Source organism: Diceros bicornis, chromosome 31, assembly GCF_020826845.1.
Source record: "Diceros bicornis minor isolate mBicDic1 chromosome 31, mDicBic1.mat.cur, whole genome shotgun sequence".
Taxonomy (NCBI): domain Eukaryota; kingdom Metazoa; phylum Chordata; class Mammalia; order Perissodactyla; family Rhinocerotidae; genus Diceros; species Diceros bicornis.
Window position 1 is genome coordinate 15,291,843 of NC_080770.1, and position 72,089 is coordinate 15,363,931.

The 72,089-nt window shown below is 39.7% G+C and overlaps 2 protein-coding genes and 1 pseudogene across 2 annotated transcripts; 2 read left to right on the forward strand and 1 right to left on the reverse strand.

Annotated features, from left to right (window-relative positions):
• Positions 1-1,647: 1,647 nt before the first annotated feature.
• On the reverse strand, positions 1,648-2,592 carry LOC131395573 (olfactory receptor 9I1-like). Its single transcript, XM_058527429.1, has one exon. The coding sequence runs from the start codon at positions 2,590-2,592 to the stop codon at positions 1,648-1,650; it is 945 nt and encodes a 314-aa protein (XP_058383412.1).
• Positions 2,593-11,877: 9,285 nt separating this feature from the next.
• Positions 11,878-23,205, forward strand: LOC131395324 (olfactory receptor 9I1-like; annotated as a pseudogene).
• Positions 23,206-69,479: 46,274 nt separating this feature from the next.
• On the forward strand, positions 69,480-70,415 carry LOC131395574 (olfactory receptor 9Q1-like). Its single transcript, XM_058527431.1, has one exon. The coding sequence runs from the start codon at positions 69,480-69,482 to the stop codon at positions 70,413-70,415; it is 936 nt and encodes a 311-aa protein (XP_058383414.1).
• Positions 70,416-72,089: the final 1,674 nt, after the last annotated feature.

Genomic DNA, 72,089 nt, shown 5'->3' on the forward strand with positions numbered 1-72,089 from the left:
ATGTTTCAAAAAGACTGTGGTGTTTGTCTTGGGGACCTGCTCTGATGAAAGTCATCCATCACATTGTGAGTTGCCCTATGGAGAGAACCATGTAGTAAGGAACTGATGTATTTGGCCAACAGTGGAAGGGACCTGAGGCTTGCCAACAAGCAGCCATGTGAGTGGTCTTGGGAGTGGATCTCCCATCAGTCAACCTCAAGATGAGTTTATTCCTGGCCAATATCTTGACTACAGCTTTGTGAGAGACCCTGAGTCAGAGATATCTAACTAACTTGTAACTGGACTCCTGACCCACAGGAACGGTGTGTTCATAAATGTTTGCTGCTTTAAGCTACCAAGTTAGTGGCAATAGACAACTAATATATCCTCGTGCCAGCCCTGGTGGTCCAGTGGTTAAGATACAGTGCTCTCACTGCCATGGCCTGGGTTTGTTTCCCGAGTCAGGGAACCACACCACCTGTCTGTCGGTATTGCTGTGACGCTGGAAGCTATGCCACCAGTATTTCAAATACCAGCAGGGTCACCTGTGGTGGACAGGTTTTGGCAGAGCTTCCAGACTAAGACAGACTAGGAAGAAGGACCTGGCCACCCACTTAAAAAAAAATTGGCTGTGAAAATCTTATGAATAGCAGAAGAGCATTGTCTGATATAGCACCAGAAGGTGAGAGGTTGGCAGAAAAAAAACAGGCAGGGTTCTGCTCTGCTATACAGAATGTTGCTGGGAAATGGAATTGACTAGATGACATGACTACCAACAAAAATATTCTTATAAGGAGATACTCTCGATGGCAAAGAGCTTTAACACTCTGCTTACTTCTTAGGGTTCTGATTTTCCCTTGGATTTTAATCTTGAATTTGTTGTATCTCTTCATATTTTTATTTATTTTTTACCTTTTTTTCAGGGGCGAGGTTAATTAGAAAATCCTAGTCCACCGTATTTTCAGAAAAGAAAGTCCTATTCATTTATTTCTTCATTCTGTTTTTCAACAGATATTTATTGAGCACCTACTATAAGTCATGAGATGCACTAAAAATAGCAGACAGTCTTTGCTTCCATGGACCTTGCATTCTACAGAGGGCAGGGATAAAAAGCAAACATAGATATCAGGTATTGTTAAGTGTCTTGAAGATTCTATATGTTGTGATATCAGAGTGTAGCATGAGACTTTTGGGCGCTAAGGAATGGACTGGAGGTGGGAGAGGGGGAGAAGAAAAAAGTACCATGGAATTTCTGGAGACAAATTTTACTACATTTGCAGTTTTTTTTTTGTTGTTTTTTTTTTTTTTTTTTTTTGTGAGGAGATCAGCCCTGAGCTAACATCCGCCAATCCTCCTCTTTTTTTCGCTGAGGAAGACGGCCCTGGGCTAACGTCGGTGCCTATCTTCCTCCACTTTATATGGGACGCCGCCACAGCATGGCTTACCAAGCAGTGCGTCGGTGCGCGCCCGGGATCCGAACCAGCGAACCCCGGGCCGCCGCAGCGGAGCGCGCGCACTTAATACATTTGCAGTTTTTGTTGTGTGCCTGGTGGCACTTGTCTACCTTCTCTCTGTTTGTGGGTAAAAGTTGCATATAGTGCTGGTGCCTACTAGAGATATTGATATGGAAAGAAAATGGACCAAGAGGAGTGGTCTTCTCACTCACACCTACATGCTCTGGGACCCCTGGAATCTACCAGTGATCTTTTTGTAAGCTGCTTTCACATCCTTGTTTCTCAGGCTGTAGATCAGAGGGTTCAGCATGGGGATGACCACAGTGTAGAAGACTGACACGACCTTGTCTTCCTCTGGGGATTTGCCTGAGCTGCTCCGCAGATACATGAATACGAGGGTCCCAAAGAAAAGGGCCACAGCAGTGAGGTGAGAGGCACATGTGGAGAAAGTCTTGGCCCTGCCACCTGAAGACTTCACCCTCAAAATGGCCTTGATGATGAGCAGGTAGGAAATCAGGATGACCATGGCATTGGTCAAAATCATGAAGTTTCCAAACAGGACAAGGACAACCTCAGTGTTTGTTGTGTCACTGCAGGCGAGCTTCAGCAGAGGTGGGACATCACAGAAGAAGAAGTTGAGCTGATTGTTGTCGCAGAAGGGGAGGGTGAAGATGCATGTGGTACGCACGATGGCCCCTGACATCCCACAGACATAGGCTCCCACCACCAAACTCCAGCAGATTCTGGGGTTCATGGCCACACTGTAGAGCAGTGGGTTGCTAATAGCGACATAGCGGTCATAGGCCATCACTGATAGCAGAAAACACTCAGTACCTGCACAAGAGGTGAAGAAAAAGAACTGGACAGCACATTGGCCATAGGAGATGATCGTCTTACCTGTGGGCAGCGTGGCCAGGATCTGAGGGGTGATGACCGAGGTGTAGCAGGCATCTAGCAGGGAGAGGTGACTCAGGAAGAAATACATTGGAGTGTGGAGTTGGACATCCACTAGGATCAGAATGATCATCCCCACATTCCCCAGAAGGGTGACCAGATACAAACTCAGAAACATCAGGAACAGTGGAATCTCTAACTTGGGGTAGTCAATAAAGCCCATGAGAATGAAATCGGTCACTGTGGTGAGATTATTCTTGGCCATGGATTCAATGTGGACTATAGATCTGAGGATGAGACGAAAGAAAAAAAAAAAAAACCGGAATTGAAGGACAGGTTCCTTCTGTCTATGGTAGAAGTTAAGTTTATATTTCTGGGCCAAATTATAGATCTTGTTTTTGAGAAATCCTGTACCTGGCTGATTCTTCCTGGGCATCTATGTTCTTCTCCTGCATTTTTTGGAGCTGAGCCATGAGTTAGTGTTTCTGATTCAAATTAACTCTGGTTTATATTAGGAAATTTCTGTGAAGATAAGAGACACATAGATTTGGAAGGAATCTAGTCAGCACGTGTTCTAATCCCCATCGGATGCTGGAGTTTCCTCAACTGCGTACCCTCCATGTTTATCCACCTGTATGAGCCTCCATTGGCGGACAGTTCTACTTGTTAATTCTCTTTTTGGATCTAGATTGTCTCTCTTTATCTTCCACACATTGGATTTAGTTTTACCTCTTCCAGATACAATAATTTTAATCCTTTCTTCTCACAAAAGCCTTTCAGAATTTGCACGATGATGAATCTGTTTTTAATGTCGACTATTCACTCATATTACCCATTGATATATTTTGCTTATTATATAATTATTCAAAATGTGGTAAAAATAGTTCTTAGTCAGATGGTATTAAAAAAGGTTGTTTAAGGGTACAAACTTGTAACTAGTAGATACAAGTTCTGGAGATCTACCGCACAGCACAGTGATTACAGTCAACGATACTGTTTTATAAACTTTAGAGTTGCTAAGAGACTAGTTCTTAATTGTTCTCACCACAAAGAACATGATATTATGGGACATGAAAGAGATGTTAGCTAATGCTATGGTGGTAATCATACTGCAGTATACACATGCATCAAAGCAACACGTTGTACACCCTAAATGTACACAATGTTATATGTAAGTTATATCTCAGTAATAATAAAAAAGAAGATTAAGTCTTTCTCTCCATTTCAATCTTTACCACTGTAATCTTGGGTCAGGTGTTTCCTCTCACTCTAATCATGGGTCTCTTGTGGGAGAGAGGCACTGACATATAAAACATGGCCTTTTAGCACTGTTCCCTCCACCCCACTCTAGCAACGTGGTCCAGGGATGAGTTAGTTTCTTTGGAAGGCCCTCTTAGTATGGTCAACTCCATGGTTATCATCTGTAGGCTATATGATCGGTAAAGTTCTTTTGTCTTTCACAATCTGTGATTTGTATGTCTAGGTATATGGGTTAAAGGAGGCTCTTGAAAGGATTTTCCTAATATTTGTATTATTAAAAACATGCATACTCTTTAGCTACTCATTACTGAGTATACAAAATATGCAGGCACTATTTCAAGTGATTTATAATTACTTAAACATAATATTACGGGATCTTGAGTCTAAAATTGAGTTAATTATACTCCCCAGATTCTGAAAAAATGTCATTATTGATCAGGGCCAGGTCCTTCTTCATTTTATTTTATTATTTTCCATCCTTCTCTCTCCATCCCCACTCCTTTCCCTGCTCCTCATAGGTGTCTAATCTAGTGTATGCAAAACATACATCCTTCCATGTTTATTCCTTTTACACTTATTTAGAAATATGTCTATCTTTAAAAATGTAGTGATTTTGGTGTTGCAAAATTTACATACATGATCTTGTGCTATAAATCCCATTTTGTTTCTCTCTTTTTCCACACGCACTATACTGCTATGATTTGTCCCTGTTATGTGAGTAAATCTTGTTTGTTATTTCTGATTTTGTTTTGGTCATCCTTGGAAGGTGCACAGCACATTTTACCTATTCATTCCACTAAAGACTTTGAGGCTTTGCATATGTTATCTTATTTAATACTGCAAACCTCCTTTCAAGCAAGTATTCTTATCTTATTTTTTACCAGTGAGGAATTTGAACATCTGGGAGATGAATTTGTCTAGGATCACCCAGTTTAATAAGTGGAGGATCTGAGTTCCATACAGTAATGTTTTGATGGCATTGTGCTCTTTGCTATGAATTTTTTTTGATGCCTCCATACACTTTATTGCATCCTTATGATTTATGGGATCAAATAATTCTACCTTTGGATAATCAGATCCTTCCTACCTTCAAATTATGAGAAAACTCAGCTAATTTCAACCTCTATCTCAACATCTAATTCTGAAATTGTCATATTCCATTTTCCATCCATCTCTTGGTGAGGTCCCAGGGTTCTCTCTGATTTGAGGACGAGATTGTTCAATGCACACAACCAGAAATTAGGTGTCACATCATTGGGCTACAGATGTAGCCACACTCGGTTCGTGCCATGCGCATGCCAGGCCCACCTCATACATTAGCCCTAATCCTTCCAGCAGACCCACAGTTGGGTATAGCCATGACTATTTTATGGATTAGCTAAGTGTGGCTCAGAGAGGTTAAGGAAATTGCCCAACTTTCCACACACTCAGGAAGAAACAGAATCAACATTTGAATTCGGGGCTTCCTAACTCTAAATTCTGTTCTCTTTTCACCACATCATGCTGTCCTCTTAGGGAAGAGAATTACCCTTACTGCAGACCCAAGTCTCAACTTTTAAAATCATAGCCCCTCTGAGACTATTAGGCAAATACTCAACTTCCGCAGGAGAAGAGGGTTAAGTTTGATTTTGGAGTTTTTTGGTGGTCCATGTCTTTTCTTCTTCTTCCTACATTTTGGGTTAAGGCACACTTATTTGTGCTATATCCCTCCTTTGGTATACTCTCGGGAAAATTGCTTAACCGATGAGAGTCTCAATATTCTCAACAACAAAATGGGAACATAACAAGGATTTTTGAGAACTTAGAATGGATTTTTGTCTAATGTGGTAGAGCATGCTTATTTTCCAGAAAGGCAATTTCCAGAATATTTCCCACAAGGAAAATTTTCAAGACTAGGCTTGTGACACCCAGTTTTATATGACCTTATTTAAGAAAGGGTTTGGGGATCCAGCAGCTTATATTGGGTCAGAGTAGAGGGCAACAGAATCCCTGAACCCAGAATAGTTAACAACAGAATCCCTGAACCCAGAATAGCTAACAAGAGGGAAAACAATGGCTTATGGCCGGGAAATATTTTAAGAAAGCCTAGGGACGCTATTGGGTTGACATTATTACTTCTAATATGTTTTGATTCTAGTTTATACTACAGAAAAATAAAAGATTTCTGGAGGGGGTAGAGAAAGAGAGACAGTCTTACCAGCAGCAGCCTTCAGAGAAGAGATGGCCCATAAACCTGTGCTTACTTTAACTTGGCACCTTCTCCCAAACTCTTCTTTCTCTTGCTTTGAAGGTTGAGTCCACTGGAGGGAATGAAGGATCTGAACAGTTAACTCTCCTGATCTTATTGGGATTGCTGTCTCAAAACATTATTGTCAACATTTCCTGATTCTGGCCCTGAGTCAAGTACCACACTAAGCACTATAAAGGGTTTATTTCATGTCAACCTGACAATAACATTATGGGAGAGGAATATTTGTCTTTATTTTACAGTTAAGGAAACTGAGGCTTAGAAATATTAACCATTTTGCCTGAAGTTTCATAGAAAGAAAGAGAAGATGTTTAGATCTTAACCATGGTCACCCTGACCCCAGAATTGTGTGCTAAACCACTATGTTGTGCTGCTTTTCCTAATACAGGTTGCCATTTATTGAGCATCTGCTCTGTGCCAATCAGGAGGTTAAACATTTTACATACATTACCTCCTATAATTCTCACAATGGCCCTATGATAGAGGCATTATTTTGTCTTGCAGGAAACTAAGACTCTGAATAGTTAAGTAAGTTGTCCAAGGTCCCATGAGTAGTCAGTGAAAAATTCCAGATTCTAACTCAGGTCTGTCTTATTCCAAAGCCAAAACTCTAGCACATATGATTAATCCCACCTCCAGCATCATTACAGGAAGTACAGTAATTTACAGTGAAGTCTCTTGTCTAAGCTCTGCTGTGTAGTCCTCACCTGTGCCCCATGAAACTGTTTATATTTTCTAAAATTTACCTAGTGACACATAAGCCCAAAGAGATTAGAGCTGTAGATCCACCTCCCCCTCTCCAAAATGACCCAGTCTTGTGTATTTCATACAGAAGCTGAAACCCCAGTCTAGACATGGTCCATTAAATGACAAGATCCAATGACAATGGCCTGATTCTCTGCACAGCTTCACCTTCTCTAGTTTGTGTGAACATCACTTCAGAGCCAGTATCTTCTCAATAAGACCAACGTCAAATTACATCTTAACTACCTGGTGAAATAATCCAGTTGGATTCATTTTAGGCTTGGAATCAAAGTAATTTAAGGTCATTGAAGCATTTTGTAGAAAGCAGCTAAGATTGCTCAAATAGAGGAATGAAGCTGACAGATTTTAGGTTTCTTCTTATTATGCAAACCAGCAGGGTATTTAAAATGCTTTTGAGTATGGTTTTGTGGGAGGGATGCAGTGAGCAGAATATTGTCCCTGAATCATGAATCAGCTCCTGGGACAGCCCCCAGGGCTCCGAGGAAAAGCCATCTTCTCAGGGAGAACACACTCTAGCAGGGGCTCATTATCTCATATTCTGCACACAATTGAGAGCACAAAAATAAATCTTGTGGGATTTCATGGTAACTCCCAAGTCTCGTTAGTCTAAAAGTTCATTTGCCATTTCTGTAGGGAATACACATGGTTCCTCTTTGCCAGGGGCCCTCAATGTCCTGCTGTCCAAGTTAGTCAATGGTGGTGCCTGGCCTGGAACACAGATCTGAGGAATTCTGAAGTTCTCTTTACACTGCATCCATCCTTAGATGTGATTTCAAGTCTCAGCTCATGGACTGAAACGTAGCTGTGTTGTCACTCAAAATATCATAGGGAATGATGACTATTGGTTCAGGAGGAAATGAGTCAAGGGTGGTCTAAACCTCTTTCATTTGAATCTACACCCATAGTAGCTTGTTACTTCACCTTCCTTAAAGATCTATTTGCAGAGTTTTCCTAGGCAGCTTTCTCTGGTTATTCTCACTGTCATCTCTTTCTTGGTCTCTGAAACCCACACTCCCTGTGTTAGAAGCACAATTTGGCACTTGATTCCGCTTGTCTTACACTGTTCATGGCTGTTCCTAGGTGGTTGGTCACATCTCCCCAGCTAGATTGTGAGTTTCTGGAGAACTCATCTTGCTTTCTCCTAGCAACTTGTGTTCTGCTTCAGCAGAATCACTCCTCCACCCTGTAAGCTTTCATCAACTCATTAATGTAGGATCAGAACTCTTTCAGCTGGAGGGGTCTTAGAGAGGCATGGAACCCATTCACTTTAGAGTAACATGGTTGGAATAAAGCTCTTTGATGATTAGCAAGCATCAGCTAGCCAGGGTGGTTTGCAATTGCAGATGTCCAATGATTCAAGAATACATTGAAAAGAAAGGAGGTAGCCACAGACCAGGACTTCTGGCAGCACAGGGAATTCTATTTTTCAATACATTTTTGTATAATATTTATTATCATTTCCTGTAATTAAATAACCATTGAGATAACTGTGTAGTAAGGATATGTTCTATTGTATTGCAAATGTTTTTTGGAGTGGTATAGAGGGTAGGGTAGTCATTGAGACAAGGTAGAGAAAAAGGAGGGAGAATATGCCAGTAATGATAATATTCCTTTAAACATTCCCAGGGGAACTTATGGAAGTGAGTGATTGTATAGTATTCATTACCTTTTTCTCTTTGTGGCACACTGGGGGGATCTGGAGTGTTTTGATGTATCATATAATTATTATTGTTGTTGTAGTTAATATTAAGCCTATAACTTTTGTTTTGACCTTTGGAAAGAGATATATCTTAGGTTGGGTTCCTTAAAAAAAGACCCAAGACAGGCGTTTTGGGACCAGAATTTTACTGAGGGAGTGATCACAGAAGAACCCTGTAAGGGAGTGAAGGAGGCAGGAAACATAAACAAAGACGTAGTTTCTGTTGGAGTCTAGCTTTGGCCTGATCCTTAGGGGAACTCTGGAGTGTGAATTATACCATAGACTCAGTTCTGCCTCTAGGCAAGGGATTTGGTCTTTTGAAGCCCATATTGATTATCCATTGACTTTGGGTGCCCATAAGAGTTGATGTGTGGCCCCACAGGTATTTCTAGGAGAGGTGGATCTCTTGGCTGAGTGCATTACTCCAGAGAAGGCTGTAGCTGTGAGCTGTTAGCTACCAACACTCACAGCAGCTGCAGGTAGCTGTACTGATCTGGTACCTGGGATACTTAAGGATGCTCTTTCTTCCTGATAGACTTTTGAATATTTATATACAGGGATTCTAATACCACTATGTGGAGTAGACATAACCCATAGAGACATTAAGAAGTGGACCAAGAAAGACTGGCTTCAATGCAATTCCTATTAAAATTCCAATGGCATTTTTCACAGAAATAGAATAAATGATGCTAAAATTTGTATGGAACAACAAGAGATCCTGAACAGCCAAAGGAATCCTGAGAAAGAAGAACAAAGCCAGAGGCATCACACTTCCTGATTTCAAACAATGTTACAAAGTAATAATAATCAAAACAGTATGGTACTGGCATAAACATAGTGACATAGACCAATGGAACAGAATAGAGAGTAAGTCTTTTTAATTTTTTTTTAATTTATTTATTTTTTCCCCCAAAGCCCCAGTAGATAGTTGTATGTCATAGCTGCACATCCTTCTAGTTGCTGTATGTGGGACGTGGCCTCAGCATAGCTGGAGAAGCGGTGCGTCGGTGCGAGCCCGGGATCCGAACCCGGGCCACCAGCAGCGGAGCGCGCGCACTTAACTGCAAAGCCATGGGTCTGGCCCGAGAGTAAGTCTTTTTAGATTCCACATATAAGTAAAATCATACAATATTTGCCTTTCTCTGTCTGACTTATCTCACTTAGCATGGTGCCCTCAAGGTCCATCCATGTTGTCACAAATGGCAGGACTTCCTTCTTTATTATGGTTGAATAATTTTCCATTTTGTGTGTGTGTGTGTGTGTGTGTGTATATACACATACCACATTTTCTTACTGCTCTATAATCCATATTCCTCATAGAATCAGGAGAAATTGTTTAAAACCTACATCAGATTCTATAACTGCCCTATTAAAAACCATCTATTGGCTTCCCATTGTACTTAGGAAAATAATTAATTTATTACTCTGGCCTGATATCATATGTGATCTGCCCCCTGTCTACCTCCCTTCTTCATCTCCTACTGCCCTTGTATCTGTTCCTTGAGATCCCAGCTTATTCCTTACTCAGGGCCTTTGTATTTGCTGTTCCCTCTGTCTGAAATGCTTTCCACGCAAGAAAATGCTGTTGTGTCTTCTTTTCATACATGTCCCAGTGTAAATGCCTCATCAGGGAGACCTTTTCTGACTTCCAAGAGTCCCCTTGCTCTCCCACTACCCAACACAGTTTCCATCACATCCCCTGGCTCTATTTCTTTATAACACTAATTTTGAGGGCAGCAAGTTCATCTGTTTTGTTCACTGCTGTATCTCCAGTGCCTAGAATGGTTCTGGCATATACTAGGCACTCAAAAAATATTTGTCAAACAAATGAAAGGAGAGATCTTTAATGTTTCTATAGTTCAATCAGAAAAGTCAAATATCTCACTATAACAATGGGCAAAGAATTTGAATGCTAAATTGACAAAAGAAGAAATAAAAGTGGCTAAGTAAACAAATGAAAAATGTTTAACATCACAAGAAATAAAAAATTACAATTTCTGTAGTCCTGAGCTACCTTTTGCTTTCATATCACCAAATATTTAAAGAAGATTGTAATATCTACTTTGGAAGAGGTGCTGGGAAACAAGCTCCCTCATACACTGTGGAGCTCTGGGGAGCACCCTGAAGTCAGTTTTACTAATTTATATGAAGACCCTTAAAAACAAAAATGTCCTTCTCCCCATAGTTCTGCTTCTAGGAAGTCATTTCAAGGAAATATCATTAATATCTACACACATCTATGGTCACGGTACTGTTATTTCATAAAAAATGAATTGAAAATATCACAGTGAACACAATTATTTGGGGGTGATTGGATATTTTGGACATGAGTAGTGAGGATTCAAATGTAAGCATCTCCCAGCGCATGCACTTGCTTTTAGTTCTTGGATGTTGCATGGGTGGAGTTGAGAAGGGCCCCTGATCTGCACAGGAAGCTGAGGAACTTCTCCTGAAATAAGGGCTTCAATCTCAGACCTCAACAGAGGTTCAGGGATATAAACTATTTTCTGCTGGCATGAGTTGGGGGTGGGTCTGTGTGGAACCGAGCATAAGGGAATGAGGGGACTTCCTGGTGAGCAGGGCCACATCATTGGTGGTGGGTGTTGGTGTCATATGTACAAAGTAGCAGATGAGGAGATCTGTTCCATCCAGCTGTGTTGGTGGATGATGGTGGAATCTGGGAGTGATTTGAGAGTTTAGCACTTGGGGGCAGAAGCAGATTTACTGTTTTCTTCCTCATTTACTGTTGATCAGGCTGGGGGTACAAAATGGTGACTCAGCACTAGAACATCTCTGGGGAATGTGCAGTGGAGTTAGGAAATATTGAGATGGGGTGGAGTATAATGCAAACGTGACCTCATATGACTACTAGGGTGGAAAGTGTTCAGGATATAATGCTAAGTGGACAGCAGTGTTTGTGATATAAATTTTCTCCATCACACATAAGGGTAAGAAATATTACATAACTTAAAAAAATATATGCACGGAGTTCATATTTTGAACGAGTAAAGTTCAGCAAGCTTTTCAGGTAAAAAGATCTAAATAAATATTTATCAATAGCCTTCCTCTACATGAGCAATAATCAATAAAATAACAAATGGGAAAACTAAAGGCCTAATGCAGGGATTGAATGAATGGAAGGGAGGTCTCATGTCTCATGGATTGATATAGGCTTAGAGTTATAAGTTATAGGCTTAGAGTATGCGTGCCCTGTGTTCAGCAATGAGAAATACCACATATCTTTATTAATGTTTTCTAATTTACATAAATACGTATCAGTTCCTTTTCTGTCAAGATTCAAAGGATATTAAATCTCAAACATATATATTCCCCCAACCCTCCCCCCTAAGGGTCTCTCCTCTAGCCGACAGTTTTGGGGATTGCCACATTCCAGAAAATTTGCAGTTGTCTTCTGCCTTCAGATTATCATGACTGCCCTTGAGATTCTTCAAGTGCATGTGGTATATCAGACGACGGAAGTCTCGGCAGTTTTGTGGCATTTGGGAGTTAGTTTTCTCTTTTCTTGTGGTTGCCTAGATTTTTAGTACATAGAGTCTCAGGGTATAGTTTTCGACAACATGAGCCACCCAACGAGAGGTCTCGTCTCTTTCCAGGGTATTGCAGCGAACTGTAGTTCTCTGTCACTTGAGTAATTTTATAACAGTTAAATTTTCTCTTGTTAACTCACCCTAATGGAACAGTATAAAAATAGTGTCTGCTTCTGTGTATTTATCCAAGGATCATGAAAACACTAATTCAAAAAGATATATGCACCTCTATATTCATTGCAGCATTATTCACAATAGCCAAGACTTGGAAGCAACCTAAATGCCCATCAATGAATGAGTGGATAAAGAAGATGTGGTATATATACATGATGGAATACTACTCAGCTATAAAAAAGATGAAATTGTGCCATTTCTGGCAACATGGACTGACCTTGAAGGTATTATGCTAATCGAAATAAGTCAGACAGAGAAAGACAAATACCACATGATTTCACACTTGTGGAAGATAAGCAAACACGTAGATAAGGATAACAGATTAGTGGTTACCAGAGTAGAAGGGGGTTGGAGGAGGGTGAGAGGAGTAAAGGGACGCATATGTATGGTGACAGATGGAAACCAGACTTTTGGTGGTGAACACAATGCAGTCTATCAAGAAGCTGAAATATTATAATGTACATCTGAAATTTACACAATGTTATAAACCACTGTGACTTCCAAAAAATAAAAATAGTGTGTAAATTTTGATCCAGATTAAAAAAAAAAATGTCTATAGAAAAATTTCTGGAGATATATTAAGAATACCAAGCTCTGTTCTATATGTTTTATATGTATCATCTTTAACCTCCATGTCCATCTCAGGATATGGGTTTAGAGAAGTGACATAACTTACTTAAACTTCCAAGGTAGAGGAGGACCCATTTGAATCCAAGCAGCCTACTGCCAGAGCTTATGTGCAAAGTAACTGTGTTCTAGTGCCTTTCCCTCAAACTGTTAACAGTGCTTATTGTAGTGGTGTGGTTATAGTGGTTTAAATGTCTTCATTTGTGCTTTTTTGACATTGTCCAAATTTTCTACCCTAAATGGCTGTTTTTACAATCAGCTAACTGACATCAGGAAGTACAGGATAGTGGTGAAGAGCAAGGTGTTGGGAGCCAGCCTCTTCTGGTCCCAATCTCAGCTTCTCCCCTTTCTACCTTTGTGACCGTGGGTGGTTATTTAACCTCTCTGAGTCTCAGTTTACTCACTGGTAGAGTAGAATAATAATCATATCTACCTCAGAGAATTATTGTGAAGAGTCAATGAATTAGACATAGTAAAACTAATATGGTGCACTAGGAACCACTCTAAGTACTTAATATGTAGATAATTAACATTAGTTGGGTAAATGAGTAAGCAGACTGCTGGGACTTCACATAATCACTTTCTTCACTTGTGCCCCATATATAATATTAGTGAGAAGAGGTCACCTTGAGATGATAGCAACTCCTCAGAGAGCAGAATGTGGAGGTATCTCCCTCCATCCTAAAAATAAGATTATATTATGGTGGGGACTGCTACACAGGGTAATGGTTGAGTGGGGAGGAATTGAGAAAGCTAACTTTGCAGCAGCCCTTTTCTGAAGGTTTCTCTCTTCTGAGAATCAGGAAAACCTAATTAGAAGCTTAGGGTCTGATTAGAGCGTCCCAATCAATGACAAATCCCCCTGCCCCGGTCTTCTAATTGCCTTCCTGGAGCACCCAGGATAGGGCAGATATACAGGTGCCTATTAATGGTGCTCTTGCGGATGCTAGGGCTCGCGAGCTGCAGGTGCTGAAGATGTTTATTCCTCTGGTCCCCAAATGCCCCACTTAGACACCACATTTTGCTCCAACCCAGCCCAGTCTTCTAGATTGGGGAAGGTCCTCTTGGTCCTGCTGAAGGTAAGTATGGGTGTAGTAGATCAGAGAGAAAATGAACCACAGTGCAGATTCAAAATGTACTTGACAACCTGAATCTTGGTTTCTTCTCATCTAAAATGGGCTTATCTCTTTTTTCTTTAGAAAGTAGGGTCAAAGCTAATGTGGTTTGCTGGGGAGCACAATGCACTGGGAGATATTCGTTTCCCTTCCCCCTTGGAGTGATGCAAGACATTTAGCATCTTTGGGTCTCAATTTCCTCATTTTTAACATGGGACTGATAATGACTCTTCTACCTGCCTCAGATGATTGTTTTCAGAGTCAGAAGAGACAAGGTAGGTGAGACCATGTGGAAAACTAAGGAGGCTATTTAAATGAAAGTGTGTCTATCGAGAAAAGAAAAAGAGCAAGCAGCAACTCTTGTTGAATCTCTAAGAAACTTGCAAAACTCTGGCAGGACTTTGGAATGTGGTGGTACTGACATTACAGAGAGAGCTGGAAGTTATAGGCAGGCTTTAAAACAGAATGAGCTCCTCTGTGGGAGTAATTTCCCCATCATTGAAATTGTTCAGGCTTCATAAATGATTGGTCAGGAAGGGTCACTGTTAGTTCAAGGATCAGCCATCAGCGATGCTGTAGAGGAGATTTCTGCTGTGGATGGGAGGTAAATCTATATCCCTGCAGTCCAGAGTCCGTGAATCTACTCTCTGTGGGTGCTTGGCTGAGCCATCCCTCAGGCATAGAGAATCAAGGTCTCTCATTTAGGACTGGTCAGCTGGAGGCTGACTAGGGGAGAAGCTCTTAGGAAATTAGAGGATGAAAGAGCCCCATCCAGAGCTAGAGACTAAATGCTCATGCTTTGTGAGGCTGGCTCTGTCTAGGTATCCCCATCGCCATGACTCCTTTCCCCTCCAATCTCTCTTTAAAGGAAGGTGGTTCATCTATTCTCACACTCTCTGAGAAGCAGAGAGCTTGAGTAGTTCTGGGTATCAGAAAAGGAGTGCTAAGACTCTGAAAAAGGAGGAACAGTGCAGGAAGTAGAAAGAGTGTCTTGTCAGGCTGCAGGAGATCTGGGCTCTAATCACTTCCAACCTTTCCGCCTGTCCATTTGCTTCTGGGAAAGATCCACCTCATCTTGGGGCCTCTCTTTCCTCATCTCTACTTCATCTGTATGAAGGCAGAAGGGCAGAACCATGACCTTTAGAGACTCCTTTCCAAGGATGCTACTGCACACTCAGGTCAGGGAGCAAGTGGGTCAGGGTGAGCAGGCATTGGTGAAGGAGAAGTGTAAGAGATTTGAAGTCAGCATTTAGACAGACTTTATATGCCATTCTAGAAGTTTATTGTAGGATCACACAGTGGGGAAGAACCTCAAGAGTTCAACTTTTCAGGTCTTTCCCCCCATACCTCGCATCTTCAGGCAAGGAATCTGTATCACTAGGACCACTATGATGAGGGGTTGCGTGGTGTAGTGGAAAGGGTTCTGGGTCCCAGTTCTGGCTGCTTTTCTTCCTAGCTGTCTGATCTTTGATGAAGTAAGTTGACTTCTCTGAGTCCCACTTTCCTCATCTGAAAATGGATTGTGTGGGGATCAAATGAGATCATGGGTGTACTGTGTTCTGAAGTGAGGGATCATGAAAGTAATTTGTAATTTTTGGGAGGGGCAATTCACTCCTTCCATTGTATGCAGCAGAACAAAACTTTGTTGAACACACACTATGTCGTCTCATTTCATCCTCACAACACTTCTGTGAGTTAGGCAGTATTCATGTTCATCTCATAGATGAAAGAGCTACAGTCAGAGAATTTAAGCAACTGGCTGGAATTTGACTGCACTGTGATAGAACCTCAAAACATACTGGTTCTGTGACGCCATGCTTGTTCTGCCTTTCTGCTATGTTCAATGAGCCTCGCTGGAGAATATTTTCCTGTCTTTATGAGTTTAAATTCAACTAGGAAATGACCAACTAAAGTTTATTCCAAACAAGTTTCTGGGGAAAGGAGGAGCTTTCAAATAGAGACTCTGTCTTCATTTCTAGGTTGAGCTGCTTCTTTACCTGAACAGAGTGTAGGTGGAAGGACAAAATATGTTTTCTCACTATTTAAACACTCTGAGGACCCAAGTCCACCCTGACACTTTGAGTGGAAGTCAAAGCATCTTGTGCCTCATTCCTTTATTCTCTTTTCCTCTTCAAGTTGTCACAAGCAGATGACATCAGTTCTATTGTAGTGGGAGAGGGAAAATCACTCTCATCTATGTCTGTTTAGTTCTATATAGTCATCATTACATCCCCAGTGTCCAGCATACTTCCTGGCACAGAGTGTAAAGGCAGATCCTTTATAAATCTTTGTTACATATTACCAATTGAGGGCAATGGCTATGTAACTTTACACACATCATACAACCTGTATACCTCACTATTTTAAAATAACTTTAAACTTGACTTGGAGCATCTAAGCAGATTAGTTTTGCTGAACTATATAAACACTCGTCAGATCCATGGCTATATATTTTCCAGCAGTGTTATAAAGCTATTATAAAGCTGGTGTCTGGGCGCTTATAACAATTCCTTCCAAATGCAAACTTTTTACTTTTAGAATCATCTTCCTGTACATTTTCTTGTTGGATCCATAGTAGCCTTTTGGCTCCTGGTCCAGTGTTTTCTCTGCTCCAAGATGACAAGTGGAGCCTGTTAAACACGGAAGTCTGCTGGACTTTCTCTCTTCTGAAGCCCCTGTTAGTTTTCTGAGGTTTGGTGGAGGTTTTGGGGATTTGGAGCATTAGCATTAATAATCTCAAAGAACAGATGATCTCAAGGTCTTTTTCCTTTAGCTTTCCAATGTGGGAGAATTACATGTCTTAGGTGTGTTTACCATTGGCTGACATAAAATGAGGCTGTGGGTCTTGAGCAGACATGAATCATGCTGGGGAGAGATAATCTAGAGTTACAGAGGTCCACCAGGAGAGGTCTGGCGGGAAGCATAATATTTCTGTGCCTGATCAACAGTTAGATAACGGATCACTGAGAATGTTAAACGCAGATGTTGCTCAATACCGTGGAGTATGATGGGTTCATAATGGTATCAAGGATTCGCTTTCTTCCTGTGCATCCTTAAAAGCCAGCAATTTCAACTATTTTTGGGGCTTCAAAAACAGGAAACTGCTGCTTCCGAGTTCTATTTATAAATCTCAGCAACTTAGTTTATCTAAATTGCCTGAGACCAAGTATTTTCTCTGAGGCCACACTGATCCGTGGTTCTTCTCTCTGCCTGGAGATTTTGTGGAGCTGCTGGTTGTTTTCTCTAATCTTAATCATTAAAAAACTGATTGGATGCTCTATCTAGATTTATCTATCATTTTGGACTAGTTCAAGAATTTAGACAATGCATCACAAGAAAAAGTGGAACTGTTCTTGGACAGAACCAAACTTCTCAGCTCCTCTGAAGATCAGCAAACACTGGGCAACCTTGGTTTTCCTTAAAAGTTTCCCCTGCCCATTGCAAAATTGACATATTTGATGCTCAGAAGGATCACATTAAGGTGTGTTTTGAGTTAGGAGACCCTCCATGCTGCTCACTGTCTCAAAATGGAGGCCCAGGTCTCTATCTTCGGGTTTGGGTTTATGAAGATTTCAGGAGCTGGCTGCAGTAGCACAGACCCAGAGAATTCCCTAAGGTTTCATATATTCTCCCTTGAGCATCTGCCTTTCTTTATCATCCATAGATCAGTCTGATTTAAGTTGAATCCCTGTTTGTGCACTGTCTTTCCAGAACCCATTTGGCAAAGTCTTCTGGCAGCTCTATTACTAGTCTGATGCTGTCAGAGCTGATCATTCTGATTATCCTGGCATCTGACAAACAGGCAATTTTATTTTATATTTACTTATTCATCAATGTCTCTTTCCAAAAGAGATTTAAATGGTTTATAAAAATGCACGACATGCAGCAAGATAAAATAAATTAAAAATGAGGACTGAGATTTGGGCAAAGGGAAAGTACAGGTAGGCAGATGATAATGAGGACCCAGGGGCAAGGTTGGTTCACATGACTTTTGTCTTGCCACTTAGACCTGTGCTGGGGTTGATGTTTCCTTGGGGGCTGCACATTCCTCTTTAGAGTTTGATTCTGATGGTTGCCCTGGGCATCTCTTCTACTCTCCCATCCCTGCAGACAAGACATGATGAATAAAGGTGACACCACAAAACAGAGAATACGTGAAATGTTTCCAACTCAGAACTGGAGTCAATTTCCAATATCTTTTGTTAACTTATGTTACTCTCCTCCTTGCCCAAATGTAGAGGGTAATGTATATAGAGCTACTAGAAGGTTCTAGGCATAAAAAAGGTGCTCACTAATTGCTAACTCATCATTACCATACTCACAAGCAATGGGATAGCAATTAGGAGTGCAGCCCTGGAGTCCAACAGACTGGGTTTCAAATCCCAGCTGAGTGGTTTACCTAAACCAAGTTACTTCATCTCTGCAAGCCCCTGTTTCCCAGTCTATAAACAGGGATAATAACAAAACATCCTGTGTTGGGGTGTTGTGAGAAGTAAATGAGGCAGTTTATGCAAAACAACTAGAACAGTTTCTAACACATAGTGAGTGTTGTCTTAATACCATTCTTCATTATTATTATTAATATATGCTCTTTCTCTCTCTCATTGAACCTTTAAGAGGAGAAGAGAGACCATCATATTGTAGAACAGGATGCAGCATTTGAGGTCCTTTAGTGCAGCCTTCTCATGTGAGGACACAGATCAAGAGACGGGAAGATAGTTGCTCAGTTTACACGGTACATCTGTGGCAGAAAGTGGACTTGAATTCAGGCCTCTGAATGCTTTTTCCGACCTTCCTACCATACACTCTCTCTGGCTGATCATAATCAACTGCCCCTCCTCCACCCAAAGGAAACTAGCTCCCCTCCTCCAGGAGAGATCTGAAAGTGTCTTTCAGGAGAGAATGGTGGAATGAAGTGGGTCTCCTGGCTTGTGCCTCCCCAGGTGGGGCTGCCTGAGGATGGGCTACAGAATCCCACTTTCTGGGCCAGAGTGATGAGCCATGGTGTAGATATGTGGAAAGCACAATGAATTTGGAGCCAGAAGTCTTGGTGCCATTTACTAACTATGTGTTCTTGGGAAAGTTGGTTTAACTACTTTGAGCCTCATTTTACTTAGCAATAAAACGGGGATAAGTTAAATTTTTAAATGGCAGAACAACCTAGGGGTTGAAAAATCATTTTTGTAACAATTATATATAATTTACTCCATACTAGGCAACAATGTGTCTGTGTTTCTATGAATTATCTCTTTTACCTCCTAGTACAGCAGAGCTGTTATTGTTATTGCATAGATGTCAAGACTGAGATTTTAGAGGTCAAGTAACTTGCCCAAGGTCACACAAACAGAAATGATTGAGTCTAAATTTGGAGCAAGCTCTGTATGCCTTCAGAGCATTTTTTAGCCACTATGCTATATTGTTGGGATTCCAGCCTTGCATTTACATTGAGTGATCGCAGGCTGATAAAGCCTCTAATCCCTCAGGGGCTTCTCTCTGCCTTAGGAGGTTGACATGTCTGAACAAAGCTGCCTTGAAAGTGTTCCACAAGGACTTGAAGAACTCTGTATATTTTGTAATGGGAGTGGAGTAGTCCATTGGTGGTGATTTGTATCTTCATTTTCTGTTGTTTGCGGATAAGTGACGTGTGCAAATAAGCCTGAATAGTCACCTGATCCCCAGCATTTCTGCTAAAATGTCACCTTTTCAATGAACCTTCCCTGACAGTCCTTGTTAATATCCTTCCCCTTGCTTTGGCTCCCAATTGCCCCCCTGCTATTTTTTTTTTTAATTTTTTATAGCACTTAGCATTTTCTAACATAATAGAAAGTATACTTTAAAAAAATATATTAAATACGCCTGGCTCTTCTGCTAGAATGGCCGCTCCACAAAGGCAGAGATCTTTGTTTTGTTCTGAGCATCTGGACGAGTGCCTGGCACATTGTAAATTGGCAGTAGATTTTTGTTGAATGAAGAAAATAAATATACTCTCTCTCTCTGTCTCTCTCATTTTTTCCTCTTTGGTTGAGGTGATTTGTGTGAATTCCTTTTAGAACACAGCAAGTCATTGTTTTGGTCAAAGGCCAGTATTAAATTGGACCCTAAGGGAAGAAAAAAAATCCTTCTAAGTATTTACATTATCAGGAACTCAGTGGGGGGAAAACACCAGATGCTAACCTTTATTTCATCAGTAGATCAGCTTTTGCCAAACATTGATCAAAGTTTCATTTTCTCATTATCTGAAATCCTATGAGAGCTTTCTCAAATTCAGATTTTATTTCAAGGATGGAAGGAGGACAAGAAGAATCACCTTTGAAGTGCACATTCAGTGTTTCCATTGCCCCAAATTATCAGCATCCAAAGGAGAGACAGGATGGTCCAAATACCCGGCAAGAACTCCTTCTGTATTAGAATTCTAAACTCAGTGTGACAGCTTTGTCCCTTAACGAGCTTTGCAGGCTAATTCGGGAAAGGCTTGATTCATGTACCTCACTGATTGATAATGATCTGTCATTTAAAAAAATGGGACAGGTCCTTTGGAATAAGAAGAGAACTTGGAAACCAGGCCACGCTGCTTGGCAGAAACAGAGGTGAAGAAGCGGCTTGGCAGGCAACAGGTTGTAGAGATTCTAACAGTGCTTGCTCTTCACGGCTCACTTTCTTGCATCCAACTCCGTTGTGGTCACATGTACATCAAAAACAACCACAAACAAAGAGAAAATTGATATTGGGACTCCAAGGGGCTGTGGACTTGGAGATAAGAAGATTCCAGAATGTATATGACCTTAAAAGCATGTTACTCATATTATTGCAGAATTTAGAAAGAATAATTCTATGTGTGAGTCAGACCATGTGCTAGGCATAGTCTGTTATGTCCTTCACAATAATATTGTGACTTTGGTATTGCAACCCCCGTTAAACCAAGAAGGAGACTGATTTTCAAAAGGATGAATTAACTTTCCTAAGATCTCAAGGGATTTTAACCTAGGTCTGATTTCAAAGCCCACGGTGATTTTTGGCGCTGCAGTGAAGCCGAGGATAGTTTCTAATTTGGAACTTGCAGAAGTTTGGAAATGTCTAAGGAACTGAGTTCTAGCTCTGGCTTTGCCTTTTTTTTTTTTTTTTTTAATTGATGTTTTAATGGTTTTTAACATTGTGAAATTTTGGGTTGTACATTTTTGTTTGTCCATCACCATATATATGACTCCCTTCACCCCTTGCCAGATGCCCACCTCCCACCCCCACTGCCCCTGGTAACCACAATTCAGTTTTCTCTGTCCATGTGTTGGTTTATATTCCACATATGAGTGAGATCATACAGTGTTTGTCTTTCTCTTTCTAGCTTATTTCACTTAACATAATACGCTCCAGGCTCATCCATGTTGTTGTAAATGGGACAATTTTGTCTTTTTTTATGGCTGAGTAGTATTCCATTGTATATATATATACCACATTTTCTTAATCCAGTCGTCAGTTGAGGGACACTTAGGTTGCTTCCACTTCTTGGCTATGGTGAATAATGCTACAATGAACATAGGGGTGCATAAGCCTCTTTGGATTCTTGATTGCAGGTTCATTGGATAGATTCCCAGTAATGGGATAGCTGGATCATAGGGTATTTCTATTTTTAATTTTTTGAGGAATCTCCACACTGTTTTCCATAGAGGCTGCAGCAGTTTGCATTCCCACCAGCTGTGTATGAGGGTTCATGTTTCTCCACATCCTCTCCAACACTTGTTGTTTTTTTGTCTTGGTGATTATAGCCATTCTAACGGGCGTGAGGTGATATCTTAGTGTTGTTTTGATTTGCATTTCCCTGATGATTGGTGATGCTGAACATCTTTTCATGTGCCTATTGGCCATCTGTATATCTTCTTTGGAGAAGTGTCTGTTCATTTCCTCTGTCTGGCTTTGCCTTTTTACTAACTATGAAATCCTTTTCCCCCAGTTTTATTGAGATATAATTGACATACAGTACTGTATAAGTTTCAAGTGTACAGCATAACTATTTGACTTATGTATATCATGAAATGATTACCACAGTAAGTTTAGTTAACATCCATCATCTCATATAGATACAAAAAAAAAGGAAAAAGAAAAATATATTTTTTTCTTGTGATGAGAACTCTTGGATCTATTCTTTTAACAACTTCATATATACCATACAGCAGTGTTAACTATAGTCATCGTGTTGTACATTATATCCCTAGCACTTACTTACCTTGTAACTGGAAGTTTGTACCTTTTGGTCACCTTATAAAATCTTGAGCTAGTCACTTCACTTCTTTGACCCTCATATTTTTCTCTCAAAAATGCGATTAACACTATGCCCTGCCAAGGATTTCTGAAAGATCAATTGAAATAAAGTTTTCAAAAAATGTAAAGTGCTTTACAAGTCTAAAAGATTATTATTGTTACTGAAAATGATCATATCAAGGCATATTCACCTTAATTTATCTCCAGTGAGACTTTATTTTTTTTATTTCAGTGGGCAACCTAGGATTCACGACAAAGAATGGCACTGTGGTGACATATTTCATTCTAATAGGATTCCAGCTGTGGGCAGAGCTGCAGATGGGTCTCTTCTTTGTGTGTCTGGTCCTTTATCTCATCACCATGGTGGGCAACCTGGGCATGATAGTGCTGATTCAGAGTGACCTTCGACCCCAGACTCCCATGTACTTCTTCCTCAGCCACCTTTCCCTCCTGGACACTTGTTACTCCTCTGTTATTGTCCCTCAGTTGCTTGCAACCGTGGGTACTGATAAGATGGTCATCACCTATGAGCACTGTGACACTCAGTTCTTCTTTTTCACGCTCTGTGCTAGTAGTGAGTGTTTCCTTTTGGCAGTGATGGCCTGTGACCATTATGTGGCCATATGTAACCCTCTCCTCTATGCCACTGCCATGACACCACAGACCCGCCTGGGCCTAGTCGCTGGGGCATCTGCTGGTGCCATGGTCAATTCTATGATTCGCACTGGGTGTACATTCTCGATCTCCTTCTGTAAGTCCAACCGTGTGGACTTCTTCTTTTGTGATTTCCCACCCCTGCTGAAGCTTGCCTGTAGTGAGACCAGACCACAGGAACAATTGATCTACCTCTTAGCTTTCTTGGTCATTACAACCAGCATTTCAGTGATTCTTATATCCTACCTGTTCATCACCCAGGCTATTCTGAAGATTCGTATGGCAGATGGAAAACCAAGACTTTCTCTATCTGTGCTTCTCACATGACTGCAGTGGCTCTTTTCTTTGGGAAATTCATATTCATATACTTGAAGGTTAAAATGGGCAAATCCCTTGTGGAGGACGAGATTGTGTCAGTATTTTACACCATAGTGATCACTATACTGAACCCAGTGATCTACAGCCTGAGAAACAAGGAAGTGAAGAGGCTCTGAAGAAAGTTCTCAACAGGATGAGGGTTTCCCAAGTAGAGTAAAACTTGAGCCTCATCAATTCAGAAGTTCCTTGAAATCATCATTTGGGCTTTTGGCTTGTTCCCTTAACACATGAACCAGATTTCATAATTACAAAGACACACTGAGGCAAAAAATGTAGATTGAGGTTCCAGCAATTTCTTTTGTTTATTTGCTGAGGAAGTTTTGCCCTGAGCTAACATCTGTGCCAGTCTTCCTCTATTTTGTATGTGGGTTGCTGCCACAGCATGTCTGACGAGTGGTGTAGGTCCACACCTGGGATCCAAACCTGTGAATCCAGCCGCCGAAGCAGAGTGCACCAAACTCAACCACTATGCTATGGTCCCTGCCCCCCAGCAATTTCTTTATTAGCCCTATGATCTTGAGCCAGAAATTCTCTGCCTCAGTTTTCACGTCAGTAAAAATTTCTGCCTTGCTATGATAAAGAGACATGGAATGCAAAAGAGCTTTATCAATGATAACATGCTATAGGATGTAAATTTATTTTTCTTACCTGTCCCAAGTATTGTTAAGTGTTTTCTCAGTTACTTGAATTTTTTTCTACTAGGCTAAATTTTGCATCTTTGAATAATTACAAAACAATAGCTTATTATTTATATAGTAAGGGCAGTCACATTCTTTGGTTGTGGGTAGTGGGGTGGAAATCAACCTTGACCAAAGAAAATTTTTCTCAATATTCAGTCATATCCAATTTAGGCATTTGTCACGCAAAATACAAGTAACTAAACAGAGGGAGAAAAAATAGAGGAGAGAGGAGATATGAAATGGGAAATGTTAGACTAGAAAATGTTAGCCTACTTCCCAAAATAGTGTAGAGGACCAAGACACTGTAGAATGAAAGAAAGATGTAATGATTTGCATTAATTATTGGAAAGAATTTGATGTGGAGCTGAATTGAGTCCCATATATAACTTTTGAAATATTTCTTTATCACTAAAGGTCAGAATTTCTATTTTATTTCTGAAGCATTGTTTGTGGACAATCTGCCTCAATTAACTCAAGCTATCTTCTATTCTTCAGTAATGAAAACCACTATCTACTTCCACCCTCTGTGGGACATTTACTTTATTGTCAGAATGCTACTGCACAAAGGGCATGATCTGCTCACCATGAGACAAAAGCCAATCATCAAGAGGCAAGATGGTGGCAGAGAAAGGGCATTTTATTACAGTTTGTTAGCAAGAGGGAAGATGGTCTACTAATGTCTGAAAGAACCATCTTAAGGGGTCACAGAATCTTGAAGCAGTTATATAGGCCAGTGGGTTATAGGGGAGGCAGTTAAGAACATTGTCCCTCTGGTGTTACAGACTGAGAGTGTCCACACCAGACAGATTCTCTGTCCAAGTTTCATCAAATGCCCAAGGAGTTCAAAAAAACAAAGATATTGTCTTATCTCAGCTGGAATGTATATGCACTAGCATGGATCATAAAGTCTACAGAGCAGTTAGATCTCCTGGAGGGTGCATATCCAGCTGAGTTAGTTAGTCAGAGGTCATTCAAAGTTAAAGTATGGTTTCTTTTCTACAATATGGCTTCTCTTATGTCACCCATGTGTTGAGCTGGTGTCAATTCCCCCCTTTTGTGGTTCAATCCTCAATCTTCAGAGATAGTCTGTTGATGAGGGGCATAAGTTGTTCCATCTCATTTAACCAGTCTCTTAGTAAGACAGTGATGCAGGTGGGCTCCCAAAGTTAGGCCTATATTGTGTAAGCAAGTAACCAGGTATTTAATAAGAAACATTTCTAGGGAAACAAAAAGAAAAACAAGGTTAATGGTTGGAGCAAATTATAGACCAGTTTCTGAGTTCAGGGAGCAGCCAGTCAAAGGATTTCTAGATATCAGAGTCAAAGCACCTTTTGCAGTTTGAAATGTCTCTGATGATGTCATCAGATGTTCAGGTATCAGTCTGAGTGGCTTACACAGCAACAAACATGAATCTCTCTTAAGTTTATATCAAGTTATCATGTTTCAGTCTGTAGGGCTTCAGGAAAAGGGCAGGTTAATTCTCAATGATTGTGAATGTAAATGATGGAAAAAATTGAAAACATTAGTTTGGAAATTTATAGCCAGACATTTTAGGAGACTAGAAGAATTCAGGATCTGGCCCAGTTACAGATAGAAAACAAAAACCTCGAAGATAATTATCAGAACTAGAACCTAATATTCATGAATGTGTACTGCAGTCTCTATTGAAGCATAATTTTTCTCTCTAAAATGACCCTATTTTTACCACAAATAGCCAATTAAGACTCATTGGTCTGCAAAATAAGTCTATTTTTAATAAACTTGGCCCAATTATTTACATAAGTATAGCAAGAATAGCAATTGATCATATACGCTCCTTTGAATCTGCTTTATTAGAACTTCTCATAAGGAATCTCAGATTGGACTTTAAAGGCCTCTTGAGGCCAGGAAAGCCAAGCCATGGACTTGTCATTAGATTTCCCCTGAAATATCTACAGATTTGGGTGTATTCCTCTCATCTTGAGGTCCTCAAAATATCCTGAGTTTCCAGGCACCTGCCAGAGAAGTGATCTTCTTTACTCACCTGATAAAGTTGTTGGGAACCCTCTAAACAAGGTACCAGGCTGATGTTTCCAAGTGGCTTTATTTCATAAAGTCCAATATTTGTTCCTCAAAATCTGTCTTGTCATATCTGAGTTTGCATATTTCTCTCAAATATGACATTCCAGTTAAAGCCTTGGTAATATAACCAGTGTTCCAAGTTGTGCCCTGTTCTAAGGATATTAGGTTCTTATTGAACTTATGCAAATAATTATATTGCCATGAAAACAGTACTCATTCACCAAGAGCTTCCAAATCCTGGAGTGATCAGGTTGTGAGAAATAAAGATAAATGTTTCAATTTTACTTACAAAGGTATAATTTTACCAAATTGCTATATGTCATAGTTAGCTTAAGATAAAGGGAAAAAGGTTTCCATAAATCTGGGAAAAACAAAATATCAAAAAGTCAGCAATATCTCAAATGAAAAGTCATAAAAATTACAATCATCCTCATCAGTTCATACAGTACTGTGCAATTGATTCTTGATCTTAATCTTTTCTTAGCAGTTTCATGAAGTCATCAGTTTCTCTGTTAGAGTTCTATACTTTCTTAGCCAGTTCAGTTTTACAATCTGAAAGTTTATCATAAACTTGTATTCTAGAGTAAGTGTCAGAGTCTTTTCATGAATCTCTCTGAAGATGAAACATATTTGCAAAAGCATCAGAGTAAAACAGCAAAAATCTGCAAATGACAAAAGACTCAAAAGGGCAATTGACACAGAAACTTGGCTATTTCTGTTACATACAACCCTTCAAAATAATAACTAGAATTATGGCTGACAACCAGGACAGATCGGAATTTTAGGAATGTTACGTAATTTTTAAAACACTTTTTTTAATGGCATATATATATTTTTGAGGATGATTGGCCTTGCACCAACATCTGTTGCCAATCTACCTCTTTTACTTTTTTCTCCTTAAAACCCCAGTACATAGTTGTGTATCATAGTTGTAGAGTTGTAGCTCTTCTATGTGGGACACCATCTCAGCACGGCTTGATGAATGGTGAGTATGTCCACACCCAGGATCCGACCCAGCGAACCCCGGGCGGCTGAAGTGGAACACGTGAACTTAACCGTTATGCCGTCGGGCTGGCCCTCTTAAAACATTTATATCTATAACATTTACCCACATAACACCACCTAAGAAGGTTTATTGTCACTTTTTTTGACAATGTTTTCCATATAATTTAACATACAAAAAAGCTTAATTAATTTATTGTCTTTTTCTTTATAGAAAAAGAGAGAATGAATTTCTTTGAGTAGTCCCAGTGGTCCTCTGAATTCTCAAAGAAAAAATTTTTTTCCTTCAGGTGAAATGAAAAACTTCATTTAGGATTTGAATTTTGAGGGAAGCTTGTCAAAAACATCAAAAGGGTTTAAAGCACTTGGTCAAATAAGAAACAATGCTCACTGTGAAACAGTCCTCAGTTATCCATTCAATCAAAGTCACAACAGAAACAGTTAAGGGCAAACAGAGAGTTAAAACAGTAAAAAAAAAAAAAAAAAATCTTAATAGAGAGATCTCAGTCTTTTTGAACATAGGAAATTATTTTTAAAAAACATAGATTTTCTGTCTTTTTAGGTAGACTTATTCAAAGGTAAAGAAAAACCCTTTATAAACTCTTTATCAAAAACAGACTAAAAGTCGAGGAAAATTATCCTTTTAAGAAAGAGAAAACTTAATTCTAATTTTTGTACCACTTTACTTCTGATATTAATACTTATTCACTTAATTAAATTTATTTTAATCTTAGTCGACTTGACTGGGCACAAAATTCTTTCTTAGGGTTCCTCTTCCACAAACCTTCTATAACTTTATTTTTACACTCACAATTTGTCCCATACCTTCTTTCTTCCCTTCTAGTACTTTATGACAAATTTACCGTTCTTAACAAAACAAACAAAAATATTTCCATTCTTTACTGAAAACATACATCTTACTTTCCTTGAATACAGAGATGTTTTCCTTATTAATTTTTAGTAGCTTTAATTACATATACTAATAAAAATTTTTAACACACAGATCTTAGTGAAAACTAAAAGTAAGCAATTTTATGAACTGTCTTTTACATTAGCATTCTGTGGCTTGGCAAATTCATAAATACTTTTCATAATTTCTAGAAATTTGCTACTTCATAGTACAATCTTTAATAAAATACAGAACATGTTTACTAATAGACCCAAACATATTTTAGTTTATCTGTAATAAGAATCCAAAAGTAGATAAACCAGATTTAATAATTAATGTCTAATATTCTATCTTATTTGGAAATGATTTAGATACTCAGTGAATTTTTATCATTCAATTTAATCTAACAAAACTTCAATGTTTCAAGTTATGAAAGAGATTTTGGAAGCTATTTTAAGTACTCATGTCATAAACTATAATTATTGCTAAAAGTTTATCTGTAACTCTTATCTCACTTACATCTAGACCATTTGTTTGTAACGGTCATATTTAGATTACTCACAAAAACTTTATGTGACACTAAAGCAGTTAACCATCATCTTAAGTTGTTTTAAGTACATACATTGTAACCCACAATCATTGTTAAAATCTTTCCTCCAAAAGTTTTACCCTTTTCACATTTATTTAGATTGCCTTTTCCAGTAAGTACTTAGATTGCCTACAAAATTTCATGAGGCATTAGACAAAATTAGCCATCATTTTAAGTTATTAATTTTGCTAACCAGTTTTGTGATAGAGATAACATTAGCTTATTTGACCAATAAATGTAGAATAAAGACTGCATGTCTGAATCCTGGCCAATGCTGATAACTCTGATGACATGTCCACTTTAATCAAACCACCAAGTTTAAATAAGCTTTCACTTACCAAACATTAATTTATATCGTATTAACTTGAAAGACATTTGGGTTAGTTTATATTACATTTAGAAATAATTTACATAAATGCTTACGTTAAGCCAATTAAATAGAGTTTTTTAGAAATTATACCATTTTGGGGTAAAATATCACACATATAACATATATATAGACACACATACACAGAGACTCCACAGCCATTGTTTTAAAATTACTGCCATGAATCAAGTACAAGTCTCCCTAGTTATGAACCTAAATTTTGTTTCAAGCCTTTTTCCTGTATTTATGGAGAAGACACTTAAGATGCTAGATTTTTGGCAAGGGTGCTCTTATGGTCATTTTCTTTCCTTTTTACTTTTGTTTTTTTTCAGTCCTAGGAGTTAGTGATGGGCTACATATTCCCCAGTGGATTTGCAAGTTCTTTCAGACAAGGGAAATGGGTGGAACCTGGACTGCCTCTAGAGCTGCATTTCCAGTCTTGCAAGCATTTTTTAAAGACAGTTGCTCTTGATTTCTCAGAAACTGGGTTGTAACTCACATGACATTACTGATCTACCTGTCCAACTACATCACAGCACGGAGAAACCACTCAAGTTTTCTCCAAGATAGAGTTTCTGGGGCATATTTGCCTTATAGATTTTAATGTCACAATATCTACAAGCGTTTTGAGAGGAAGAGGGGAGGCTTTGGGATTGGAAAAGGACAAGTGAACTTTGAACCTCCTTCTAGAGCCATACCTCTGGCCCTGCAGGATTTTGCAAGACAAAGATGTTTGTTTCCAGTTTCCTGAAGAACTGGAAAGAAGTTGACGCCCACTTTCAGCTACATTTTTTTTCAATTCAGAAGTTTTTCTAATTTAAGGATCTGTCCCCTGGTGGGACCCTTAGCCACAAATGGGAGTGAAAACTGCATTTCTGCCCTACCATCTGTGACTGCAAAATGGGGTACAACCATATTTTTGTCTGACCCTATTTTGGGATCCGCCCAAACTGACGATTATTAAGCCAAGCCCTCAGGACACAAAACAAGCTTGGTAAGATTCCAATGTTCTCTGCAAACACTGTAGAGCTTCTGGAAATTTTCCGTTGAAGGGTGGAGCCCTCCAACACTTTAAAGATTTCTTTGTTTCTTGGTACAAAAGCTCAAAAGGAGCCCAAAGTAGCCGCTGTAATTTTCAGTTATTCCAGGTTATCTCACCAGCTGTATACAATTATCTCCACTTTAGGGTCTTTTCCTAACATGGCTGCAACAAACAAGGTAATTTCTAAAGATTTTGTTATGATCACTGAGAAACTCAGCCCCCAAACAGCCAATTTTAACAAATAAAATAGTCAGACAAAGACAAACATGAACAGACACCAAATCCAATACTCTGGGACTCTAACTAAGAGTACTCTGGGACTCTAACTCAAAGCTCGGGACTATAACTTGATCCTTTTGAGTGCCCCAGTGGCTGTAACCCTTTTATATTGTCTCCCACAATCCTAGCCTTGGGACTTTAACTCAGTAACCAAATCTCACCAGTGGGGCCTCTAGCCCACTATCCTAACCCACTATTAGACAATTTTAGGCACAGATGCATTTTAATGAAGTCACTCACCCAAAATGCATTCGGTCCTGGAGCTCTTTATAGATACAGACACAGACACAGAAAAATCAGACACCAGTGAACTGGTTCCCAGATTCTGGGTAAAGCCATATACCTCTTTCCACTCTGGCAGGGCACCTTATTAACTAGATGCCCCCTCAAAAGAGGGGGACCCCAGATGGAGGGGAAGGAAAGTTCTCAGTGGTTCACCCCCGAGGCAACTTACTCTAATCCATATGTGAGCCTGTCAACACGCCAGAAGTGGCCGTTTCCTTTTCCAACATAGGGAGCATTAGGAGGCTGCTGGTCTTGTCACAGGAGAGCAGGAAGGGCAGATCCGTGACACAAAGGGAGCCTCAGCAGCTTCTAGGGCCTTACCAGACAGGTCACCTATCCGAGGTCAACTGGCCATGAGCAGGACTTAAAGTCCCACCTGGGTTGGCAGATTTCTGTTACCACACAAATGGCACCATCTGTTTGTCATGAGACAAAAGTAATCATCAAGAGGCAAGATGGTGGCAGAGAAAGGGCATTTTATTACAGCTTGCTAGAAAGGGGGAAGACGGCCAATTATTGTCCAAAAGAACCATCTTAAAGGGGGCACAGAATCTTGAAGCAGTTATATAGGCCAGTGGGTTATCGAGGAGGGTGTTAGGAATGTTGTCCTTCTGGTGTTACAGATTGAGTGTGGCCACACCAGATAGACTCTCTGTCCAGGGGACATCACATCCCTAAGGAACTCAAAAAAATAAAGTTGTTATCTTATCGCAGCTGGGAGATAAATGCACAAGCATGGGTCATAAAATCTACAGAGCAATTAGACCTCCTGGAGGATGCATATCTAGCTGAGTTAGTTAGTCAGAGGTCATTCAAAGTTACAATATGGTTTCTTTTCTAGAATATGGCTTCCCTTATATCAGCCTTGTGTTGAGCTGGTATTAAGAAGACAGATAACTATGAATGTGACTGCAACCTTTTAATGACCTCCACATCGGCTAGAAATATTACTTGGGGAATATTTCCACATGGATTCCACAGTCTTATTCATCAATTCAGCAAATATTTACTGACTATCTACTATGTATTGGACATAATACTAGGTTCTGGAATATAGTAATAAATAAGATAGACATGATTCCTCATTCATGGCGATTAGAATCTGGGGCATAGACAGATATTAAACCACTACAGAGTTAATTGATTTTTTTTTATGCCATTTGGGAAAGTGAAAAAAAGAAGCACAGGATATTGTTACAATGAATAGTAGGGTTATGACCTAGTTTGTTGTGGTAAGAAAAGGCTTCCCTGAGGAACTAACATTTAAGCTGAGGCTTAAAGAATAAGAACTTGATTGTCATGGGTTGGGGAGACTATTCCAGGTTGAAAGAGTTGCAAATGCAAGGGCCTGTGTAACAGGATTCCTTGAGGAGCTGAGAAAAGCCGGGGTGACTGCAGCACAACAAATGAGGGGGCTTAGTGTGAGATGCAGCTGATGATTTCAGAAGAAACTAGTTTTCAGAGAGCCTTGCAGGCTCGCTTAGGGACATATGAACTTTACTCCAAGAGCAAGGCATGAAACGATTCTATCTGAATTCTTAAAATATTCCTTTGGCTGCAGTGTGATGGGTGGAAGGGGGGCCTGTGGTGGTGGAGACGGAGGGAAACACCCATTTCATCTAAGAAACAACAAATGGCATATTTCAGGGCTTGATTTCCACACAATACTGTGGGAATACACGTCAGGCCATAGAAAGCTAGCAGGTACATGACCATGATATTGGTCTAGGACGGATTCTTGGCAAGATGGTGAAATTTGGGAAATATACTTTTGGAAGCATTCATTTTTTCATTGGTACACCTTCCTTCCCTGAATTCTGACCTTCCTCGGGATTTCCAAATTGTGCCAACAGCATGGCAGACTCTAAAAGCATATTTGTGTAAACGAAAGAAAAACAAGGTTAATGGTTAGAGCAAATTGTAAACCAGTTTTTGAGTTTAGAGGACAGCCAGTGAAGAAGAATTTTAGATGTCAGCGTCAAAGTATCTTTTGCAGTTTAAAATGTCTCTGATGGTGTCGTCAGGTCATCTCTTAAGTTTATATCAAGTTCATCAGCTTTAGTTTGTAAGGCTTCAGGAAAAAGGGCAGGTTCAGTTCTCAGTGATTTTAAATGAAAATGATGGAAAAAAATCAAAAACGTTAGTTTGGACATCTGTAGCCAGATATTTCAGGAGACTAGAAGAAATCAGGATCCAGTCCAGTCAACAGATATAAAACAAAAACCTTAAAAGACAATTAACAAAACTAGGATCTAATATCCGCAACTGTATACTATAGTTTTTACTGAAATATAATTTTTCTCTCTAAAATCACCCTCATTTTTATTAAGATAGCAAAATTAAAACTAGTTTGCAAAATAAGTCTAGTTCCAATAGAGTTGGCCCAATTATTTACATAAGTACAGCAAGAATAGCAGTTGATCACATAGGCTCTTTTAAATCTGCTTTGCTGGAACTTTTTATAAGGAATCTCACATTGAACTTTAAAGGTCTCTCGAGGCCAGGAAAGCCAAGCCAAGGATTTTGTCATCAGACTTTGCCTGCAATACCTATAGATTTGGGTGAATTCCTCTATTCCGAGGTTTCCCCAAAATATTTCAAGGTTCCTTGTACCTGCCAGATAAGTGACATTTTTTACTTATCCTGGTAAGTGCTGCTTGGAACATAAGGTACCAGGCTAATATTTCCATGTGGCTTTATTCCATAAAGTCCAATCTTCATTCCTCAAAGGCTGTATGGTTATATTGCAAATATGATGTTCCAGTCACAACCTTGGTAATAGAACCAGTGTTTCCAATTGTGTCCTGTTATAAGGAGAACAGATTCTTATTGAACTTATGCAAATAACATATTGCCATGAAAACAACAATACTCACTTACTAAGAGTTTCTAAATTCGAGGGATCAGGTAGAGAGGAAAAGGTAAATATTTCAATTTTACTTACAAAACTATCATTTACCAAATTGCTATACATCATAGCTAGCTCAGGAGAAAAGAGAAAAAGTTTTCCTTAAATCTGAAAAAACAAAACATTAAAAATTCAGCAATACTTCAAATGAAAAATCATAAAAATTATAATCATCCTTATCAGTTGGTTCAGTCCTGTGTAATCTATTCTTGATCCCAATCTTTTTGTTAGCAGCTTTATGAAGTTATCAGTCTCTCCATCAGATTTCTATAATTTTTTTACCCAGTTCAGTTTTATGATCAGAAAGTTTGTCAGAAACCTGTACTCCAGTGTAAATGTCTGAGTCCTTTCCATGAATTTTTCTGAAGTTGAAACATTTTGCAAAAGCATTAGAGCAAAGAAATAAGTCTGTAAACAACAAGACCTCAAAATGGCAATTGACAAGGAAATTTGGTTAATTTTGTGACATACAACACTTTAAAATAATAATAACCAGAATTATGACTGATAACCAGGACAGATCAGAATTTCAGTAATGTTGTACAATTTTAAAACGCCTATATCAGTAACATTAACCCACAAAATACCACCTAAGCAGGCTTATCATCACTTGTCTGACAATGTTTTCTGCGTAATTTACCATACTGAATAAGCCTAATAAGTTTAGTATCTTTCTCTTTATAGGTAGAGAGCAAATTTCTTTGAGAAGTTCCAGGGCCCTTTGAAAATTCTCAAAGAAAAAAGTAAAAAAAAGACTTTATTTAAGATATGAATTTTGGTGGAGCTTGTCAAAAATATAAACAATCAAAGCAAACAGAGCATTAATAGTCCAAAAAGCCTTAATAGAGAGACCTCAGTCTTTTGAACACAGGAAATTATTTTAACAGTTTTTTTTTTTTTTTTTTTTAGGTAGACTTACTCAAAGGTAAAGAAAAATCTTTTGTAACCTCTTTATCAAGTTTAAGCAAATTATCCTTTTAAGAGACAGAAGACCAAATTTTAATTTTGCACCAGCTTATTTCTGCTATTAAAACTCATTTACTTAATTAAATTCATTTCAATCTTAGCCAACTTGACCATGCATAAAACTCCTTTTCCAGAATTCCTCTTCCACAAACCTTCTATAACTTTCCTCTTACATTCAGAATTTGTCCCATGTCTTTCTTTTCCCTCCTAGTACTTGAGGACAAATTTATCTTTCTTAACCAAACAAAATATTTCCATTCTTTGTACCTTTATACATCTTACTTTCTTTGTACACAGACATATTTTTCTTAATTTTTAGTAGCTTCAATCACATATACTAATTAGGAATTTTACCCCTTAGAAACCTTAATTTGTAAGTAAAAACTAAGTAAACAATTGTAAACTTTCTTTTATATTAGTATCTTGTGGCTTGGAAAATTTATGAACACTTACTTCATCATTTCTGGAAACATGTTACTTTATAGTACAATCTTTTAATAAAACACATGTTTACCAATAGACCCAAAACACCTTTTAGTTTTCCTGTAATGAAAAGCCAAAAGTAGACAAATGTACATTTAGCAATCAATGTCTAATATCTTATCTTATTTGGAAATGATGATAGAGAATTTTTTTTTTATAAAATTTAGCAAAACTCTAAAGCTTTAAGTCACCAAAAAGAGTTTGGAAGCAGTAACTACCATAACACATAATTATTGTTTAAAGTTCATCCAACATTTATCTTTTTCACAACTATTTACTTGTTTCCAATAATTATTTAGATTGCCTATAAGACTTCATAAGACTTCAGATAAAATTAGCCATCATTTAAACTACTATTTTTGTTAACCAGTTCTGTAATAGAAATAACATCAGTTTTTTTTCTTACAAAATTTCATGTAAATTTCGTCACCTCTTATACCTTTAAACATAATTATCATTAAGATTTTTATCAACAGGTCTTGATCTTCTAACTTTGGACAAGAGAAGCATTCCCAGTCAGACATTTTAAAACATACTCAGGCAAAGTTGATGTAACCTCTTTGTATAAAATTAGCTCAAACATTCCAACCTTTATAATCTTATCAACACTTACACTTTTACATGTTCTCAATTCAATTGTAACCTGAGTCAAGGTCTTAAGACTAGTCAAATTTTTCCCTTCCTTTTTCTGGCCTTAATTCTTAGGTACCAATTAAGCAATTATGTGAGAGCTCGCAAAAAATTTTTTTTCCCCAATTTAGAAGTTTTTCCAATTTAAAGGATCCGTCGTCTGGCCATTGACGAGTAGGATCTTCACTTGTATATTTATTCCAATAGTGACTCGAACCAATAAGCCTTTTTAAGGAAAGACCCGGAGGTAACTTTCCACGCTTAGAATAAATCTTCACCATGGACGCAAGAGGCGTCCCTGGTGAGGGCGCAGATGATGTAGCCCCCATGATCCACAGAATTCACTCCCAAAGATATTCAGAGAAAGTAAAGACCTTCGTTGCACAGGCAGTAAGGATAAAAGGGTGTCTCCGGTCTCCCACAATAGTGTGGGATGCCTCCAGTCACAGACCCGCTAATCTGTGACACCGGGCGGGCGATACTGGAATGGGATTTTTCCAGCACTAACAAGCAACGATGGTTAAGACGACAAAAGCCCTTATGGACTGGGCCTTTTATGACAAACTCCCCTGAGAACTTGGCACAGCCGGACAAAGAGACAGTTCGGAACCCCAGTCTACTCGACTGGCCACCGAGGTGCACCCCGGTAAATGCACCTTCCGTATGGTGGAGACCAAGGAGAATATTCTCACTGGTCACAAAGCCAAGTTTTCTCAGGACACAGAACAAGACAGAGACTACTCTGGGAGGAAAAGGAATCAAGATCAAAACCAAGAGTACTCTACCAAATTTAAACCAAGAGTCACTAAAAGCCCAAGAAACTAGTTTCCCAAATATTTTCTCCTGCCAATCTAAATTTAGAAAGAGAAAAAATTCTCACCACTTCCTTCCGCCGGACTCCGCAGATAGAGATTCCGGGAGGCTGACGTGGTAAGAAGTCTTACCTTTTGCCGGCTTTCGTCAGGCGTTCCCGTATCTCATCATCTGCAGTAGTGCAGGGAGAAGGCAGGTCTTCCAGCCAGAGAAGGCAACTTACCAGCCGGTGCTTCTCCTGGCTGGCTCGCCAAAACTGTCGGGGGAAGAGGGAGAATCTCCCTCTGCCCTTTCCCTTAAGGTTCTTCTGGCTGGCCAAATAATCAACAAGACAGGTTAGCAGGAGAAAATAATACCAAGTTTAATAACATGTATACATGGGAGAAAGCAGGGACACTGCGTTTCTCAACACAATAGCAGAAATTCTCGTCTTAAATACCATTTTCAGCCAATGACAAAGGAGGATTTTGGGGGTGGGGGAGTCAGTTACAGGAGATTACCACTAAAGCACAGTAAACAAGAGTAAGGTTTATGATACAGCCCCAAGGCCTCATCTTCCACATTGATAAGTTACTAGAAATGAGCTCACCCCCCCTTTTTCTCAATACAGAGAGGGAGATACCTTTACAAATGGAGACTTCCCTTGTAAATGATTATCTGACAACTCCTCGCAGGGCCATCCAAAGAATGTGGCCAGAGAGACAGAACTCCCGATAAGATGGGCTTGTTGGTGCCTTTTCTATTGTAACCTCTATCCTAAATTATCTTTTATAGCAGTCATGATAATAACCCCTTCCTAAAACAGATTTTGTTGGTTTTAAATTCTTTAGGCAGTTTTGGAGGGGAAACTCAAATATTTTTCCTGAGCTCTCTGAGTCCTTATTGTCTTCAGCTCGAAATAATCTGCATACCAGAGTGGTGCTTCCTGGGGCAGCTTGCCCTGAGCACCATCACAGTAAAGCAGGTTGCCTTCCTAAATGTGGGTGGACATCATCCAATCCATGAAGGGCTTGAATAGAACAAAAGGCAGAAGAAGGGAGAATTTGTTCCTTCTTTTATGCCTGATTGAATGAGCTGGAACATCTGTCTTCCCTTGCATTTGGACTGGGATTTATGCCATCAGCTTCCCTGGTTCCTCGAACCTTCAGACTGAACTACACTACTGCTTTTCTAGGTCTCCCGGATTGTGGAACTTCTCAGCCTCCATACCAGGAATTGTGTGAGCCAATTCCTTATAATAAATCTCCTTTGCCATAAACAGATCCATCACCTCCAAAATTTTCCTACCACCCTCTTTATTTACTATTATTATTCTGTGATAAGAACACTTAACATAAGATTTACCCTTTTAGCAAATTTTTAAGTATACAATATAGACTGTGGTGATGTTTTCAAGGGTGTATATTTAACTCTAAACTCATCAAGTTGTGTACATTAAATATGTGAAATTTTTGTATGTTGATCACACCTCAATAAAATGGTTTAAGAAAATCTCCATATATATATCCTATTGTTCTGTATCTCTGGAGAACCCTGAGTAATAAAATCTAGTCAGTAATATTGGAGTCTTTTTCTTTTTATTCCCTTCAACTTCTAAGTTTGTCCCTTATAGGAACTGTGTTTTGTAATTATAAGTTTTCAGCTGTAACACTTTGGCCTCAATCTGCTGAAAATTATATAGGAAAGATGAAGAGAACAGATCTTCAGACTTTGAGCTGACCCACTTAACTCAACACATCCAGAGGCCAAAGCCTATGTTTTGCTCATCATTTAGAACCACACCCAAAGTGACATCATCAAGATGGCCGTGTGGGAGACTCCAGCATCTGTCCCCCAACAAAGATCAACACGTAGACATCTACCCGTGAACAAAAACAGCTCTGGGAGAGCTCAGGAGTCCATTAAGAAACTTCAGCAACATAGTGGAGCAATAAACCTGAGAATAACCACACAAAAAGAAAAGGAAGAACAGCTTCATTGCCTCCATCATCCCACCGCCCAGGCCGGCACTGCTCAGCATCAAGAGGGAACGCCCCAGCTAGAAAGAGTTCCCCTCATCAACAAAGGGAGAGCGAGGTGAAGGACCAGTGTCCCCAGAATTTCAGTGCACTGCACAAAAGACCCACCTTGGTTTTAGCCCACCTAGAGATGGGCAAAGCTGAGATGTATAGGGATGGCTAGGAACAAGAAAGAAGGGCAGGGGCTACCAGTGTCAGCCACACAGTGGGAGTGACCATGGTTCCCAGCGACCTGTTCTGCAGAAGACCCTGGCAGCTTTCGCCACTGAAGAAACCAATGACCAGCACAGCTGCTGTGGACCCCATGCAGATTTCACTGTTTTTGACCCCACAGGTTTTCATGTTTGCAGAGGCCAACCACCTAAGTCCTTCCCACCTATTTACACTGCCCCCTCAACCGCAGCCAGAGCCTGGGGTCTGCACAGCAGCCTGCCCAGGCCCCTGCAGCTGCATGAGTGCAAAATTCCAGCTTAGACCCCCACAGCTGACCCCCACTGCAGTGTGTGCACTCAAAGGTAGACCCTCTAGCTATACACTTGCACGCTTCCAGCCTGACTCCTGTCACTGGCCTCCCCTGCTGTATGTGTGCCTGTGGTGAGACCCTACAGCCGCAGGAGTACCTACCGACAGCTAAGGGCCCCATAGCTGCTTAAGGGCTGGGATCTGACCCAGACTCCTGTCACTGGCCTGCACCACTGGGATCACTTATAGCTAGCCCCTCCAGCTGTACACATGCATGCCTCCAGCCTGACTCCCATCACCGGCCTCCATTGCTGTGCACATGACCATTGTGAGACCCTGCATCTACAAGAGTACACACTGACAGCCAGGGCATTTTGACACAAAAAGCAAAGGCAACAAAAGCAAAAACCAACATGAGGGGCTATATCAAGCTAAAAAGCCTCCACTCAGCAAAAGAAATAATCAACAAAATGAAACGACAACCCATGGAATAGGAGAAAATATTTGTAAGCCATATATCTGATAAGAGGTTAATATTCAAAATATATAAGAAACTCACACAAATTAATAGCAACAAAACAAACAATCCAATTAAAAATGGGCAGAGAACCTGAATAGACTTCTTCCTAAAGAAAACATACAAATGGACGATAGGCACATGAAAAGATGCTCAACATCACTAACCATAAGGGAAATGTAGACCGAAACCACAACGAGATATCACCTCACACTTGTTAGAAAGGCTATTATCAAGAAGATAAGAGATAAATGCTGGCAAGGATGTGGAGAAAAAGGAATCCTTGTGCCCTGTTGTGGGAATGTAAATTTGTACAGCCACAAGGGAAAACAGTACGGAGGTTCATCAAATAATTAAAAATAGAACTACCATATAACCCAGCAATCCTACTTCTTTTGTATAAATTCAAAGGAAATGAAATCAGTATCTTGAAGAGATATCTGCACTCCCATGTTCATTGCAGCATTATTCACAATAGCTAAGATATAGAAACAACCTTAGTGTCCATCAACAGATGAATGGATAAAGAAAATGTCTCACACACACACACACACACACACACACACACACATTGGAATATTATTCATCCATGAAAAAAGAAGGAAATCCTGTCTTTTGCAATAACATGGTTGGACTTTGACAGCATCATGCTAAATGAAATAAGTCATACAAAGAACAACAAATCCTATATGATCTTTTTTTTTTTTTTCATGTGGAAGATCAGCCCTAAGCTAACATCCATGCCAATCCTCCTCTTTTTGCTGAGGAGGACCGGCCTTGAGCTAACATCTATTGCCAATCCTCCTCCTTTTTTTCCCCTTTTTCTCCCCAAAGCCCCAGTAGATAGTTGTATGTCATAGCTGCACATCCTGCTAGTTGCTGTATGTGGGACGCCACCTCAGCATGGCCGGACAAGCGGTGCGTCGGTGAGCGTCCGGGATCCGAACTCCTGCCGCCAGTAGTGGAGCGCACCACTTAACCACTAAGCCATGGGGCCAGCCCCCGTATGATCTTACTTTTATGTGGAATCTAAAAAGTCAACCTTATAGAAACAGATAGTAGATTGATGGTTACCAGTGGCTAGGGATTGGGGAAATGGGAAGACATTGGTCAAAGGGTACAAACTTTCCATTATAAGATGAATAAGTTCTGGATCTAATGTATAGCATGGCGACTATAGTTAACAATACCGTACTGTACACTTGAAAGTTGCTATAAGAGTAAATGTTAAACATTCTCACCATAACAACAACAAAATGGTAATTATGTGAGGTGAAAGGTGTGTTTACTAAACTTTTTGTGGTAAACATTTCACAATACATACGTGTATCAAATCATCACATCATACACCTTAAATTCATACAATGTTACATGTCAATTATATCTCAGTAAAGCTGGGGGAAAAAAAAACAACACCAATACTACAATTGTGATTTCCATTTTTCATATATATTAATTTAAATGAATGAATGTAGGTGTAAAACCAAGTTAACTAGATTATCACATAAGGGCATGGGTATAGGGAAGAATGATGGAGTATAACCCACACAACACATAATCTTAAGCCTTTGATTCCAGTGTATATTTATATATTTACTTTTGTATATGGGTATGGATATCATCAGGGAGAGTCTTAACACTTCAGATAAGATCAACAACCACAAAAAAATTCCTTTTTTTTTTCTTGAAGATCAATACAGGACAGATAGAAATACTTCTCAGATTTCTTTTTCTGCTCCCTTGCTCACATCCTATTTATCTAACCTACAGGGAAGAGAAAAGGCCATCATAGCCACGTGCAAATGACCACAAGAACACGGCTGCTCAAGCCCCAACATCACCACCCATCCATCTCCCATATCTTTCTGGCAGCAACTGGGGTAGAGTGCAAAACGAGAGTGAAGCATTTTGGTTAAAAATTTTTATTGGTGATGGTATTCAAAGTAAGATAGCTCTATGTTCAGAATCTCATTTTGCCTGATGCTGAATTCAAACCTCAAACAATATTCTCTCCTGAATCTTACTTAGATATAGCATGTAGGGAGGCTAAATCACCCGAGAAATTGGGGAAAGTTGATCAAAGTTGAAAGGAAAGTAGGCTGCCTGCTTCCCTGTGGTGCATCTGCCAGATTGTTCATGGACCAAGATGTCTCATGGATATTATACAATTCATCTTTTTAATCCTATTGGGAAAGAAGGTCTCAGCTGTTTCCACTTATCTCTTCTTTAAAAACCATGAACTATTCTGAAAATTGTTGAAAAGAACATTGTGTCATTTTCTTTTTCTCAACATATTTTTATCCTTATTTGAAGCATATTAAGGCCAACACGCACACACAAATGATAGCAAAGTGCTTTTTTTTTTTTTTTACCTTGTAATGGAGTGAATATCTGAACTCTTTCTAATTCTACCCTGAGTAAATTTGTTTCTTTGGGTTTTGAAAACCCGGAAAAAAGGTACTATAAAAATAGCCTGCCTACATCTGCTCCTTTATGTTTTCACATTAGACGTAGTCTAAAATATTTTATTCATTAATTCAATAAATTAGCTATTTATTGAGAGGCTACTATATGCTAGGCACCGTTCTAGCAGTTTGGGTACTCTATCAATGGAGAAAGTAGGCAAAAAGTCTCTGCCCTTGCGGAGCTTACATCCAAATGGAGGAGATAGGCAATAGACATTGAACTTAATAAATAAGTAAATAATACAGTCGGTAAGTAATATAGTATGTTAAAAATTGTTCAGTGCTATGGAAGAAAAACTGCAGACTTGAATTTTATAACGTATGTGAAAAATTTCCTATGGCAGAGATACTGAATGAAGAGCTGGGAGGTAATTATTTCCTTCCCAGTGTGAATATAACCTCAATATACTCATTGAATAACAACTTCTCATTTCCCCTATGCCCCAAGCCCTTGGAAACCACTGTTGTGTTCTCTGCTGCTGTGAGCTTTTCTATTTTAGATACCTCATATAAGTAGAATTGTGTAGAATTTGTCCTTCTGTGACTGGCTTATTTCACTTAGCATAATGTCATTCAAGTTCATCCATGTTGTGGCAAATGGAAGGATTTCCTTCTTTTTTTAAAGGTTAAATAATATTCTATTGCATGAATATACCACATTTTCTTTATCCATTCATCTGTTGATGGAAATTTAAGTTGTTTCCATATCTTGGCTATTGTGAATAATGTTGTTATGAATACTGGTGTACCAATAACTGTTCAAGTCCCTGTTTTCAATTCTTTTAGGTATATACCTAGAAGTGGAATTGCTGGATCATGTGGTAAAGTTGTGTTTAACTTTTTGAGGAACCACTTACTGTTTTGCACAGTGGCTGCACCGTTTTACATTCCCATCAGCCATGCACAAGTGTCCCAATTTTTCCACATCCTCACCAACATTTGTTATTTTCTGTTTGTTTGGTTTTTTTTTGATAGCCATCCTAACAGGTGTGAAGTGGTACTTCATGTGGTTTTGATTTGTATTACTCCAATAATTAGTGATGGGCATTGACCATCTTTTCATGTGCTTATTGGCCATTTGTATATCTTATTTGGAGAAATATCTGTTCAAGTCCTTTGCTCATTTAAAAATTTGTTGTTGAGCTGTGTGAGTTCTTTATAAATTCTGGATACTAATCCCTTATCAGATATATGATTTGCAAATATTTTTTCCCTTCTGTGAGTTGCCTTTTCACTCTGTTGTTAGTGTTCTTTGATGCACAAAAGTTTTTAATTTCTATGAAGTTTAATTTACCTATTTATTTTCTTTTATTGCCTGTGTTCTTGGTGTCATATTCAAGAAATCATTGCCAAATCCAATGTCATGAGCTTTCCTCCTAAGTTTTCTTCTAAAAGTTTTATAGTTTTAGCTCTTTTGTTTAGTTTTTTGATCCATCTTGAGTTACTTTTTGTATATTATGTAAGGTAAGGGTCTAACTTCATTATTTTACATGTGGGTATCCAATTTTCCCAGCGCCATTTATTGAAAAGAGGCACTCAACTAACGTTTGCTGAAATCCTTAATACAATGAGAGAAGATATAGTGTAAAAAGTTACAGGATTGACAGGAAAGGACTCTCAACTCATCTTCAGGCCCACTGTTCTTCCTTCTCATATATTGTTGGCTCTTTTTTATCAATGGGACAAATTAAGCGTGCAATGGTTGAATGAACACAAGTACTGCAATTAAACAGCAACTGTGTTTTATACCTGCTGTTGAGAAGGTGGTGCCGCATTATTCACTCTCATAGTTTACCTGGGGAAGGGAACACTCCTCAAGGAGGGCAAATCCCAACCTACAGGAGAATGAAAGACAATTTTAACAACTGTCTTCAGTATGAATATTGTTTTCATAATACAAATGACATAAAGTAAAACTCTTCTGGTTATGGCTTGTGGGGCTGCGTAGACATTGGAGAGCAAGCATTGGATAAGGGGTGTGAGCCAAACCCACTGGGGAGACATAGACGTAGTGGGCATTATCTCATTATAACTAGGCAGACACAACCAGTCTCTGTTGAGAAAAGACATTTCTAAATGATGTGGTCAGTGAATTAACATCTAGTTTCTATTTCTTTATATAGCACAGAACTACCCCATGCATCAACACAACTGTCTTGGTTCTGAGGTTATTCAGTTTCACCAGGAGCTCCAAATGTTTACAATTCTTTGCCAGTAGGAAACATTGTCTAATGTTTGAATTGGGGTAGAAAGACACTCCTGAACAGTTCAGATTTCACTTTTATTAGGAACCTGGGCAGGGACACTGTGGAGTTAACCAGACCATTGCTACATTTCTTAGGAGATCTAAGAAAACAGAGACAAGCTGTGTGGAAATCCTCTAGGCCAGGAGAACAGCAGTCTTAAGTCTCAGAAATTATAAATTGAGTAGAATCAAGGGGGTTGGCATGAGGATCCGGGAAAATGCAGGTGTGAGCAAGTTCTGGAAGCCATAAAGTGATGGGGGATGGGTTGGATGAAAAAATAATAGATAGAAATAATTAAAATTGCAGAATCCGAACATTTAAAATGAGCTAACTGCTGAATTCCCTGCAGAAGGATGGTTTCAATGTGCAGTGACCAGGAGTGCCAGCTTCCCTACACGTTGACAGTACCAGGGAGTATAAATTTTAAAATATCACCGTCAATATTTACTTGGAAAATATCTCATTATTTTTATTTGTATTTCTTTCATTATTAATGAGGTTCAGAATTGTCTCATTTGTTTGCATCATTTATATTTCTTTTGTAAATTTTTGTGTGCTTTTTCGATTGATTTGTCAGAGTAATTTACATGTTGGGGAAATCAGTACTTTGTCTGTAATGTGTGTTGCAAATATTTTCCCCAGTTTATCTTTTGGGCTTGTTTATAGTGCTTTTAGCCTCCAAAAATGTTAAAATTTGATGTAGTTATATTTATCCATTTTTTTTCTTTGTAGCTTTGAGATTTCCTATTGTGATTAAAAAGCCCTCTCTAAGATAATCAAATTATTAACCCATGTTTTCCTTTAGATTTGTTAAAATTTCATTTTCTTTTCGTGTCTAAATTCTTGGATTCACCTGGAATTCATTTTGCATACATCACAGTGCAGGTTTGCGTTTCTTTGGGAGATAGCTGAGTAACACTGCCTCCCCACTGGACGGGGAGCTTCAGGAAGGCAGGCATTGAGCTTCTACTGCTTCTCAAGGTGATGTCAGGGCCTGGCACTGTGCCTGGCACCTGTATTTAGTAAACACTCCTTTAATTAGTGCATGGATGAAATTCTAGAAGATCAAGGGATGAGCTGAATCTATCAGGAGGAAAACCTTCCTCTCTGGATTTTATACTTCAAAAGAATAAAAACAGAGTGGATCATGTCCAAAAATAAAAACCAAGATGGTGGAGGAACTAGAAACCAAGTTAGACAAGGATTTGGGGATGCTTACTTTGGAGAAAATTCAATGGGGAATCTCTTCCTCTGTCTAGTGTTGAGGAGATGGGATGGGGCCAGTGGTGGATACTTTGGTTTTCAGAGTTTCAGGAAGAGCTCTGGAATGAGCTGATCAAAGAGGGGATGGGTTTTGTTGGGGATGGAGAGCTCCTTTTCCCCTAGGGTGCTCGAGCATACATTTATGGGATTCTTGGGGATTGTTGCAGAAGATTCAAACATCGAGAGCCAAGCAACTGAGTGCTATAGGCTGAAGATAATTCAATAGGAAGGGATGGGGAATCCTGACTGGGACAGGCTCTGATCTGTCTAAAGGAGAAAACACCTCTCGGCTCTAACCAAGTGTTACCATATGTTACAACAAATTTGTTTGTTTGTTTTTTCAAGAAGTTTGAAATTGAATTTTTTAAATGGGAAGTGACTGATTTTTATAGTCCTGCATGTGCCAAACAAAACATATCTGCTGGCTGGGCTTCTCTTGTGGTTTATCGGTTTGCAATTCTGGTCTCAGATAAAAGGGGAATTATACATGGATAGTAGCATCATTTCTAAACTAGATGACCTTTCCAAGCTTTTATAACCTTGGCTCTCTGATTTCCTGAGCTATAAAAATGTGGAGGATTATTAATAGTGTCACTATATCACTAGAATATGACTCAGCATATGAGAAGAGCTGGTATGATGGAGGAAGGATTAGGATTTGATGAAAGGAAGAGGGTCTCTGGAGTTATTCTGCTATGTACAACCTATCACCATTTTATGGCAATAAATATTAATTGCTGGTAATAATAGAGTGTGAGGAAGTTACAGTAGCAAGGCTTAAGAGGACAGAAAGAACCAGGAAATCTTTGAGGTGACAAGGGAGAGAGAGAGAGAGAGAGAGAGAATGGAGGATGGACAGTAGCTTTGGACTGAAATTTTTGTATGCAAAAAGGAAAATTAAGAGTTTTAAGTCTCTACCCTCAGCCCAATGGCCTGGAGACACAGAGTCTTCTGCAGGCTGTGTCATTCACTAATAAGGTAGAGTGTTTGGGCTTAGCAATAAAAATCAATGCTATGGATTTTTGGTTCTGTGATGAAGCTGAGAGAGTCTAAAAGGAATGGGAATTGTTACTACTTCCCAATCCAACATGATTTCGTTGCATCTTTTTAATCCATTATTGGGATATTGGCTGAATGCACAGCCAAGGAGAGATGGCACCTGCGGCCCGGAAGAGGATTTCCTCACTGGAGCTCTTGACCATCCTTTCTGGAGAACATTAAGAAGGAATTTTTGCAAAGAAGTCCAACTCTCGACCTAGCCTCCATCTAGTGTGAGGTCTTGACTCCATCTTGATGTGACCTACAGCTGTGTATAGCAACATGGTACATGCTGTCAGAACCCTTTTTATAGCCCCTCAGCTTTGACAGCTCAAGAACACAACACTTGTGAGGTTCCTACTGTAAATACTGGTCACTCTTTTTCTGAGGACTTGCCCTCTAGCTTGGCAGGCCAGGGAGTTAAGGCTCTACGAGCGCTCCTCAATCAAAGAGTGACAGCACTACTTGTGGGCAAATCCCAGACTCCTTCCTGGGATGGGCCAACTCTGAAGTGTGCTCCAAGCTCTCTCCCAGAGGTTCCAGTGCGTTGTAGCCTCAGTTAACAATGTCAGGAAGCTGCTCATTAACATGGCCAGTTCTGGCTTCCTTCCCTTGTCTATCTCACTTCCCCTCTTCCCCACCTGCACTTCCTGAAATCACCTCCCAAGTAAATGACTTACTTTCAAACCCCTGTCTCAGGGTCTGAGTTGAGGGAAAACCAATCTACAGCAGGCAACAAAGAACTTATTGTGTAGGTGAATCCAAGGGCTTTATAATTCCTGTGTTATTAATGGAATTGTTATTGGATTCATCCCCCGCCAAATTCATATGCTGAAGTCCAAACTCCCAGTACCTCAGGATGTGACTATTTAAAGACAGGGTCTTTCCAAAGGAATCAAGCTAAAGTGAGGTCATTAGAGGGGACCCTAATTCAATATGACTGGTGTCCTTATAATAAGGAGAAATTTGGGCACAGGCATGCATAGAGAGAAGATGATGAGAAAAGACATAAGGAGAAGATGGCCATCCACAAGCCAAGGAGAGAGGCCGGGAACAGATCTTTCCCTCGGTCCTCAGAAAGACTAACCCAGCTGACACCTTTATTTTGGACTTCTAGCATTCAGAACCATGAGACAATAATCGTCTGTTGTGCAATCCACTCAGTTTGTGGTACCTTGTTATGGCAGCTCTAGAAAACTGATACAGAGTGAAATCTATTGAGACTAATAATAGTTCCCAGGCATTATTCCAAGCATTCTACATGTAATCCTCACAGTAGGCCTTTTAAGTAAATACTGACGTTATCTCCCATTTTCGAATGAAGAGTTTAAGGCACAAGGAGGTTAAAAAAGTTGCCCCCACCGGCCCGGTGGCGCAAGCGGTTAAGTGCGCGCGCTCCGCTGCGGCGGCCCGGGGTTCGCTGGTTCGGATCCCGGGCGCGCACAGACGCACTGCTTGGTAAGCCTTGTTGTGGCGGCGTCCCATATAAAGTGGAGGAAGATAGGCACAGATGTTAGCCCAGGGCCGTCTTCCTCAGCAAAAAAGGAGGAGGATTGGCGGATGTTAGCTCAGGGCTGATCTCCTCACAAAAAAAAAAAAAAAAAAAGTTGCCCCCAAATCACACAGATATCCAGTAGCAAAACTAGGATTGAGCTGTGGCAGTCTGTCTCCAGAGCCACACTTTTATCCATTACGAGGTTCACGTCCCACTGCACTGGGCTCTTCTCTCAGGTGAGCTGTTAGATGCCTGTTTTTAATTGCTTAGATGACAGTGATTTTAAGGTCTTGTATTAGTCAGGGTTATCCAAAGAAACAGAACCAGTAGGATCTCTATCTCTATCTCTATCATCTCTATCCCTATCTGTATCTATCTATCATCTATCTAAGTATCCATCTATCAAATTTGTTTTTAAGGAGTCGACTCACATGATTTTAGGGGCTGGTAGTCTGAAATCTGCAAAGCAGGCCAGTAGACTGGAGACCAGGGAAGAACTGATGTAGTTTTCAGTCCGAAGGCAACATGGAGGCAGAATTCCTTCTTTTTTGGGAAACCTATTTTTTCTCTTAAAGCCTTCAACTGATGGGATAAGACTCTCCCACAACATGGAGGGTAATCTGCTTTATTCACAGCCAACTGATTTAAATGTTAACCATATCTGAAAAACACCTTCACAGTAATATTTAGACTGGTGTTTCACTAAACAACTGGGCACCATAGGCTAGCCTGTTGACACTTAAAATTGATCATCACATCACTTGAAGATGGTGTGGCATAAGCGGTGACTCTTAAGGAGGCACTCATGCTCAGGGTGGTGCAAGTGCAGAGTTAGCACCTCCTTAAGTTTTGTGCCCTAGGCACCTCACTTGCCTCACCCTAGTCCTGCCTTGCTGTCCATGAAAGAGCCAAGATTGTGTCTTTAACCTGGGCTTTCTTACAATAGTATGGTCTGGGAGGCAGACAGACTATGGTTTGAGTCTTGTCTCCATCATTTCCGTGACATCTTGGAAAAGTGGTGCAATCATTCTGAGCCTCAGTTTTGTCAACCGTGGAATGGGGATAACAACATCATTTGCTTTCCAGGGACGTAGTGAGGTGACAGAACATCAACAGATAACAACATCATTTGCTTTCCAGGGACGTAGTGAGGTGACAGAACATCAACTCAGACCCAAGGAGGGTGAAGAGTATGATTCATTATGGAAAATTCTTTTTTTTATTACAATGGAGGAATTAATACTTTTTTAGCATTTGTTGTAATTTTAGAATATGAAACGTCCAAATTTTACTTTTTTTTTGCATCACTTGATGCCTAGTCTTGATTTTTAAAAGCCCAGAAAGTCTCCCCTATGTGGCCTTTCACCTTTTCTCCGTCTGTCAGCCTCTGTCTGATGTTACCCTTAGTTGCAGGATCAACTTTATTTCCAGTACAGACTCCTCGGTCTCTCTTCTCTCTTCTCAGAGTTTGGGAACTATTTTGCTTATAGCCCTCCTATATTATTAGAACTATATATTAGAAACTATTATAAAAATAGTTTCTTTCTCAAGGTGCTTATAATTATTTTAAATTTCTCAGCTATTTATGTGAAATTAAGAGACACAGAATGTTTTCCTTTCTCTTTGCCTTATGTAAAACCCAAAAAAAGGTGTTGGAGTGCTGTGATCTGTGAGACCACAGCGCAGTTGTACTGTCTCCAAATATTCGTCCCATTTGCTATGTCATGGTTCCTGAAATTCTCACAGAACTACTTACTCCTTTGAGTAATACCACAAGGACCTTGGCCAACGTTCACTTATATTCAAGAGAGAATAAAACTCTTAGTCAATGATATCTTTATATGCAAGAATCAAACCTTTAGCTATTGATATCTTTACATGGTCCCTAAGGGGAACAGAAAACCTTTAGCAAATGGAGCAGAGGACAGGAAGGTCTTGATGAAGGAGGTGGTGACAGCTGAGAGAATGTCAGTAATAACATGGATCTCAAGATATTTCCGGAAGGGAAAGACTAATGATTGTTGAGGTAGGGTGGGGCAGGGCAGCTGACAATTGCTGGACATTTTGGGGGGCTCACATAAGGGTCTTCAGGCTTGGGAAGTGGGGAGACAGCAGAAAGGGCACCAAAGTCTATCTGGTGGCTCCAAAAGCCCCCCACACTTTTATAGTCTCTAGGATCTTGCTCAAGTTGATCCCTGTTTTGAAATATCATAACTTTGACTTTTCTGTTTGGTGAACTTCCCCTTATCAATCAGTGTCCAGCTTAACTGTCACTTGTTATAGGAAACCTTTTCTGCCACTTTCTCTCCCAGCCCCATATCTGCCTCTGTGCCACTCCTATTCCTTCCACTCAAGAAATTCCATTCAATCTGCTCAGTTTATGGGTTCCCCACCGTTCCTTCCCAGGCTCTCCCATTTCCACCGCATTCTGTACTAGAGCATTCCAGTTACTCAGCAGGACTAGTTACTTCCATCTTTCCCTGTGTTTGCATAGCTCTTCATTCATTCCACCGTCTTGGCCCATATCATATTACATTATACTTTTAAAAATGTGGCTGTGTCTTTGGCTAGACTGATTTTCGTCTCTTAACACAATCTCTGCATGTAGTAAGTACTCTACTAACACAGTCATTAATTGAATGAAGTCAAGTTTGTTTTTTTCACACTCCTATAGGAACTTCCATGAGCATCTGTGCCCCTGTGACATCCTGGCCAGTAGGAATTCTCCTACATTCTAAGAACTGTGTTCATTCTCAATAAATGGTTTCTTAATAATAATTTTAATTAACAACAAAAAAAAACCTAGTACAAAAATGAGGAGTATCAGGAGTAAAATGTGCAAAGCCAGACTTTCAGAAAAAATGTGATGTCATCTGAGACAATGAGGGGGACATTGGGGACTTTCGCATCCTAGGATAAGAAACTGACATTCCTTGGTATGTGCTGGCAAAGGAATTGGTGAATCTGTTATTACCTGGGACTCCGATCATGTGCCCACAGAAATGGACACCTTAGGGGTCTTGTTGGCTTAATACCAAGATATTAGAGTATTGGTTGCTCCTTGAAATCTTTGACAGAGAGCGACAAAATAGAAGCAAATTCTTATCCAGACTTCCTACATGAGAAAATACAAAATCCACATAGCTTGTATACAGGGGTCCAGATAAAAAAATTAATCATTTGATTGGTTGATAGCTTGGAGGAATTGAGAAATCTTTAACAGATCCCATTCTCCTCACCTAAACCTGTAACAAATCTTATTATAGGCAGTTAGCCAGAAATCAATTCATGAAGAGCCTCATGGACTTTGGGTTCCTACATGAAACCCTTTGATTTATATTCAGGAGAAACAAGATAAAGAAGGAGTCCTTAGGGAAGGCTCCTAACATTTATTCTACCTCTCTTTGTAACTGTGTAACATGCCAACCTGCCATTATTGTCATCAGTTACCAGTACTAACAAGTCATAATAAGTAAAAATGTCCTAACTTCTTTGAGAAAATCACCTTTCATCTTTTAGAAATATGTTTTGTTTGAATGTGTTTTATGTAATGATACATAGAAAAAGTATTATTCTAATAATGGGTTGTCAGAGTAATAAAACTCAGGCTCTCTCGCAACTGTACTGAGAACGTGATTAGTGAATACAGGCTATTAAAACTGTTTCGGGAGCAAGGAATATGCAGGAGCCTTGCATTAGTGAAGCTGTCTATGCCACCCTCTGGTTGTTGGAAAAAGACCGTCTTGGGTCTTTGTGAAAGCCAGGGCATTAGAGTGAAGGGTAATTTTATTTTCTGGCAGTGTAAGGAGGCAGGAAAGGCAAAGGAGTCACAAAAATATTCACAGAGCCATCTGGTAGTACTAAGAAGGTAATTTAATACCTTTTTTTTCTGAAAAATATGATATAAGAATATGAAGTAATAAGTTCTGTAGCTTGAGTGCTTCCTATACCCCAGGAGAGATTCTAGTGACATCTCTATAAGGTTGATGGGTGTTAGGAGAATGACCTTTAGTAACTTTCCATCCTCCTCCCCACCCCCTGCCTGTGTTACTGCCGCAGCAGAACAGGGAGAGACACATAATCTCTATTCTTCACAGAGCTCTTATGAGCATAAAGTGGATGGGATATTGCTCTGAAAGGTCAAAGATACTCTGCAAATATAAGAGCCTAACAATTTTTCTTTCTTTGCATTTTTCTCTACTAGGAGGGATACAGTGGAAACAGTGAAGGAGCAGCTTTGGTCAGAATAGGAATGGGGGGAGAGACGATAAATATAATAAGTAAATTATATGGTATTTTAGAAGATAATTCCTCTGGAGGAAAATAAGGCAGGGCAAGAATAGGAAGTTTACAATTTTAAGTGACAAGTTTCAGCTCAAATGCCACTTCTCTGGAAATCATCTTTTTTGAACTTCTATCCTGGTGTAGAAATGATTGATTACATATATGCCCTAGCTTTCACGGCAGCTCATGAAATTCTTGAAGGGAGGAAATATGTGTGTGTATCTATATGTGTGTGTGTATATGTATGTGCGTATATGTGTGTTTGTATGTATGTTTGTGTGTGTCTAAGTTTCAGCCCTGGTCTCTACAGCACCCTCCACAGTGAAAAATGACAAATGACTGAATGTGCAGGTGGCTCCCACCTGTCCCCTTCCTGGTCCCATCTTTATCAAAGGAGTTTCTTCCTGACCTTGTTCCTTTCCGTTTTCTCGCCTGGACATTTTGAGACTCATAAAAAATGCTTGTAGGGGCCGGCCCGGCGGCACAGGGGTTAAGTACACGCACTCCACTTCTGTGGCCCGTGATTCGCAGGTTCAGATCCTGGGAGCGGACCTACGCACCGATTATCAAGCCATGCTGTGGCAGGCATCCCACATAAAGTGGGGGAAGATGGGTATGGATTTTAGCTTAGGGCCAATCTCCCTCAGCAAAAAAGGGGAGGATTGGCAACTGATGTTAGCTCAGGGCTAATCTTCCTCACACACACACAAAAATGCTTGTGCATCAGATGCTAAGAATAATTGCCACAATTTCTTATCTGCAGAGAGCTGGCAAAGGTCATGCCAATCTACAGACTGTGCCAGTTGCTTCTCTGGGCAGGCAATGCACTTGTCCTACTTGTTTTTCCCCTAGGGTTTCTCTTGTGTTAGAGATTAAAGGGAGAGACTTGATGAAGCACCTGACCCCAGAAAGGCAAACTGTGGCTACAATGGGCCTTGTCTTTGCCTAGGTGAATAGTTCCCATTATACGATCTCTGGGTGAAGTGTTGACAGGGAGCCCTGTATTTACAAAACGTCTTTATCCCAGGTCGCAGCTGGTGAGAGTGGAGGAACCTATGATTCACGACATCATTCTGACTGAGAAATCCAGACCCTACAACCCTGGTGACTCCTCACAGGACAAGTCAGAACTAGAATGCCAGCTCCCTCAACCATTGTTAGTGATGGCCCCAGAAGGCAAATGCTTTTAGAAATGGAGATAGAAGAGAAACATTTTCTACTCCCACAATAAAAGTGCCATTTGCGTGCGAGAAACCCCAATAGCAACAAAAACTTCTCCTTGGGGACCCAGGTCAGCCATTGATTGGATACAAAGTGTTAGGGCAGAACATACTAGCAGAGTCTTGTCCCGGAGCCAGGACCCGGCAGACGGAGGATATTCCTCCACCCTGCCTGTGTTTGTGTGGGAGATGGATGTACAGTAACTACAGATAGGAATTTATGGAAAGGGAACAGGAACAAAAGATAACCATGAAATCAGAATCCCTCCAGCTTCTTGTCTTCAGATGGCTGAGTCATTATCCTCATATTTTTTTTGGGGGGGATGGTATAGAAAAACAGATGAGGAAGTGGAAGCTTACAGAGATTAAGAGACTTACCCAGGATCACACAGATGGCCAAGGATGGTGGAGGGGATGGGCCAGCGGATGGGCATGAGGACCCAGGGGTCTGGCTGCCCCATGCAGTGCTATTTTTCTACACCTTCAGTCTGAGATCACAATCAGCGAAACTGCTGAAGGTCATGAGCAAAGAAAGAACAATGAACAAGGAGGGAAAGAAAATATTCAAGGAAAGATGACCTGGGTTTCAGGTGAGGAAGCTGATCAGGTTCACCCGGTCCACACCCATCCCAGTGCTGCCAAATCAAATTTTTTTCACTTGTCACGGGCACAGTGGTTCAATTTATCATTGACTTTGCTGCCCAGGTTCTTCTAGCAATATCAAATATTGTCTTTGCAGCCCAGCACCAGAATTCTGCCATGACTTTCCTTAACTAATTAGCAAAAATATCCAGCATCATCACTTGTCACTTTGACTTGTAAAACAGTTCTTTTTTGTTTGCTTGTTTCTTCTGCTAGACTCTGAACTCCCTGCCAACGCTTGAACACACCAGGGATGATCCCACCTCAGGACCTTTGCACTTGCTGTTCCCTGTAATAGAATGCTGTTCTTCCAGATAGCTGTGTAACTTGCTCCTTCAAATCTTTGCTCAAATATGACCTGCTGATGAGGCCTTCCCTGATCATCCCATTTAAAATTGCAAACAACCTCCCTAACATCCTTTTCTGCTGTATTTTTCTGCATTGCACTTATCACCATCTGACATAATATATTTTTTCTTTTTGTGTTTTATTTTGTCACCCCAAATTATGTAAATTCATGACGGCAGGGTTCTCTGCTGTGTCTTCAGTGCCTAAAACAGTCTCTGGCATATAGTAAATACCTAGTAAATAATTATGACCTCAATGGCAAGTGAATGAATGCACTCCTTTAGGTTGGACACGTCTGTCACAATTCCTGGCACCAAACACAGCCTCAATGTCTACGGAATGAAAGAAGGCACACTGTTTCTTCCAAGGGTTCTATTTGAAAGTATTCTGATGATTTACTATTACCTCCTGTAGCTTCTTGACTCCTTGACCCCTTTTGTGAAGGGACTGTTTTGGCAACAATCTCTCCCACGTTCAGGGCCCTCACATACTGAGCTTTTCTCTGCTTCCCCCAATAGACTAAGTTTGCTGTTTGTTTGCCCCTGTGGCACACTCTCGGCTCTCTTTCAAAATACAGAAACCACTTACTAATGTCTATTTCCCAATGGACCTTAAATGTTTCAATAGGGCGGGACCCCCATGAGCCTCACTCACTGCCATTTCCGCACTTCCAGTACACTGCTTGACAGTTGGTAGACAGTTAATGAGTGTTTGTTGACTTAAGGGGCCAGGTATTGTCAGCAGTGCCAAGGAGAGATTAAAATATGTTCCTTGACCTCAGGCACTGAGCGAGTACTGCTGTAGGGAAATCCCCTCCCCTCAAGTGCCCCAGTGCATACTTCTTTAAGGACATTCCTTCATCTGAAGATTCGACATTTACGAAATTACACTTATGAAAAACTTCCTGGGGTTCCAAGATTGCACATGAGGATTCTGCTCTTTATTCAGTGCAGGAAAATTACAAAGCACTACTTAGATTTCTCTATATTTAAAAATTGCTTCTCTTAAGTCTTTTGACTTGCAGGAAAGAGACAGAGATGGTATGTCACCAAAAAGCCTTCTTGGACTAGCCAAATAAAATTAATAACAATAATAATAACATTAGTAAGAATAATAGTTACTAATTTCATTTATCCTAATAGATGAGATTTCATTAAATGCATTGAATACAGAGCCTAGGATTCTCAAATATTTTTGTTAGCGTTTTATTGATTCTCATGGTTTATGCTTTTAGGTACATAGTCTCTTTCTTTCAAAGACTTTATTTTGTTTCTTATTACAAAAATAATATATTTTTGTTGTAATGAAATTAAAGGATACATAAATATATAAAGTAAAAAAGGGAAAGTGACTCCCTCCTTTTCCCTCTGCCTCCCAGTCTCATTGCCCGGAGGTAACTACTGTTACTTTTTATGAACGTTTTTATACTCATCAAACATTTATTTACTTATTTTTAAGCAAAAATTGTACCATATTTTACATCATTTTCTGCAACTTGCTATTTTACTTTACATTATGGATATCCTTGTAACTTGTTAACTGCAGGTATGCTTTCTTCTTATTAAAAGGCCCTGTTGTATGGAGATATTCTTATTTATCCATTTATGTCCCTAATTCCTTCCAATGACAGTGTTGGAACAAACATCTTTGAGCATGAGTAGTTATGCACTCATGCTCAGTATTCTGATGATGAATGGTAGAAAGAGAATTGCAGGTGGATCTGTCCCGTGTCAGTTACACAATCTGGAGCCCTGTTTCCCACAGTTTCTTTCCTTGCATAGTTTTGGTTCAGTGTGGGCCACAAGGAACATTTTGCATGAGTTTGGAGGAAGGAAGTGAATGAAGTGGAAGCCATGCGCTTTTTGGGCTCTGGAGATGGGTGCAGAGCACCAGAGGGTTGCAGAGAGGGAGACTGTTCCAGTTCACATACCTTGTCACTTACCTGCAGGTTCACCTGGTTGTCATGCGACCATACCCACACTACTGCCTCTTCAGCTTCTGCCAGGTCTCCTCCAACGTTTCTCCAACACCTGGGCCAGATGTAATGTTTGATTTCATGATCAAGTGTGCCAGCTTCCCTACTGTCCTTCTTTACCCAAAGTTTACAAAAATATTTTCTCATATTTTTGTAAATAAAAAAAATAAGAAATTTTGATTCAGCCAGCCCTGGTGGTCTAGTGGTTAAGAATTGGTGATCTCCTGCTGTGAGCCAGGTTCGTTTCTGGTCAGAGAACCATACCACCCATCTGTCGGTTGTCATGCTCTGGTGGCTGTGAGTTGCTATGATGCTGAAAGCTATGCCACTGGTGTTTCAAATACCAGCAGGATCACCCAAGATGGACAGGTTGCAGTGGAGCTTCCAGACTAAGACAAATCAGGAAGAAGGACCTGGCCACCCACTTCTGAAAAAATTGGCCATGAAAACTGTATGAACAGCAGCAGAACATTGTCTGATACAGCTCTGGAAGGTGACAGGATGGTGCAAAAAGACCTGGCAGGGTTCAGCTCTCCTGTACACAGGGTCACTAGGAGTCAGAATCCACTTAATGGCACTAACAACAACAAAATCTTGATCCATATATAATTTATTTTTTGACATGATATGACAATTGTCCAGGTACTATTTATTGGTTTCTTTACCCATTAATTTGATACTTCATTTTCATATCATATTCCACATTTACTTGAGTTTGTTTTCAGTGCTTACTTTTTTTCCCCACAGATATATTTTAACCCTACAGTAGTATTTAACTTAATTTCTGAAGCTTTGGAATTTATTTTGATATCTGTCAGAGAAAAATATCTCAGTCTTTTTCAGAAATTTCTTATTTTTCTTATGTATCTAAAATCCTAGATAAACTTTGAGATCGACTTGTCATGTTTTATCAGTGTATTAGTTACCTATTGTCCTAAACTCATTGGCTTAAAACAATAAGCTTTTATTATTACTCCGAAGTCTGTGGGTCAGCTAACTAGTGTTTCCGATTATAACAGGGGAAGCTCTTGCATCTGTGGTCAACTCTGGATCAGGTCATAGCTTGCCTAGGTTCTCTCACATATTTGGAAGTTTGCTGGCCATAGGCAGTCCTCGGTTGGGACAGCTGGGCTGTCCTCCACATGGTGTCTCATTCTCCAACAGGCTAGCCCAAGCTTGCTCACATGGCAGTGGCAAGGTCCAAGAGTTGGAGTGGAAGTGTGCAAGGTCTCTTGAGGCTGAGTCTCAGAACTCAGGACATCATCCCTTCAGCTGCGTTCTATTGGACAAAGTCATAAAACAGGCGTATATTCAAAGGGTGGCGAAATATACTCAATCTCTTGAAGGGTGGAGCTGCAAACACACTTCTAAGGGCATGCTAAAGGGAGGCTCTTGACTGGAGATTTTTGTATGATTTTATTTTGGTGTGTATATATGCTATCTGATTCCCATTTTGATATTAGTGTTGTTATATAGAGAGAGTTCTCAGTGTTTAGATATTATAGGAATTATCTTTTCCTTGCAAGTTCCAAAGAACATTAGCACAAAAACTGTCATATTCTGGTGACTTTGATGAGGGCAGGGCTTTGACTACTTCCCAATGCTGTTGGTGTATTTAGTTTTCAATTTCTTCTGTGCTAGTTTAATAATTTATATTTTCCTGAGAAATAAAGCATAGCGTTTAGATTTTCAAATTTATTGTTATAAGATTATGTAGAATATTCTCCTATAATTTTTATTAGGCAATATTTTAATCATCCAGAAAAACATAGAGAACATTCTGATGAATACTCTTGGTCCCACATTTAAGTTTGTTAAATTTTAACATTTTACTATATATTCCTAATATGTATATATTTATTTATTTGTTTATTTTGGTGAGGAAGATTGGCCCTGAGCTAACACCTGTGCCAATCTCCCTCTATTTTTGTATGTGGGTCACCACCACAGCATGGCTTGATGAGAGGTGTAGGTTTGCACCGGGGATCTGAACCTGCAAACCAGGGACGCTGAAGCAGAGTGCGCCAAACTCAACCACTATACGACCAGGTTGGCCCAAATATTTTTAAAAATAAAACAGTAATGATACTCTTGAAACCTTTGTGCCCCCATCTCTGCTCTCATTTCCTGCTCCAGAAGTAACCACTATCTTGATTTTGGTGTTCACATTCCCACACATGCTTTTATGTTTTTACTACATATTTATGTCTTCATAATAACCCACAGTTTATTGGTATTTCTTTTAAAACTTCACATCTATGGTGCCATAACATTCATAACGTTCAAATCTCTAACAATTTGTTCAACATAGTGGTTTTGAGATTTATCCATATCGATATACATTGCTTCAAGTCATATTTAATTTTTTGTTGCTCTGATATGTATGAACTGTTCTTTCTAGTAATTTAAAATCACCTCTAGAAATGAACAGACACTTCTCCAAGGAAGATATACAGATGGCCAATAGGCATATGAAAAGATGCTCAACATCACTAATCATCAGGGAAATGCAAATCAAAACAACACTAAGATACCACCTCACACCCGTTAGAATGGCTATAATCACCAAGACAAAAAACAACAAGTGTTGGAGAGGATGTGGAGAAACAGGAACCCTCATACACAGCTGGTGGGAATGCAAATTGGTGCAGCCTCTATGGAAAACGGTATGGAGATTCCTCAAAGAATTAAAAATTGAGATGCCCTATGATCCAGCCATCCCACTACTGGGAATCTATCCAACGCACCTGAAATCAACAATCCAAAGAGGCTTATGCAGCCCTATGTTCATTGCAGCATTATTCACCATAGCCAAGAAGTGGAAGCAACCTAAGTGTCCCTCGACTGACGATTGGATTAAGAAAATGTGGTATATATATACAATGGAATACTACTCAGCCATAAAAAAAGACAAAATCGTCCCATTTGCAACAACATGGATGGGCCTGGAGCGTATTATGTTAAGTGAAATAAGCCAGAAAGAGAAAGACAAACACTGTATGATCTCACTCATATGTGGAATATAAACCAACACATGGACAGAGAAAACTGGACTGTGGTTACCAGGGCAGTGGGGGTGGGGGGTGGGCAAAAGGGGTGAAGGGAGTCATATATGTGGTGATGGACAAACAAAAATGTACAACCCAAAATTTCACAGTGTTAGAAACCATTAAAACATCAATAAAAAAAAGAAAAGAAAAGAAAAAAAAAATCACGTCTACAAACTGTGATTTTCTCATTTCTCAGATCTAATGGCATGTATTTGTTTTGTTTTCTGTCTCTTTTTAATCAAATGGACTGTAAATATGTTTTTTATTGTATTGATCATTTCAAAGGGTCAGCTCCTGGTTTTATTTATCAGATCCATTTAAAAATTTGTCTTACATATTGTTAATGCCTACTTTTTCTTTCTTTTTGTTTTACTTCCTTCTAGTTTCTTTTGGTTTTGTGTGTGTTTTTTGTTTGTTAGCATTTGCTTGCAACACATTTCATTTATTTTAGTTGTTCACAGTGTCTAATAAATGCATATACAAGGATAGTTTTTCTCCTTTACCACTGTTGCTACAACTCACAGGTTTTATTATATACTTATCACTGTCAATTATTTACAAATAGCTTGAAATTTCAGGATGAGTTCCCCTTCATCCCTAGTGTAACTGAATAGGCCATTTCAACATGTCAAAATAGTTCATATTCCTTTTGGCTAGACTTTTGTTAATTTCTGTGTGCCTTACGCTGTGGTCAGCCAATGTGTCTTGTATGATTAATTAGCATTTATATGATAGTTTGGTTGGGAATTGAATTCTAGATTCAAAGTCATTTTCTCCGGTCTTTATAGACATTTTTCTTTCCTTGGACTTCTAGTATTCAGTACAGCAGATAGAAATTTGATGGTAGTCTATTTCTATTTCCCTAGAGATCACTCATTTTTGTTGTTTGTTCCTTTTCTCTTTCAGAAATGTGTAGTATATTCATTCTACCCTTGAATCTAGAAGCATATCTTATTTTCAATATTGGTATCAGGATCTTGGTGAGCTCTTTGAATCTGAAGGCTTAAGATTTTATTTTAAGCTCAAGGAAATTTCCTTCCGTTATTACTTTAATTTTATCACCTTCTTTGTATATTCTCCTTGAGCTGTTATTAAACAGATATTTATCTTTTCTGCCTCTTAACTTTTTTTCATGATTCTTATCTCCCCTGCTGGCATTTCTGCTTTATATTCCTGTAGATGTAATAATTTTATAATTTACAGTCTCAATACAAGTGTGCAAGAAAAATAACTTCTTAAAATTTCTTTTTAACTGAACTTAATCTTCTTTCCAATGAAGGCAAGAAAAATGAATCCTTGCCAATCCAAGGCAACTCAGTCACTTATTAAATGTGGCCCACTCAGGATTTAAACTCACTCAGTTCAAAATTCTCTCTCCTCTTTATTCCCTTCTTTCCTTTGGGATTCATCTAAATTCCCAGGGGTTTTATGCATCATCCTGGCATTGGGGTAGGACATTTAGTACAATGAATTCCCACAGTCCTCACTGTCCACTGTACAGAAGTAGCTATTTCTGGTTCTTTCTGGTTCTTATTGTCATATGCTTGTATCAGCTGCTGTTTATGACCAATCTATGGCTTCTCTCTTAAAAGACATATATTCTGCATTCGCTTTGAATGACCCTAAAAGTCCTGTGGTTTTCCAAGCCTCTCATCAATTTTTTATACTGAGGTATCAGCATTTTGTGAACTTGCTCTTGGTCCCTCTGCCTCCATCAACCATTATTGATATGCTGTTAGGCTGCCATGTTGAATGTAGAGAATCCCTAGAAAGCTTGCCACTACCCTAGGAAGTAAGGCACAGATACCTCTCTTCCAGACACCTCTAAAAAATGAGATGGAGGCTTATATCACCTACTGACCCCCTCTGGGACTCATCTGAGTTTGGAGGGTGTCAGGGCACTGACCCATTCTTAACAACATCTATAACCTATATATTTATAATCTAACCAAGATAGCCTCTGATTTCTTCTCTCCTGCCTGTTGATAACATCTTTTTTTGACTCTTTATCATAGTGTGAATTTTAGATTCATGGTATAAACTCTGCTTCCCATCTTCCAGGATTGCTATTTATATTAATAGATCCATTTTGGGGAATTTCAAGGAAAATCTTTTATTTTTCAACATAGTCTCTGTTGCAATTAAAAGCTTTAGTGTCGACTATTATTTTTTAATACATTAAAAATATATTTAGAAATTTAATTGGTTCCATTAGCCTAGGATATATCAAGCTTGCTTCTGAAGGGAAAGTACATGACAAGCAATGACTACTTCCTGAATCATGGAGGTAAAACAAGGGCTAAAAGGAACACAGGATATTGGGTGGTGGGAATTGATGGCAGTGGTGGGAAGCCAGTGCTTAAAATCTCAAAATATTACTTGATTGAAATTAGAGTCTCATCTTCAGAAATACTAGATTTTCAGATGTATCTGTGATTATTTTGTGGCCATTGTCAACTCCTTCTTTATGATGCCATCATGATTCCCATGATGTTTGGCAGAAGCTGGGGACTGCATATTTTAAAGGATTTGGCAAATATTAGTCCTATCTACACATTTCACTTTCTCCCTCTCCCTCCATGGCCCTCATCAATTGGCTTCATTTTCTTGACTTCACATTGCTGCTGGCACTGACCTGGGTGGGTAGATTCCTCTAACAGCTGCTGCTATGTATGATTTCTCTTGATATGATTTCTGCTACTATATATGATTTGCTCTCAATTTTATTCTGACCAGACTAGCTGTGATCCTGTTCACTTACCTGTTCATCAACAAGGTCATCTAAACAACTACAAATCAGGTTGCCAGGCCAAGACCTGCCCTAATTTTGCCTCACATATAACTACAGTTGGGTTGGTCTTTGTGACTCGAGCTTTAATCTATGTCTGCAATGATGTAGGCAACTCCTGAAAGGGGAAAAGGCTGTGACTGTGTTGTACACAGTAGTCAGCCCCAGGCTGAACTTTCTGATTTTATAGCCTGAGGAGCAAGAAAGTGAAGGAGGCCCTGAGGAAAGCTCTTAATAAAGCCAAGTTGTACTAATGAGCTTCACAGCTCTGCAAAACGCTCATCAAAAACCTCCTCTGTTGTACTAACCATCTGGGCTCTTATTATCATTTGCAAGTGTTCACAGCACACCAGGCATGGAACCAGGCCCCCAGAGGTAGAGAATCTTCCAGAAAGGAGTTTTTCATGAAGCCTGCCTCCAGGGAAGGCAATGAGAGACAGAGGCAGACTATCAACAAAGAAATTCCATATTTAATGGGGAAAAATATTAATAAAGCTTTGAAATTAAATTATGTAATGACACTAGCAGGGAAGCTTGACATCAGCAGTAACATTAATATTTAGCTAGAGAAGAACAAAATGGCATAGAGGATGATGAGATGACAATTGCATAATAGATTTATGAGAGCTAACGTCCAAAGAAAGAATGCTTTATCATCTATGAGGATATTTCCTTATATGATTAGAAATGTTACATTTTGTTTGAGTGATTTATAATTTTATTTTTAAGTGATAAGTTACAGGTAAAGTGCTTGACATGGTGTGTGGCACATAGTGGGCACTCAGGGATGCTGGCTATTTCTGTGGTCATCACAATTATTATTAATGGGTTCTACACTTGTTAAAACCCAGATAGAAAGTTTTACTGCTACTTAAAGTAACCAGTTGATGTGAACTCTACGTCATTGAATGTGTGAAAATTCTGGTAGGAAGCAGGCAGAAAGGCTGAATTTGAGAAGTTGTCTGGCAAACACCTTTCTGGTGGTGAAGAGTGGCTTTACTTTCTCTCATTCACTTCTCTTTCATTTGATTTCCTCCTTAATTTTAGGAAGTTGGTACTATTATTCCCAATTTACAGATGAGGAAGTAGAAGTACAGAGAGATTATACATATTTTTCAAGATGGCACAGCTAGAAAATGATGGAGCCAGGATTCAAACTCAGTCAGTCTGATACCAGAATCCATAGTCTTAACCAAAACTTATAGTATCTTCGCTCTGGTAAACTCGAAATGCCTAGAGAAGGATAATTGAAAGAGAAAAGACTAAAATAGAGGCTATCTGCATTTAGGATTAAAGTACTTTTCATATGAAAAAGATCTAATGTTTGTGATATTTTCTAAGACCCATGAGGGACACTAAACTGAGTGACCTATGCCCACCAAGGAGAAGATTCATAGCCTAACAAAGCAGATTTCTCACATTAAGGTAGACGGGCATGGCAATATTTGCTCAGTAGGATCTCAGGATTGCTATGGACCAGTAATTGTCATGTGCCTGCCATTCTTCCTCTTTTGTAATGGGTGTGTTTACTGTGGTTATCCTGCCTGGTTCACTCATGCGTGTTGGGTGTTTATAGGGGAGGCAGATAACTTGTCTTTTTAGTTCATAGGTCTCTAGACTGAGGGGAGCTGTGTCTGGCCTGACAGAGATGACAAGATCCTCAACTTTGATCCCAATGATATAATTTGTTGAAACTTGTGTGTGTGTGTCAGGGGGTGTCTTAGATCGGTGATGAATATTTTTTACATGTAGTTTGGACAGTAGGACATGAGTATTTATGGACAATAAATTCAGAAAATATTCACTCCACTCCTCTCCCACTGTGAGTAGAACATACTCCTCTGCTCCAGCATGTTGAGCTTGACTTTATGACTTTGACAGATAGAAATTAGTAGGCCTGATGTAAGCAAAGGCCTGATGTGCTTTGGTAATGGGGCGTTGCCCACTTGTGCTTCTGCCATTGTTAGAAGAAGATGTCCTGGGTAGCTTGCTGATCCAAATATGATGAGAAATACATGAAACAAACCAAGCTCTAGCTTGGCCAAGCTAGTCAACCCAAGCCTAGATAAGCCAAATCCTGACTGATCCACAGCCCTATGAGCATGGGAATAAATGCTTATTGCTGTGTGTCTTTGAATTTGTGGGTGTTTGTCACAACACAGTAGCTAAGTAAACGTTCCATGGTCAAATATATTTTAGAATTGCTGCATAATATATACGTAATTTTAGAGACTTATAAAGTATATTATCTTAATAAAGTCTCTGAGAAATCCTCTATTAAAGACAGTTAACTTTATTTAACCCAGTTTCCCAGATGTCTTTGAGCACTGACTCCTTTTTTGATGTGTTAAAAGTAAAAAAAAAAAGAAAAAAATTAAATGTTAGCTGGAGTCTGACTTAATTTTCTTCTATTAGAGAGAGAAGTTCCTCTTTATTGAGGAAACCATCTTAAAAGACATCTTGATTATGAAATTTGGGAACCTCTAATGTATGGTTTATATGGAGGTATTTGGGTATTAAAGACTTCTTAGAGTATCATGCATAACAATATATATATAATTTTGAGTCTTCTTCTAGTGGATTAGGTTGGATAGGGATTTGGAAGACTGGGGAACTGGGAGAAGAGAGATTTAAATAAAATATCATCTCAGCAGAGAAAGATATGGGGTCCTATGTTAAGAGGTGGGCTTAGGGTGAAGGTGAGAAGCAGCCAGTGACAGATTGTTTGTGATGGGAATGGCTGGGGAATTTGTAGCACAATGACATCAATTATTCAATTCTAGTTTTCTCCCCTATTCTGTGTAGTACCACGAACCTCTTAAGTTTTCTACAATATCTTTATTAAAAGTCTGTTACCCAAACAAACACTGTGTTCATTTTTCTTCAGGGAATAAAGAAAAAAGAAAAAATGCCATGCTGCATCCTTGGTGTGATGTGGTGCTGGGAAGGGTGAGTGGTCATGAGAAGTGGGTACAACTGTGTGGAATGCTGTAGTGGAAGCAGGAAAGCAGAGAGCCATGCCAATGCAATAATGAGCCCTTAAGCGTTCTCAGAAATTAGAGGGGGGTTTCTAGACTTTCTACTGCAAAAAGGATGGCGGGTGTGGCAGAGATTTTAGCCCAAACATTTGTTGGCACAAATATCTGTGTTTCTGCACATTTTCTATCATCCCCTGCAGTTGTGTTGAGGTCATGTAACTGGATTCTGGTCACTGGGATGTGGGTAGGAGTGAGGCAGATCACTTCCAGGCCTGGTCCTGAGCAATATCCTACATGATCTTTCTCTGCTCTTCCTCTGCACTAGCAAACTTGAAGGCCACCTGTTCCAAATGGCATAGCTATGAGACAGGGGAAAACTGTTTGATCCACACTGGATTTTTCATGGACAAATACAAATTAATTGTGTGAAGCCACTGTGATTTTTAGTTGATCTATTAATACAGCATAGTCCAGAAGACTCATCTCTTCACCCAATGAGCTCTGGCATGCATGTGAAGGTATATGTGTGTGGTCATAAAAAAAAAATGTTCTCTTGGACAGTAGGGGCTGTGGCCTAGGCCCAGTCCATTAGCAAACAGTGTGTACAGGACAGACAAAATTTCTAGTCCACTCACCAAGTGACTCTGTGATCCTGGGCCCCACTTTTTGCCTCTGTTTTCTTATCAGTACAAATGGGGAGTCCCACAATATCTCTTAATCCTGAAAGGCTCTTGTGAAGATAGGTGAGGAGAGTGCTTTGAAATGCTTAAAGATACTCTGCAGTATTAGATCTTATTCAGTTGACCTTCCTACATTTTCTTTTCCTAAGTGGAAGGTTGAGACAAAAGAAATGGACTATCCCTAGATGATTAATAAATACTTGTTAAGCCTGTCCCCTGGAAGCCCCTTGGTCTTGCCCTCCCTTTTCAGGCATATCTCCAATGCCATGCTGAGCCATATTAGTGACAGAGGCCAAAGGAAAATCAGCAATATTGGTGCTGTCTTTGTTTAAAATTTTGATGTTTTGTTTATCATAGATTTTTTTGCATTGCTTTTGACTTTGTAATAATATTACATTATTGCTTACCTTGTTTACTAATGTTTTGGTGCCACCTTAACTTTTGCACCTGAGTTGAGTGCCTGACTCACCTCACCCTAGTTCTGGACTTGCCTATTATCATCCTGTGCTGCTGCCAAAGTCCTACTCGTTGTCCCAGGAGTAGCACCTGGGCTCGCCTGTCCCTGTAAATTTGCTCACATTGGTTCCTCTTCATAAAGAGTTTTGCCCATCTTTCTCTCCCGTCCCGCCTCTGTCCAAACTGATTGTCAGTTTGCACCTCCTCTAGAAAGCCCTCCCTGGTCTACCCCACCCATAGGTAATCTTGCCCTACACTGAATCCTCATGACACCTTACCTACACCTCACTTAAGAGTTTAGTATAGTACTTGTTATCTTCTAGGAGGGATAATTATCTTACCTATTAGGTTGCACATTCCTGTAGACAGGCAGTGTGTTTTCTCTTTTGGAGGGGTTTGCCTCATTTTATATCTCTTGCTCTTCATTTAGAACTATTAGCACAGTGATGAATCAATGAACTATGTGTTCTCATTTTCTCTTGGTTCTCATAACTGTCAAAGAGAACAATTATTCTGTTCTTCTCCATCTTCCTTATTTCCTTTTCTGAATTGAGAATTGAAATTCAATGACTTAACAAAATGCTTATGAATTTGGGGCTAAAGAAATACTACAGTGTCAAAGATGCAGAGAGTTGGCAAAAGCTATGCCAACAAGAAGAGCTTGCCAATTTCTCCTCTGGGCAATATCCCAGGCTTTTATTTTCCTTATAGTTTCATTTGCCTTTAAAGAGGAAAATCAGGGAGAGATGTAATGCAACACCTGACCCCTAGGGAGGGCAAACTTAGAAGACGTGATCTGTCTTGTTGATGTCTCTGTGTAGAGTCCCCAGTGTGTCCTCCCGGATAATGTGGATCAAAGCCTTGAGTTTACAAAGCACCCTTCTTCCAGGATATGGCCACACTGATAAGGGCAGCAATGGGCACAATTTCTGACATTGTTCTGACTGGAGAAGTTAAAGCCAGAGACATCTCTCTCCTCAAGGGATCGTGCAGAACGTTCGGGGCTTTTAGACGCCACTCAGTGGGTGCATCATAGGGCTTTGGAAGCTGGGACTGGGACCAGGTGCCTTGTTAAGAATCCACATGAGCAATAATTGCTTTTCCTTAGAGACCACTTTAGCAATCGACTGAGGACTTCAGAGCTTTTGTAACAACTATTAGTATCTTCTCCAACAGGGATTTGCATTGGAGCCAAGAGCCCATAGGAAGAGGTTGTTGTCCAACTTCTGCTATTCCAGCCTGCAACTGAAAAAAAAACAGAGTGAGGAATGCATCTTAACCGGATCTACAAGATCACAGAAACAGAAACGTTAAAGGAAGAGAGAGAAGACAGTTCTTGACAGACCAGAACTGACAAAGGATTTGAGGATGACACAGTGCAGGGACTGACATTCAGGCACTTGTGACATTATTGTCCCCATGTTGATTCACTATTTGTGTGTGAGGGGAGTGTAGGGGGAGTGGGAAGGACACCGAGGCCTGGAGATATTAAGTGACTTGCTCAGTGTCATGACTGAGCAAGTATGGAAGAACCACCCAGACCTCCTGCTGCCTAGCTCACTGATCTCTCCTCTACTCTCTTAGGATGTTTCTCCAAGCAGTGGAAGAGAAATGACCTTTTAAAGACAAAGGAAAATTAGTGAGCAAAGAGAGAAGAGGACTGGCCAGGTAAAGGCGAAGTGCAGTTCAGGTGAGAAAACTGATCCAGAAAACTGGTTCTCTTGGTTTGTGCTCAATTCAGATCATCATATCCAATTTCTTTTATTTATCATTTTCCCCAATATGACAGTCCAACACTGGAGTAGCTGCCAAAGTCTAATGCTTTAAAGATTATCAAATATCTTCTTTATCCTGCTATGCTGCAACTCTGCCAAAGGACTGTCTATCCATTAGCGCAAAAGTCTCCATCAGCCTTCGGATATGAATAGCCTGCAGTGCCGATATTCATGACTGTCTACTTAAAAATAGACATTTCCTAAGTCTTGTTGGGCTGTTGGAGTAGACACATGATGGATGTGAAATCCTTTTATGAGATAGTGCTGCTGTGTGCAATTTTGTTCCTAATGACAGTTCCACCATTTACCTGCCATGCAATCTTAGGCATGTTACTTAAACTCTTTCTGTCTCAGTTTTCTATCTGTAAAATGAGGATAGTAAAAGTTCCTGCCTTATAAAGTCATCGTGGGGATTAAGTGAGTTAATGTATAAATCGCTTAGAATAGTTTCTATCATTAAGGACAATATCAGTTTTTACAAAATCTATTTTTGATAAACTAGGAGGCTCTAATACAGACAGCGTCTGTTAAGTAAGCACATTGTTAGGTTGAGAATGGAAAGGTAAACCTAAGGATGGCTTATGACTTTCATGAATGCTGATGGATTTTAATGAGTTCTTAGCCCTCAGACGCTTTTTGTTTTTAAACATTTTCATAAGAATAAAAATAATCACTTGAACACGTATACAGTCCCTTTGCCTTTACAAGGTGCTTCATATGTCATTTGATAACTTTATTTATTCCTCAAAAACATGTTAAGCTCTTACTATGTGGTGAGCTCCAGGGGTACATACCCTGAGCAGGGAAGAAAGACTAAAGTGAGACTTCTTGTAGGAAGTACTATCTGAATTGAGATTTGAAGGTGGTGTAGGAGTTGGTCAGGACCCTGGAGATGGGAAAGATAAGGTGTTACGGCAGAAGGGGTGGCCTGTGGAAAGCACAGAGATATGAGAGAACATGGAGGGTTGGAGAAGCTGGAAATAATTCAGTGTGGCTGAAGAGAAGTGTGGGAAGGTGCGGTGTGGCTTTGGGTGTGAGAAGTGAGAAGTAAGAAAGGGACAGGAGGAAGGAAGTAGGGGAGATCTCATGGAGGGGATCCTTGACATGTCAAGGAGTCTAAATAATACCCTGTCTTGATGGGGCACCATGGCAGGGTTTTTCACACAGGACTGAGACACGACCAAATGAAAGTCTTAGAAATATCACTCTGGCCACAATGAGGAGCAAGAAATGGCAAGAAGCATGTCTGAAGGCAGGGAGAGCTGTTAGTTACGCGGCTGTTGTTTTGATGCTGACAAGAGATAAAGAGAGTTTGAAATAAGGGAGAAGGTGTGGTCATGGACAAAAAGGGACAGAGTCCTGAGAGGGATATTCCCATGGTAGGCAGGACCCCACGTATCAATCAACCCCTATTGGAGTGAAAGGGAAGTTGGGGGTAAGAGTGGTTATCTGACTTACAGGGTCTCACACAGCTAGTTAGCAACAAATTTTGGAGAATATGCACTCCTATTCTGACAATGTTTACCTGTACCGGTTTTCTTGACATACTAAGAAGACTCTGTCACATTTCCTTGAAGGTAGGAGTTGAGACAAGTCATCTCTGAAGCCTCACACAGCACTTGGCGTATTTTGTCCATAGTACATATTCAATAAATGTAAACTAGAAATACAGTTAAGTCCTATTTATATCTTCCCACCTTGCTTCTCATCCTAGCCCTTTCAGCTACCTCTGGCTTCATGGCAGAGAAGAACCTCACCTTCGTGACTGAATTCCTCCTTATTGCATTCACTGACTGTTCTGAATGGGCACTCCCTCTCTTCCTTCTCTTTCTACTTATCTATCTCATCACTTTGTCAGGGAACTTGGGCATGATTATCCTGATTCACATGGATCACCGGCTCCACACCCCAATGTACTTCCTTCTGAGTCATCTCTCTTTCATAGACATCTGCTGCTCATCTGTCACTGTGCCTCAGATGATGGCTGTGTTGCTGCAGCATGGGGCAGTTTTATCCTACACACGCTGTGTTGCTCAGTTCTTCCTCTTCACCTTCTTTGGCTCCGTTGACTGCTACCTCCTGGAAATCATGGCCTATGACCGCTACGTGGCCGTGTGCCAACCTCTGTTTTATGTCACCATCATGACACAGAAGGCCCTTTTGGGTTTTGTGGTCGGGGCTTACTTTGCTGGTCTCTTCAGTGCCTTGGTGCGGACAGTCTCAGCTTTCACTCTCTCCTTCTGTGGAACCAATGAGATTGACTTCATTTTCTGTGATTTCCCTCCTCTTTTAAAGCTGACCTGTGGGGACAGCTACTCCCAGGAAGTGGTAATTATTGTGTTTGCCATTTTTGTCATCCCTGCCTGCATGGTGGTGATCTTGGTGTCCTATCTGTTTATCATCATGGCCATTATGAGGATCTCCTCAGCTGGAGGCAGGGCCAAGACTTTTTCTACATGTGCCTCCCACCTCACCACTGTGTCACTCTTCTTTGGCACCCTCATCTTCATGTATCTGAGAGATAACTCTGGCCAGTCCTCACAGGAGGATCGTGTGGTATCTGTGTTCTACACAACAGTGATCCCCATGTTGAACCCCCTCATCTACAGCCTGAGGAACAAAGAAGTGAAGGAGACCCTGAGGAAAATTCTCAACAGAGCCAAGTTGTCCTAACCATATCCAACTTTGGAAAATCATGAGAATCACCTCCTCTGCAGTGTTAGCATTGTGGGCACTCATTATTTACAACATTCTCAATGTTTAAATGTATATGTCATGGTACAAGGTATAAAAAAGATCCATAACTTTTAGTCCCAGAGAGATAAAGGAAGAAAAGGAAGAAGCAGTCTGAGAAGAGATTGAGGTGAAAGCTCTAACTCCCAGGACTAATGACAAAATTATCTGAAGTTAAATCCCGTGTAATCCAGGTGTGCACACCTCACTGGTCTGTGACTATAAAACAAGATTACATTTTTTTGGGCAAAATTTTCTATAAGATTTTTTTCATATAGAAATGTTGAAAATAATGTATAGTATACTCCTTATACCCAAAACCTAGTTTCTGCAATTGCTAATATTTTGTTATACTTGCTTTATCGCTTATACACATAATCTATTCATTTATCCATCCATCAATTCATCCTTCAATCTACCTTATTTTTTGATGCATTTCAAAGTGAGTTGCAGACATAATTATCAGTACTCTTCACTCCTATACACTTCAAAATGATATCACCAATTAGGATTCAATATTTAGATTACATTTATTTTAATGATTAAATTACAGTAGTAGTTTAAAGGTCCAGTCCATACAGCTGACCCTGCTCAAAGCATTCTTCAGACTCTTGTAGTAGTTCACAGACATGTCTCACATGAATCACTAAAAAAACTCCACAATAACACATCTGTCAATTGTCATTGCCACTGGAAATATTCCCTGTTCTTTCTTCTATCTGTTCTAGCTTCCACTCATCACATTGTTTGCCTGAGAATCCATTTGGTTAATTTATATTATTTCCATTGCCCTTAATAGTATCTATAGTGTCTGTATCATACATGTTGACTCTCTGCATTTTGAAAACTTTTGACCTGGGGGAGGCAGAGCATTGCTGCATTCCATGCAGGGGTGAGCAGGAGGGAATCTTGGCCTGCACTGGGTCCCTGCATTCTGCAACAGCTCAGCCACCATACGGAGCCTCCCAGAGTCTGTTGGTTTTTCTTCCCCCTGTGTTATTGAGAAATAATTGAGATATGTGAGTTTAAGGTATACAACATGATGGTTTGATTTACATGTATTGTGAAATAATTGCCACAATAGGTTCAGCTAACATCCGTCATCTCGTATAGATACAATAAAAAGAAAAAAAAGAAGAAAAGAAAAGAAGATTTCTCCTTGTGATGAGAACTCTTAAGATTTATGTTACAGATTATGTATACATTACATCCCTAGTATTTATTTATCTTATAACTGGAAGTTTGTACCTTTGACCACCTTCTTCCAATTGTTCCTTCCCCCACCTTCCGCCTCTGCTAACCACAAGTCTGATCTCTATTTCTATGAGTTTTTTTTTCTTTTTCAGATTCCACGTATAAGTGAGATCGTACTATATTTGTCTTTCTGTCTGTTAATATTCAAAACATATAAAGAACTTATATAACTCAATAGCAAAAAATACAAAAAACCCAACTAAAAAATGGGCAAAGGATCTGAATAGACATTTTTCCAAAGAAGACATACAAAAGGCCAATAGGCACACGAAAAGATGCTCAACGTCACTAGTCATTAGGGAAGTGCAAATCAAAACCACAGTGAGATATCACCTCATGTCTGTTAGCATGGATATCATC

Coding starts and splice junctions, on each gene's coding strand:
- LOC131395573 (XM_058527429.1), bottom strand. CDS start 2,592: ATGGCCAAGAATAATCTCACCACAGTGACCGATTTCATTCTCATGGGC.
- LOC131395574 (XM_058527431.1), top strand. CDS start 69,480: ATGGCAGAGAAGAACCTCACCTTCGTGACTGAATTCCTCCTTATTGCA.